Source organism: Nicotiana tabacum, chromosome 1 (genome assembly GCF_000715075.1).
Source record: "Nicotiana tabacum cultivar K326 chromosome 1, ASM71507v2, whole genome shotgun sequence".
Taxonomy (NCBI): Eukaryota; Viridiplantae; Streptophyta; class Magnoliopsida; order Solanales; family Solanaceae; genus Nicotiana; species Nicotiana tabacum.
The window spans coordinates 211,317,033-211,389,121 of record NC_134080.1 but is presented as its reverse complement, the minus strand read 5'-3'; the positions used below and the strand labels follow the sequence as shown (position 1 = coordinate 211,389,121).

Genomic DNA, 72,089 nt, shown 5'->3' with positions numbered 1-72,089 from the left:
TTTTCTATTTATTTTGTGTATTCTACGTGTATTGTTGTCCGTATTAATAGCTTGTTAATTTTTTATATTTGTGTTTTGATTAATTCTGTCATTTCTGTCTCCTACCTATCTACTTAATCCGAATGTGAATTGTTTCTATTGGTTGTGATTATTTACAATGTATGTAATCGACTCGATTAAGTTCGTCGATTAGTTATATTATGAATTCTCGTTTATGATAAATACTGATTGAAACAATCTGTCTGCCTATTGTTTGTTGAGAATTGTTATAGATAGTTAGTTATTTAGTCTTTTAAATCATGTTTGTTTGTAAATCAATGAGTCCGTCAAATGGATGTTGTGTATGTATTGATTTCTGGGCAGTTAGTTTCAGGTAATGCATATACTGTCAACACCCCTGCATTTATGCTAAATTCAATTTCAATTCAGATTTTGTTCTGTTAAGTTCTGTGTATTGTTAAAATGTTTGTGTACAAATTCAGTGTTCAAATCTGAATTTAGTTTTGTCCATTAGCTATTAGACATTGGGTGTTGGATCAATTAGCTATCATTGAATAGACAGAATGTTTGTTTGATTTAGGATTTGGTTATTAGCTGCTAAACATGTTTAATTCAGATAATTTGGTTAAGGTTTAAGCAGTTTTGGTCTGGGGCAGTAATAACAGTAGTATTAAGGGATTTTCAGTGGGTATTTGAGAAATGAAACAACAGGGTAATATAATAATAATAGTGTACTTATAATGGAATGTTAGTGGCTATAATTTAGGAGATAATGGGAAACAAAGGATAATGGAATGCTGGAAATCAGGAAAAAAGGTTCACTTAATGGGATTTAAAGTAGTAAAAGCAGATTTTTATAGAATTTTTCTGTTTTTAAAAGATAAGGGGTCCAAGAAGCACTTAAATTGCTTAGGACCAGCCCTGTATAAATACAGGAGCTGGACAGACAATTAAGGGAGGGAGTTTTTCTCAGAAAAGAGGGGCAGTTTTTCAGAAGAAAAAGGTTTTGAAAAAGAGGAGAAAATCAGTTTTTCAGGAGGGAGTTTGAAGAGAGTTAGAGAGATTTTAGGATTGAGATTTTGAAGAAAAGAAAAGAACTCAGATTTTGTTTAAAAAAGAAAGAGAGGAAGAAAACAGAAAGAGATATAGAAAAAAGAACATTTACACACACACACACAAGCTGAAACAGATATAAAAGCAGAAACAGAAAATCAGAAATAAGGAATCCGAAACAGAAAGAAAAAATGAAATCTGAATTGCATTCTTTCTGGAATCTGTTGTTTGCCTGTGAATGTTGTTCAGTCCAAATCTGAAATTTTTCTTAAGTCTCTGTCACTGTTCATCTGGGTCAACGGGTCTTGTTCAGACTTGTTGTGTTATTGGTATATTCTACTGATTTTGTTATTGTTGCTACTGCTGAAATTTACTCCTCCTACCTTCCTTTTCAGGTACATGTCTTTTAAATTTTATGTTGGAAAGAGATTCAACATGATAGAGTTTGAATTGTAATACTGTCATCTACTCATTTGAGTTCTTTAGTTGAAAATTTCAGCTTTAGTTTCATATTGGTTAAACCAGTAGTAAGTTCGACTCAATGGCTACAATTTAATTGTCTTATTTCGAAATTCATATAAAACTTTGTAATAATGATATCCATGTCAAATTTCATTAGTTTAGTTATATATGAGTTGTGTAAATAGGAAGTATGGCAGAAAGTTGGTTTTTATTTACACTTCATGGTATTGTTAGAAAGGTATGGTATAATATAGCATTATCAAAGAAAATATGCTATTAGTTTATCTTGTTAGTTAATTAGTGGTTGTTTAAAGCTAGATGATGATTAGCTGCAATTTACCATCTTTTGGCATAACATTGGTTGTGTTCATAATTTGTAGTTGAAAGATGTGTTAGTATAATTCGTATGTTCAAAAAATGTCAAATATAGTAAGTAATATTGTATGCAATATCATTTTATTAAGTCAACAAGACTTGTTCTCTTTCTTAGTAATATAGGGTTTAGAAACTTATACAATATGAAAATTAATAGTTAGTAATAATTCACATAGATTGAGAATCAAATTGGTTTGATTATATCTATATCTATCCTAACTCAATCATAGGCATAACTAAGTAAATTAATTTCATCTATTAAGATTAAAACGAGTATATAAGAATAAGTTGAGTTGTATATACACAAATGGCTACACTTTAAATCAATGGTAATAAAAAAAAATAGAATTTGCATCAAGTAATAATGAAAATTCTTGGAAAATATTTCCTTCCTTTATGAATCATTCATTTTTAGTTTCATATGTAATTTATTCCTTGGCATATATATATATAATGTCATATTTGTTTTAAAGATAGTATTAATCATATTTTTATTCTGTCCTTTGAATTTGAATAATTAGAATGAATATAATTTATATTCGGAAATTATATATATATGTCATATTTGTTTTAAAGATAGTATTAATCATATTTTTATTCTGTCCTTTGAATTTGAATAATTAGAATGAATATAATTTATATTCGGAAATTATAATCAATGGTCAACATTTAATAAATTGTGGATTCTTTTCCAAAAAATTAAAGAGTATCTTAAAACGAGATTTCTCGTGATATAACAAATATTTTTGTGGAAATTCCATAATATCATTACAAATATGTCGCGCGATTAGGGATACGTTCGCGTACCCTGATTATATTTTTAAAAGCCAAAAAATTCGGATTATGCGTATGCGCAATTTCGAACGAATATTTAATAAAAGGATTTTTCCAAAGGCGTTAAATCAATTTCATAAAAAACCGAGATGTACGGTTCACTATTCAGAAAAGCAAATATTCTTAATTCGACACAATTTCGAAAAATGACTGCTCAATAAATATATTATCAAAAAGTTATTGTGTACACGTACGCGTGACACAATTCCGCATTTTTTTAATTTATAACACGAATATACGTACGCGTAATTCGATTCAAAGAAGGGTTCTTAACCACAATAAGTAAAAGCGGTAGAAAAATCATGTAACAAAGTATTTAATAAAAATCAAGATAATTAAGCCAATAATAAAAACAGTTAAGCGACCGTGCTAGAACCACGGAATTCGGAAATGCCTAACACCTTCTTCCGAATTAACAGAATTCCTTACTCAGGATTTCTGGTTCGCAGAATAATAAACAGAGTCATATTCTCCTCGATTCAGGGATTATAATTGGTGACTTGGGACGCCTTAAAATTCCCAGGTGGCGACTCTAAAACAAATAAACAAATCTCGTTTCGACTGTCCTTCAATTGGAGAAAACTCCCCACGCGCCCCGCGGGCGCGGCAAATAGGAGGTGCGACAGCTCTGGCGACTCTACTGGGGACTTTTATGTGAACTGTAACCCAGAACCATTGGTTCAGGGTTTAAAGAATTCGAGCTTAAAATATCTGTTTTAGTGGCTTTATTTTTATCAACTGTTTATATGCTAATATGCTAAATGTTTTTTACCGCTTTAATATTATTTGAATTGTGAATATATATAACTGCTACGAAACCCCCTTCTTTCTGAGTCTTCTGAATTTATGGTGTACACGTGCGCGTGACCCACCCTTCTGTTAAAGTCATACCAAATAAGACGGAGTTGGGACAAGTAACTAGGCCGGGCAGACTTTCGTGCTCCCGGTACATTACCCCCGCTTCGGCTCAAACTGTCCGTTTGGGTAAGCCAGGTTTAGAACAATCAACTTAAGGTTTTACACTTAGAATAACTCAGCCATGTACCGGATCCCTAGTAGGAACGAATATTTGCATCATATGCATTTGGCCTTGGAGACTCAACACAGGGGTTGGGTCTGTCTAGGACAGGTGAACCAAAAATTAAAAGACCATCATGATGCATCCTACTTGTTATTTGTGCATTCATTCGCCTCGAACATGCTTGTTGACCAGCTTAAATAAAATCATGGTGAGAAGCAAGGAATAAAATGGGTTGCTTTAAAATTTTCGAAAAATATAGTTTTAATTTTTTTTTTTAAATAAAAGAAAAAAGTTCGAAAATGATTTTTAGTATAAAATTTGACTTTATTAAAATTAAATTTCAGATACAAAATGAGCACTACACAAAGCCCATCATCCACAAGTACGGAGGAATTTCTATGTCAGCTTCAAATGTGGTGGTATGATTTAGGCGAAGACGGTCAAAAATGGGTCGTCAAACATTTGGGAAATCTCACGGACATTATGAAAGTTGAGCCTCGGGATGATCTGATTACGGCATTAGTAACGTTCTGGGATCCTGTTCACAATGTTTTTCGTTTCTCTGATTTCGAGCTTACTCCTACACTAGAGGAGATAGCTGGCTATGTTGGTTTTGACGGAAGTTTAAGAAATCAAAGCTTGATATTCACAAAGGCTCCTTCAATACATCGATTCTTCGGTCTTCTGAACATCAGCAGTCAAATCAGGAAAAGCAATGTCATCAATGGATGTTGTTCCTTCAATTTTTTGTATTCCAGGTTTGGAAAGTCAGATGGGTTCGAAATTCATGAGAAAGGCCTTACTAATAAGCAAAACAAAGACACTTGGCAGATGCACCGTCGATTTGCTTTCATGGTGGCTTTTCTAGGAGTCATGGTCTTCCCAAATAAAGAGCGAACAATTGATATTCGCACCGCAAAAGTTGTGCAAATCCTCACCACTAAAGAAAATCACACCCTTGTCCCCATCATTTTATCAGATATTTATCGGGCTTTGACTTTATGCAAATCAGGAGCGAAAATCTTCGAAGGATGCAAAATTTTGTTGCAAATGTGGGTGATTGAACATCTCCAACAACAACCCAAGATCATACAGTATGGGTCGAACAAAGCTAATTGCATCGAGAGCTATGAGGAAAGAACAAAAAATTATCAAGCTCCAGAAGGGATAGAAGCATGGGTATCTCATCTAAAGGCTTTAACGGCAAATCAAATTGAATGGACTCTGGGATGGCTCCCGATGAGAGAAGTAATACATATGTCAACCTCAAATAGTTATCTACTACTATTGGGATTGAGAAGCATTCAGCCGTATGCACCACTAAGAGTTTTAAGGCAACTAGGGAGATATCAAATAGTTCCTGATGAGGAAGATTTGAGTATGCAAGTAATCGAATTACACCCAGAAGCCACTATTCCCGAAGCTTTACTTCAGCAAATGTGGAATGGGTGCCGATACTTGAAAAGTGATACTCAAGTCCTAGACACTACCAAGGGTGAGATAAATCCTGGATATGCAAGGTGGTTCGAAAAGCGGTCTCGCGTGGATGATGTACCAGAACCTGAGCTAAAAAGGCCAACAAAAAGACCCCATGTTCAAAACTTCAATGATAAAATCCAAGAGCGGTTGATCTGGGGAGAAAAAGAAAAAGGGTACAAAGCCACTATCCATGCCCTAAAAGAAAATCTAAGAAGCCTCAGTTTGGAGAAAGATTTGCAAGAACAAGAAGCCAAAGGCGAGAAAAAGAGTCTAGCTTGTGAGAATGAAAATCTTCATGCTCGATTCCAAAAAATGAAAAGAGTCTCTGAAACGCCAAAGAGGAGCTGGAAGGATCAAAAAATCATCGCCAATCTCTTCGAAAAAATGCAAGATTATGATTCCATTCTTGCGGAAAACGAAAGGGCATTGAGCAAAGCAAAAGAAAGGATCCAACAATTAAACGAAGAAGCCAGATCTAACAAGGAACGCCAAGATAGGCAATCCGAAAAAGACAAGGCTCAATTCAAGAAGCAAAAAGACTATTGGATGCGATCAGAAGACCAGCTTCGTGCACAACTAGAAGAGGCAAGAAGATGCAACAGATAATATCAACAAGAAGGCCTCGACAAGGAAAGATCGCAAGCAAGATTAGAGCAGGCCAGACTCCGAGCTCTATTAGAATCAGCTCTAGATCGTGAAAACCGTGTCAGAGATATAGCCACCACTCGTCAGCAGCAATTACAAGACCAAGACCAACGTCTCCAAGGTTTCAGGGCACAAATCCACGACCTGGCAGTCTTCACATCTCAAAGTTATGTAAACTGCCAAGGAATGGATTATGAAGCGTTTACAGAGCATGCACCCACTTTTGCTCGTCATCTAGCAATAGAGTTGGAAAGGATGTATCGCACACTGGGAGGTCATCCGGGTCAAGCACCTCATTGAGCAGATAATCCAATATTTGACAACAAAAATGGAAAGTGGGGCATGTTGTGAATTGTATCTTTTATTTTTGATTTAAGTGTGTTGTTTTCAAGCCATTTTCTTAAAATTTTCAAATGTAATTCCATCTCTGTGTAATGAATAAAAATGATTGTCTCTGGTCCGAACTACGCAAGGTCTGATTTATGTTTGGCATGATACGTAGGCAATCTCTAAGATTCGACCACCACGATAAAGATATATATAGTAAATAAAAGCGAATGACAATTTTTCAATTTCAAGAAAGCTGGGACGACACAAGCAACCGAGCGAATGCATAATAGAAAAGGATTATTTGTCTAGGAGCATTGCATCTCAACGTGTGATTATATATGTGTTAAAACTCTCAAAACTAACAAGTTTGTTCATTTTCAGAATTCAGAATTCAACCAGTTAGTTTCTCTAAAGAGTATACTGGCATATTATCACTATCACACAAGATCCAAAGGACCAATACCCGAAAGTATGTCTATTCCAGATGTTGACACAGGTATGGAGATAGAAGAGATGGATGTCGGGAAAATGAAAGAAGAGATGTTTAATCTCAAGCAGCAAATGGCTGAAATGTACCAAGCTTGGTCTACAGGACAGTTACCCCCATCTTACCCAAATAACCCCGCTCCATCAAAGATCCAAACTCAGGATAATATCACCACTGAATTATCCCCAAGTTTCCCCATTTATCAGCACTACCGAGGCACCACCTCTCAGACACCACAGTCTCCACCTCCAAAACCAGTTCCGTACCTTCCTCCACCTATGGCTCCTGTTTTCGTATCACCTCCCCCTGTTACATTTCACAAATCTCCTAGTGAGCCTACATTTCAGGCCCAAGACAACCAATATTACCCCCCAGAGCCCACCTTCAAAGCCTCCGAAATCAATTCACCTGCTCCTCGGTTTGATCTCCCAATCGAAATTGACAAGCCAACCAAAAATGCTGAACAAGAAGAGATGTTCAGGAAGGTCAAAAGTCTAGAACAATCGTTCCGAGACATGCGGGGATTGGGTGGGCAAGTCAGTGTAGCATACAAAGATTTATGCTTATTCCCTAATGTACAATTGCCATTCGGCTTCAAGATGCCCAAATTTGACCTATACAGCGGGCACGGCGACCCAGTAGCCCACTTAAGGGGTTTCTGTAGCAAGATGCGAGGAGCTGGGGGAAAGGATGAATTGTTGATGGCTTACTTCAGTCAAAGTCTAAGCGGATCAGCTTTGGAGTGGTATACACGCCAGGACCATGGAAGATGGTACACCTGGGATGACCTGGCACAGGCATTCGCATACCATTTCCAATACAATCTGGAAATCATCCCAGATCGGTTATCTTTGACCAAATTTGAGAAGAAACACAATGAGAGTTTCAGAGAGTATGGTTTTCGGTGGAGAGAACAGGCAGCAAGAGTAGATCCTCCTATGAAGGAGAGCGAAATGGTAGACTACTTCCTCCAAGCATTGGAACCGACTTACTATGCCCATTTGGTTTCAGCGGTTGGGAAATCATTCAACGAAGTAGTGAAGATGGGAGGTATGGTGGAAGAAGGCCTCAAGACAAATAAAATCATGAGCTATTCAGCAATTAAGGCAACTACTCAAGCCATTCAAGGCGGGGTAGGAGGAATCGGAAGAAAGAAAAGGGAGGAAACAGCAGTAGTTGATTCAGGAATTTGGCCGAGACCCAGAGGTTCACCACTTTACTATAATCAACAACGACCTCGCCAATCAGCTTACCACCATGATTCATCCCAACACTACTATCACCCTTCAGAGCCTCATTTTGCCATTAACCATGCTCAAGCATACAATCAGCCACCTGTTCACACCAATTGGCGTGCTCCTGCCACACCAAGTACTTACCCACGAGCCTATCCCGGACCAGGTTTCAGGCCTAGGCCAGCATTCAGGGGAGAAAGGGAACAGAAAAAGAAAACTTACACTCCATTGGGAGAGTCTTACACTAGTCTGTTCCACAGGTTGAGACAGCTAGACATGTTGAGACCAATACAATCCAAACTACCCAATCCTCCACCAAAGAATCTGGATTACACCATTAGCTGTGAATATTGCTCCGGTGCACCAGGCCATGATACGGAGAAATGTTGGCATTTGAAAAATGCAATACAAGAGCTGATTGATACTAATAAAATCGAGGTTCAAAACCCCGAAGCTCCAAATATCAATAGAAATCCAATGCCAGCTCATCAAGAGGCTAACATGATAGAAATCATACAAGCTGATGGGAAGACAAAGAAGCCGTCACAAACTGTCATGATGATCAAGTCTCATGAAACCAAGCCAGATAAGCAGTTAATGGAGGAGAAGCCGGTGTCTAAACAGAACAAAAATGGTGATAAACCGTCTATGATAGTTGACGAGGGGTCATCTAGCAGAGTTGCCGCAAAACAAGAGAAGCCGAAGGTGATAGTACCAGGGGTTGCTAACAAACCCGTTGTATTCGTGGAAGGAGCACGTACAGATCGGGTTATTATTGCACCTGTAATCCAGCTGCCAGTCATCAACAACAAAACCATCCCATGGAACTATGAACGGGTGACTGTAATGTACAAGGGAAAAGAAATCAAGGAAGAAGTGTGTGAGGTGCAAGGCTTGACTCGTTCGGGAAGATGTTTTACTCCCGAAGAGTTGAGAAAAAACTAAAAACAATCCAATATCAACAAAGAAAGCTGTGATGGAAGAAGAGGCGGAGGAGTTTTTAAGAAAAATGAAGCTCCATGGTTATTCTGTTGTGGATCAATTAAAGAAGACCCCCGCTCAAATTTCATTGTTGTCATTACTGATCCATTCAGAGGAACACCGTATGGCGTTGATGAAAATCCTGAATGAAGCTCATGTTCCTGAAAAGATCTCTGTAAATCATTTGGGCAAAATAGCCAACAGAATCTTTGAGACAAACAGAATTACATTTGCTGATGATGAATTACCGGTGGAAGGTACCGAGCACAACAAAGCTCTTTACCTCACCATGAAATGTGAAAATTCCGTAGTAACCCGGGTATTGGTTGACAATGGGTCCAGTGCAAACATATGCCCTCTCTCCACTTTAAACAAATTAAAAATTAAAGAGGAAAGGATCCAGAAGAATAGTATCTGCGTACGAGGATTTGACGGTGGAAGCAGAGATTCATTTGGCGACATAGTGTTGAAACTAACTATAGGGCCAGTGGAATTCACAATAGAATTCCAAGTGTTGGACATATCTGTTTCTTACAACTTGTTATTGGGTCGACCATGGATCCATGCTGCTAAAGCAGTCCCGTCAACACTACATCAGGCTGTCAAGTTTGAATGGGATCATCAAGAAGTAGTCGTGTATGGAGAAGAAAGTTTAAATGCTCACAGCAGTACCATTGTACCGGTCGAGGGAACAGAAATTGACCAAGGACCATGGGTATACCAAGTGACCAACACGGTGTCAGTAGAGAAAATTCCAGAAGGGAAATACCTTCCGAATCCAAAGATATCTTCTGCATCAGTCATGGTAGCTTACGAAATGTTAAAGAATGGCTTTATACCCGGCAAAGGTCTGGGATTATCTCTGCAAGGAATTGTACAACCAGTATCTCTCCCCGAGAACTGGGGAACATTCGGTTTAGGGTTCACACCTACCGCCAATGACGTGATAAGGGCCAGGAAGTTGAAACACCAAGCATGGGTTCTTCCAAAACCAGTACCACATCTGTCAAAGTCTTTTGTCAAGACCGGCGCTAAAAATCGCCCGACAACAACAATTCCTAAATCCCGGGTCAATCCTGAGAAGGAATTAATTGAAAGGTTCGAGAAATTGTTTAGTGATGTGAATATGTTGGAAAGCGGAGAAGGGTGTAGCAACGCAGAAGTTCAATTCGTTGGGCCAGAAACAAAGCTCAATAATTGGAAAGCCACTCCTCTCCCAATTCGAAAGGAGTCTTGGTAGTTTATTTTGATTTTCTTTCAGTTTGTTTTGGGTTATTTCAAGGTTGTAATCCCAAAGTTTATCTTACAGTCGGTTTGAAGTGTGCAAAACCTTGTTATCTTTCATCATCCAATAAAAAGCAGTTTCCTTTTTATTATCATTCCTAATAGTTTTCTTTTCTTTTTCTTCTTTTCTGTACAGTTCCTTTTACGCTGGCTCTAGTGATATGGCATGCATGAGGAATCCTCAGCCCAGTCTTAAAAATCAATCTAGTTCTGAAGTAATAATTCAAGAAATATATTGTGATTATGAATCAGAATATGATGAAGATGAGGTTTTTGAAGAGATTAGTAAAGAGTTAATTCACTTTGAGGAAAAAATCAAACCTAACTTGAGTGATACCGAGGACGTCAATATAAGGGACACGAGTAATGTCCGGGAAACTAAAATAAGTGTCCATCTGGAACCAAAGATCCGAGAAGAGTTAATTAAAGTACTCATAGAATTCAAAGATGTTTTTGCATGGTCGTATGACGACATGCCGGGCCTGAGCACTGATTTGGTGGTCCACAAATTGCCCACTGATCCAACAGTGCCTCCTGTTAAGCAGAGACTGAGAAAATTCAAGCCTGATATGAGTATGAGAATTAAGGAAGAAATCACCAAACAATTGGAAGCAAAGGTCATTCGAGTTACTCGATATCCTGTTTGGTTGGCTAATGTCGTTCCTGTGCCAAAGAAAGATGGCAAAATTAGAGTATGCGTCGACTATCGCAATCTCAACAAAGCAAGTCCAAAGGATAATTTCCCATTACCCAATATACATATTTTGATCGACAATTGTGCCAAACATGATATAGGGTCTTTCGTGGATTGTTATGCTGGGTATCATCAAATTCTAATGGATGAAGAAGACGCAGAAAAGACGGCATTCATCACACCATGGGGAACTTATTGCTACCGGGTAATGCCATTCGGTTTAAAGAACGCCGGAGCAACCTATATGAGAGCAATGACCACAGTGTTTCATGATATGATACACAAGGAAATTGAGGTGTACGTGGATGATGTGATCATAAAATCAAAACATCAAGCCAACCACGTTGAGGATTTGAGGAAATTCTTCTTAAGACTTCGCAGGTACAACCTCGAGCTTAACCCTGCCAAATGCGCATTTGGAGTTCCATCCGGAAAGTTGCTGGGATTCATAGTCAGTCGACGAGGCATCGAGCTAGATCCGTCAAAGATTAAAGCCATCCAAGAACTGCCACCTCCAAAAAACAAAACTGAAGTAATGAGTTTGTTGGGGAGGTTAAATTATATCAGCAGGTTTATTGCTCAGCTCACCACAACCTGTGAGCCAATTTTCCAATTGTTAAAAAAGGATGTTGCAGTCAAATGGACCGATGAGTGTCAAAAAGCGTTCGATAAAATAAAAGGGTACTTGTCAAACCTACCCGTGTTGGTCCCGCCAGAGCCAGGAAGACCTTTGATTCTTTACTTAACGGTTTTGGAAAATTCATTTGGTTGTATATTGGGGCAACATGACCTCACTGGCAGAAAAGAGCAAGCCATCTACTACCTTAGCAAGAAGTTCACAGCTTATGAGGTTAAGTATACTCATCTGGAAAAGACATGTTGCGCCCTAACATGGGTAGCTCAAAAATTGAAACACTATTTGTCATCCTATACTACTTACCTCATTTCTCGGTTGGATCCGTTGAAATACATTTTTCAAAAGCCTATGCCAACAGGAAGACTTGCAAAGTGGCAGATATTGCTCACGGAATTCGACATCATCTATGTGACTAGAACTGCAATGAAGGCTCAAGCACTGGCCGATTATTTAGCCGAAAACCCGGTCGATGAGGAATATGAGCCGTTGAAGACTTATTTTCCTGATGAAGAAACAATGCATATCGACGAGGTGGAACAAATTGAAAAACCTGGCTGGAAGCTTTTCTTTGATGGAGCCGCCAACATGAAAGGAATAGGAATAGGAGCTGTAATCATTTCTGAAACAGGGCATCACTATCCTGTTACGGCTCAATTGCGATTTTATTGTACCAATAATATGGCTGAATATGAAGCTTGCATTTTGGGGTTAAGGTTAGCTGCAGACATGGGTATCCGAGAAATCTTAGTCATGGGAGATTCGGATCTTTTGATACATCAAATTCAAGGAGAATGGGAAACCCGAGACTTGAAGCTCATACCATACCGACAATGTCTACATGATCTTTGCCAGCGGTTTCAATCAGTGGAATTCCGACATATTCCAAGAATCCATAATGAGGTGGCCGATGCATAGGCTACCCTGGCATCAATGTTGCACCATCCGGACAAGGCTTATGTAGATCCAATACATATTCAAGTCCACGATCAGCACGCTTATTGCAATATGGTTGAAGAAGAATTTGATGGTGAACCATGGTTCCACGACATCAAGGAGTATATCAGAATGGGGATATATCCCACACAAGCCACAGGAGATCAAAAGAGGACCATTAGGCGATTGGCAAATGGATTCTTCTTAAGCGGAGGAGTGTTGTATAAAAGAACACCAGATCTTGGATTATTAAGATGCATAGATGCCAGACAAGCTACAGCTGTCATGTCTGAAGTACATTCAGGAGTTTGCGGACCCCACATGAGTGGATATGTGTTGGCAAAGAAAATCCTCCAAGCTGGTTACTATTGGCTTACCATGGAGCGAGACTGTATCAGTTTTGTACGCAAGTGTCATCAATGCCAAATACACGGAGATTTGATTCATTCTCCACCATCCGAATTGCACACAATGTCGGCACCATGGCCATTCGTTGCCTGGGGCATGGATGTGATTGGACCAATTGAGCCGACAGCATCCAATGGACACAGATTCATTATGGTAGCTATTGATTATTTTACCAAATGGGTTGAGTCCAAGACATTCAAATCAGTGACCAAGAAAGCTGTGGTCGATTTTGTCCACTCAAATATCATATGTCGATTCGGAATCCCGAAGGTGATCATCACAGATAACGGTGCTAATCTCAACAGCAACTTAATGAAAGAAGTATGTCAACAGTTTAAGATTACACATCGTAACTCTACCCCATATCGGCCCAAGGCGAATGGAGCAGTAGAAGCAGCCAACAAAAACATAAAGAAGATACTTCGGAAAATGGTAGAAGGTTCAAAACAATGGCATGAAAAATTACCATTTGCATTATTGGGATACCGCACTACTGTTCGCACTTCAGTAGGAACAACTCCTTATTTGTTGGTATACGGCACTGAAGCAGTAATTCCTGCAGAAATTGAGATTCCTTCCCTTCGGATCATCGCCGAAGCAAAGATTGATGATGATGAATGGGTCAAAACCCGTCTGGAACAGTTGAACTTGATTGACGAAAAACGATTGACCTCAGTATGCCATGGTCAATTATATCAAAGAAGAATAGAAAGAGCATACAACAAAAAGGTGCGTCCCCGAAAGTTTGAAGTGGGTCAGCATGTGCTGAAGCGTATTCTTCCACATCAGGTTGAAGCAAGAGGCAAATTTGCCCCGAATTGGCAAGGACCATTCATTGTGACCAGAGTATTATCAAATGGTGCACTATGCTTAACAGACATTGAAGGCAAATGCATAGATATGGCGATCAATTCTGACGCAGTAAAGAGATATTATGCATAACTTTTTGAGTGTTTATATTTAGCATTATTTCGAAGATTGGAATGACAAAGGCAATTTATTCTGCTATCCAAACACTATACCATTTGCTTCCCCTTTGAGCCAACTTGTTTCTTTCCTACCCTCGCTTGGAATAAATAAAAAATCAAGTATTACATAAAAAAAAATCATCATTATTATGTGGTGAACTACGTTTGACCTGATTCCTCAAAGAAGGATACGTAGGCGCTTCACAGCTCGGTCATAAGGTGCACAATATACATAAAATGTGCCCAAAAAGAAACATCAAGCAACCCCAATCAAGGAACTGGGGCAAGAATTGTATTGGAAATAAGAAAAGATTCCAAGAGTTGTAATTTTAAACACATATCAAAATTGTTTAGCTTTTCCATTTCTAACCCCATACCAGAAAGACCTTTCGACCAATCTTAGAAAAATGCTGAGTCAAGCAAATGAAGATGGTTCGTAATACTCTGGTACAAACAAGAAAAAGAAAGTAAAAATGAGAGAGTCTTATAGGTGAAAACCCGCACGGGCACCATAAGGCGACGAAAGTTGAGAGAAAAGTAAAAATGAGAGAGTCTTATTGGTGAAAACCTTTGTAGGCACCATAAGGCGAAAAGGAAGTGAGAAATGAACAAATGAGGAAGATTTATCGGTGAAAACTCTTTGAGACGTTACAAGTCCAACAGGTCTGTGAAAAGAAAAATGAAGTTGAGTTATGGAAATTTTGGCAAAAACAAAAATGAGACAATTGAAAGGAGATTGATTAAAAGACTGGGTTGATTAATCCAAAATGCATGCCATGATCATTGGTGCCAGTAACTCCAATCAGATAAGTTTTTATTCTTTCTCAAACAGTCATCTAAAATTGGATTTTTCTTTTTATTCTATAATTGTCGAAATCAACGTGTTTCGTCACTAATAATCTTACTTTTCTAAAAAGCTTTGAAATAAGTTTTATTCCAAACAAATAAGAAGGAATGTCAAGGTATACTACCAAGATTCAAGGTTACATGATGCAAAATACGGCCACAAAAAGTGGAAGATAAAGGATATGGGTGTAAGAAAGGTGAAATCAAAAGTGGATCAGCAAAGTCAGAAGGGACATATGATTACAGTTAAAAGGGTTTGAAGGAAGACATACAGAGGGGAATCCTATAGTCAAGGACCAATTACAAAGACAAAACAGTCTTTTCAATCATTCCAAGGCAATAAAGAGAGACGAAGAGAAACATCACCATCTGCAAGAATACCACAGCCAACCACCCTGCTTTAAACTAACGAAGTTTTCTTTGATTTAAAACAGGGGCAAATACAATATTTGTGTCAGGAAATACCTGAGGATGAGAAAGAAGAAGTCAGGCGTCCACCTGGAGAATGAGGATGAGAAAAGAAGAAGTCAGGCGTCCACCTGGAGAATGAGGATAAGAATCGAAGAAGTCAGACGTCCACCTGGAGAATGAGGATGAAAGAAGAAGAAGTCAGGCGTCCACCTGGAGAATGAGGATAAGAATTGAAGAAGTCAGGCGTCCACCTGGAGAATGAGGATGAAAATTGAAGAAATCAGGCGTCCACCTGGAGAATGAGGATAAGAATTGAAGAAGTCAGGCGTCCACCTGGAGAATGAGGATGAAAGAAGAAGAAGTCAGGCGTCCACCTGGAGAATGAGGATAAGAATTGAAGAAGTCAGGCGTCCACCTGGAGAATGAGGATGAAAATTGAAGAAATCAGGCGTCCACCTGGAGAATGAGGATAAGAATTGAAGAAGTCAGGCATCCACCTGGAGAATGAGGATGAGAAAAGAAGAAGTCAGGCGTCCACCTGGAGAATGAGGATGAGAAAAGAAGAAATCAGGCGTCCACCTGGAGAATGAGGATGAAGAAAGAAAAGAAACAGTCAAGGCACCCACCTGAAGAACAAGGGAATGCAATTGAAGTGATGAAATCAAAAGCTCGCTCATATGAAAGAAGCACACTTAGAATCAATAAAGCAGAGGAGTTCAACAGAATCCCCAGCAAGAAACAACAAGAGTCCCAAAAGAAAATTCGGGACATAATGAAAAAGAATACGGAATAAGCCAAATGCCCAAGAGTCACCAAGATATCAAGACAACAAGAAACGCAAGGGCATGATCTAGATAAGATTTTTACAATTCCTGTACCATAATCTAGTTTAAATTTTTGTATTTCCTTTAAAGTAAGGTGTAATAAGGAGGTCAGCAAGCAGTAAAAGCAGCACGAAGCAGCAGTAACATCACAGTCCCACGGTAGTCCCAGCTACCAAAATATTCCCGAACTACATTGACCTGATTCCTTTATAGCCAAGGATATGTAGGAAACCTTCGAAGCAGAGGTTCGGTCAAATCTTTCAAAAAAAATGCTTCCCACGGAGTATTAGAACGGGCAAAAATTGCTCGTGTCCGCTCACTTTATCTTTGTACGAAAACTCTTCGAGTTTCCGCACAAAGAGGGGCAGCTGTGAGCACGTGATTTTTGCCTTACGAAAAACTACTCCAAAATAAATCAAAATAAATTTCTTTTACTGTGTAATTTCTGAATGTGCGTGATGTTAAAAATTTGTTTATGTCCGTAAAATGTTTGCTTTGTCATAATTGAACAAAAATAAAATAAAATACATGAATATAGGATTTAATTATGCATTTAAGAGTTAATTTAAATAAAATTACAAAAAATATGTGTTTGTTCTAATTTTAATGTTTTACTATGTGATTAATATTTTTGTCTATGTGTTAAATTGTTAAAAGTTGATTAATATTTTTAAGGAGTAATTTTTATTTTTAATAATTGAAGAATTAAATTGGGATTAAAAAAGAATGGAATTAAATGGGCAAAAAACGGATCTGGGCCAAAATTTCTAAACAAAATCAGGCCCAATCCAAATGACCATGTCCGGTCCAATTCAAAACAGAATCAAACGACGTCGTTTGGTTACCCCTTATCAAGGGCCGTTGGATTAAATCCAACCAACGGCCAAGATTTCATCACCCTAACCCAAGACCCTTACCCGATCCGATACCCGGTTCAACCCGTCCCCCTAACCTAAACCAAACGACACCGTTTGGTTAAGTGAGTAGATCTCAGCCATCCATTCTACTTGATCCAACGGACGATACCAGTCTACCCCACCCCTATATAAATCCCAAGCCTCTACCCAGCCCCTAACTGAACACCCCCCCTCTCCGCTCCTGTTCATCATCATTCCAAAACAGACCCCTAACCCTAGCCGCCCCTATTCCCCTTCGCCTGAAACCCGGCGGCATCAACGCCGCCGGTCGCCAACTTAACACCCTAGGACCTCCTGAACCTCCCCTACACGAATCCGACCTTAGTTTCCTTCGAATCAGGCCCCAACTCTTCGAATCTTAAATCGAAGGTTGGCCTGAAAACTTGATCTAAACCAATCAGCCCCAAATTAACACCATGGCTTCCCCTAACAACCCTTGTTATGGATCTGAAGTTAGTTTAGTTCGAATCAGCTCTGAACTTCTCGAATCTTCTTTTGAAGATTCGGACCAAACAAAGATGAACTCAGATCCGTTTCAAACTAACACCAAATGACCCCTAGGCTACCCTCACCATTGTGTCATGTTTGGTTCTTCTCGAATCTGACCAGAAATGGTTAAATCCCAAATCGAGTTTTTAAGAACCCTAAAAATACCAAACTTCCGGATTCGGTTCAGATTATGATGAAGATTGAGGTTTAATCGACCTTAGTCGAAGTATTTTCAGTGGAAAATACTTCGACTAAGGTCAGTTTGATTTCAAAAAAAAATAAAAAAATCCGAAATCCAAGTTAAGTTCGAGTCAGAATAAAATTAAAGTTCAGAGGTATTTTTCTATTTATTTTGTGTATTCTACGTGTATTGTTGTCCGTATTAATAGCTTGTTAATTTTTTATATTTGTGTTTTGATTAATTCTGTCATTTCTGTCTCCTACCTATCTACTTAATCCGAATGTGAATTATTTCTATTGGTTGTGATTATTTACAATGTATGTAATCGACTCGATTAAGTTCGTCGATTAGTTATATTATGAATTCTCGTTTATGATAAATACTGATTGAAACAATCTGTCTACCTATTATTTGTTGACAATTGTTATAGATAGTTAGTTATTTAGTCTTTTAAATCATGTTTGTTTGTAAATCAATGAGTCCGTCAAATGGATGTTGTGTATGTATTGATTTCTGGGCAGTTAGTTTCAGGTAATGCATATACTGTCAACACCCCTGCATTTATGCTAAATTCAATTTCAATTCAGATTTTGTTCTGTTAAGTTCTGTGTATTGTTAAAATGTTTGTGTACAAATTCAGTGTTCAAATCTGAATTTAGTTTTGTCCATTAGCTATTAGACATTGGGTGTTGGATCAATTAGCTATCATTGAATAGACAGAATGTTTGTTTGATTTAGGATTTGGTTATTAGCTGCTAAACAGGTTTAATTCAGATAATTTGGTTAAGGTTTAAGCAGTTTTGGTCTGGGGCAGTAATAACAGTAGTATTAAGGGATTTTCAGTGGGTATTTGAGAAATGAAACAGCAGGGTAATATAATAATAATAGTGTACTTATAATGGAATGTTAGTGGCTATAATTTAGGAGATAATGGGAAACAAAGGATAATGGAATGCTGGAAATCAGGAAAAAAGGTTCACTTAATGGGATTTAAAGTAGTAAAAGCAGATTTTTATAGAATTTTTCTGTTTTTAAAAGATAAGGGGTCCAAGAAGCACTTAAATTGCTTAGGACCAGCCCTGTATAAATACAGGAGCTGGACAGACAATTAAGGGAGGGAGTTTTTCTCAGAAAAGAGGGGCAGTTTTTCAGAAGAAAAAGGTTTTGAAAAAGAGGAGAAAATCAGTTTTTCAGGAGGGAGTTTGAAGAGAGTTAGAGAGATTTTAGGATTGAGATTTTGAAGAAAAGAAAAGAACTCAGATTTTGTTTAAAAAAGAAAGAGAGGAAGAAAACAGAAAGAGATATAGAAAAGAGAACATTCACACACACACACACAAGCTGAAACAGATATAAAAGCAGAAACAGAAAATCAGAAATAAGGAATCCGAAACAGAAAGAAAAAATGAAATCTGAATTGCATTCTTTCTGGAATCTGTTGTTTGCCTGTGAATGTTGTTCAGTCCAAATCTGAAATTTTTCTTAAGTCTCTGTCACTGTTCATCTGGGTCAACGGGTCTTGTTCAGACTTGTTGTGTTATTGGTATATTCTACTGATTTTGTTATTGTTGCTACTGCTGAAATTTACTCCTCCTACCTTCCTTTTCAGGTACATGTCTTTTAAATTTTATGCTGGAAAGAGATTCAACATGATAGAGTTTGAATTGTAATACTGTCATCTACTCATTTGAGTTCTTTAGTTGAAAATTTCAGCTTTAGTTTCATATTGGTTAAACCAGTAGTAAGTTCGACTCGATGGCTACAATTTAATTGTCTTATTTCGAAATTCATATAAAACTTTGTAATAATGATATCCATGTCAAATTTCATTAGTTTAGTTATATATGAGTTGTGTAAATAGGAAGTATGGTAGAAAGTTGGTTTTTATTTACACTTCATGGTATTGTTAGAAAGGTATGGTATAATATAGCATTATCAAAGAAAATATGCTATTAGTTTATCTTGTTAGTTAATTAGTGGTTGTTTAAAGCTAGATGATGGTTAGCTGCAATTTACCATCTTTTGGCATAACATTGGTTGTGTTTATAATTTGTAGTTGAAAGATGTGTTAGTATAATCCGTATGTTCAAAAAATGTCAAATATAGTAAGTAATATTGTATGCAATATCATTTTATTAAGTCAACAAGACTTGTTCTCTTTCTTAGTAATAAAGGGTTTAGGAACTTATACAATGTGAAAATTAATAGTTAGTAATAATTCACATAGATTGAGAATCAAATTGGTTTGATTATATCTATATCTATCCTAACTCAATCATAAGCATAACTAAGTAAATTAATTTCATCTATTAAGATTAAAACGAGTATAGGAGAATAAGTTGAGTTGTATATACACAAATGGCAGCACTTTAAATCAGTGGTAATTAGAAAAAATAGAATTTGCATCAAGTAATAATGAAAATTCTTGGAAAATATTTCCTTCCTTTATGAATCATTCATTTTTAGTTTCATATGTAATTTATTCCTTGGCATATATATATATATAATGTCATATTTGTTTTAAAGATTGTCATATTTGTTTTAATGATAGTATTAATCATATTTTTATTCTGTCCTTTGAATTTGAATAATTAGAATGAATATAATTTATATTCGGAAATTATAATCAATGGTCAACATTTAATAAATTGTGGATTCTTTTCCAAAAAATTAAAGAGTATCTTAAAACGAGATTTCTCGTGATATAACAAATATTTTTGTGGAAATTCCATAATATCATTACAAATATGTCGCGCGATTAGGGATACGTTCGCGTACCCTGATTATATTTTTAAAAGCAAAAAATTCGGATTATGCGTACGCGCAATTTCGAACGAATATTTAATAAAAGGATTTTTTCAAAGGCGTTAAATCAATTTCATAAAAAACCGAGATGTACGGTTCACTATTCAGAAAAGCAACTATTCTTAATTGACACAATTTCGAAAAATGACTGCTCAATAAATATATTATCAAAAAGTTATTGTGTACACGTACGCGTGACACAATTCCGCATTTTTTTAATTTATAACACGAATATACGTACGCGTAATTCGATTCAAAGAAGGGTTCTTAACCACAATAAGTAAAAGCGGTAGAAAAATCATGTAACAAAGTATTTAATAAAAATCAAGATAATTAAGCCAATAATAAAAACAGTTAAGCGACTGTGCTAGAACCACGGAATTCGGAAATGCCTAACACCTTCTTCCGAATTAACAGAATTCCTTACTCAGGATTTCTGGTTCGCAGAATAATAAACAGAGTCATATTCTCCTCGATTCAGGGATTATAATTGGTGACTTGGGACGCCTTAAAATTCCCAGGTGGCGACTCTAAAACAAATAAACAAATCCCGTTTCGACTGTCCTTCAATTGGAGAAAACTCCCCACGCGCCCCGCGGGCGCGGCAAATAGGAGGTGCGACAACGTACTATTCAGATTTTGGAGGATATGCTCAGAGCATGTGTTATTGACTTTGGAGGTTCGTGGGATCAGTTTTTGCCATTAGCGGAGTTTGCCTACAACAACAATTATCAATCGAGCATCTAGATGACTCTCTATGAGGCATTATATGGTAGACAGTGTCGGTCGCTGGTTGGATGGTTTGAGCCGGGAGAGGCTCAGTTGTTGGGGACAGATTTAGTGTAGGACGCATTGGATAAGGTTAAGATTATTCAGGATAGACTTCGTATAGCTCAGTCCAGGCAAAAGAGTTATCCCGACCGTAAGGTTCGTGATGTGGCATTCATGGTTGGAGAGCGAGTATTGCTTCGGGTGTCGCCCATGAAGGGCGTGATGAGATTTGAGAAGAAGGGCAAGTTAAGCCCTAGGCTCATTGGGCCTTTTGAGATTCTTCGGAAAGTGGGGAATGTGACTTACGAGCTTGCGTTGCCACTAGGTTTATCAGCAGTGCATCCAGTGTTTCATGTGTCCATGCTTCGGAAGTATCACGACGATCCATCCCACGTGTTAGACTTCAGCACTATCCCGTTGGACAAGGACTTGACCTACGAGGATGAGCCGGTAGCTATTCTAGACCGGTAGGTTCGACAGTTGAGATCGAAGAGTTATCCTTCGGTTCGTGTGTAGTGGAGAAGTCAGCCTGTTGAGGCAGCTACATGGGAGTTCGAGTCCGATATGCAGAGCCGATATCCCCATTTTTTCACCGACTCAGGTACTTTTCTATGTCCGTTCGAGGACGAACGGTTGTTTTAGAGGTGGAGAATGCGATGACTCAAAAGATCATCTCTTATTTTAGAAGTCAGATCCGTATTTCGAGTCCTTAAAAACCTTATTTTTATTATTCTCGATTTGCGTGCACAGTCCGGGCATATCTACGGAAAGCCCTTATGTGAATTTTTTTAAGAAATAATGAATTTTGGCTTAAAAGATGATTTTTGTTGACTTCGGTCAATGTTTTAGGTAAACAGATCCGGACCCATGTTTCGACGGTCCTGGAGGGTCCATTGTAAAATATGGGACTTGGGCATTTGCCTGAAATCGAATTTCGAGGTCCCTAGCCCGAGAAATGAATTTTTGAAGAAAATTATTAATTGAAAAATATAATAGTTTATGGAAATTGAATAGTGTTGGAACTTGATGGTATCGGGCCCGTATTTTGGTTCCGAAGCCTGGTACAAGTCTGTTATAATATTTAAACCTTATATGTAAAATTTGGTGAGAAACGAAAGTAATTTGACGTGATTCAGACCTTTGGTTGAGAAAATAAGAAGTTTGAACTATCTTGAAAATTTCATGAGTTTTGGTGTTAAATTCGTTGTTTAAGATGTTATCTTGGCGGTTTGATCGCACGAACAAGTTCGTATGATGTTTTTAGACTTGTGTGCATGTTTGGTTTGGAGCCCCGAGGGCTCGGGTGAGTTTTGGATAGGTCACAGAGTGTGTTGAATCTTAAGGAAAATTTTCTGGTATTGCAGGTCTGCAGACTTCGCATTTCTTGCAAATGCGAGCACCTCAATTGCGAAGAATCAGCGCATTTGCGAAGTTCATCGTCGCAAATGCGACTTGAACAGTGGCCACAATTGCGAACATCTGTTCACATTTGTGAAGGCGGCAGGTCAGGCCAAGCTTCGCATTTGCGAGCCTGTGATCGCAAAATGCGATACCTGCAACTTTTCAAAAACAAGTTTTGACGGGATTTTCACTTCATTTCTCAAATTTTCAAACTCTAAGCTCCCATTGGCGATTTTCTAAAGGAGATTTCTTCCTCAAATCATAGGTAAATAATTTCTAACTCATTTCCTTCAATCTATTTCATCTTTTTACAAGATTTCTTCTCAAAATCGAGGGATTTTCATGGGGGAATTGGGTGTTTTTGGGTAGAATTTAGGAATTTTGAAATTTGGGGATTTATACCTCAAATTGAGGTCGGATTCCAAAATCAATTATGTATCCGGTCGGGGGTGAATGGGTAATCGGGTTTTGGTCAGAACTTCAAGTCTTGACCAAGTAGGCCCGGGGTTGGGTTTTTGACTTTTTTGGAGAAAATGTTGGAAAACCTAGAATTAAACATTGAAATTGATTTCTCTGCCATTTACTGATGTTATTAAGTTAATTATGACTAGATACAAGCATATTGGAAGTGGAATTGAGAGGTAAAACGGTAATTGATGTTTGATTATGGCCGTGGAATCGAGGTAAGTATTGTGGCTAACCTTAACTTGAGAGATTAGGTATTGTTGCCCTATTTGCTACTTGTTAGCTATTTAATATGACGTATAGGTGTGGTGACAAATATCTATACGTCGTTGTCGGGTCATGGCATGCGAGTGAGTCTTATACTTATGACCGTTGTATTCCTTTATACATATTGTTCTTGTTGAAACTAGTTATTACTCATATTAAACAAGTCTTACTATGTTTTCTTGGTTTTGGATATTGGTTGAGTATTGGCTCAAGTTGAGATTTCTGTTGTGAAATTAAATGATGAAATGAAGTTATTTGTTAGTGATGCCCTTGCCGGGTGGTTATTGTTTCTGTTGTTGCTTATGGTGAGGAAGAGTGATAAAGCACGAAGGGTGATGCCGTGCACATTCATAGTTATGCATATGGTGAGGAAGAGTGATAAAGCACGAAGGGTGATGTCGTGCACATTTACATTTATATTTATGCATATGGTGAGGAAGAGAGATAAAGCACGAAGGGTGATGCCGCACACATTTCTATTATTGATTGCATGGTGAGAATTGAGAATAAAAGCACAAAGGGTGATGCCGTGCATTTTCTATTTGCTGTGATTATCTACTGTTATCGGTTCAAGTGCACTAATTGTTTAATTTCCGTTCCTAATGTGATTCCTGATTCTGGTACCCCCATAGCATGTTGTCCCTTCCCGTTAATTTCTATTTAGCTTCTATTATTGTTACTCTATTAGTATATTGTTAACTGTACAGGTTTATGTTGTTTGTCGTGTCCTAGCCTCGTCATTACTTCGTTGAGGTTAGGCTAGGCACTTACCAGTACATAGGGTCGGTTGTAATGATACTGCACTCTGCACTTTCTGTGCAGATTTCGGTGACAGACCTCGTGAGTAGAGTTTATGTTATTACCTTCAGTCCACAGGAGACCCGAGGTAGATCTGCCAACGTTCGCAGACCTTGGAGTCCCCTTCCTTCTGTTTTAGATTTCCTGTCTCTTTTCGTTTCGAGAACAACTGTATTTCTTTTATACCCGTGTTTGTACAAATTCTTAAATGTTCGTGAAATTGTGACACCAGATCATTGGAAGTAGTCTTGTTTTAGAACTTTGAGCTGTTATGAAACTTTCGCACTTTATATCTGCTTAGCTTTAATTATTATTTATTACTGTCTGGGTTAATAATTAATGCGTTAGAATGTGTCTGTTGGTTTGCATAGCTCTCAAGAGTAGGCGCTATCACGATCCCGACAGTGGGAAGTCCAGATCGTGACAATTCTCCATTCTGAGTGTAGTAAGATGTGAGAATTTCTCACTCTAAAAAGTCTCGTCCGATGGACTTGGGTTACATCCACTAATCACCCTTTTCGTCCCATTTTGTATGACTCCACGATTTTGAATACGAGGTATTAATCTATCTAGTTTTAGTATGAATATACATTCAAAAATTACATAAAAATATTATAAGTCATAGTAATTAATAACTTAGTATATTAAAAAAGCATACTAAAAAATCACACTAGAAAAGCTCATTAACTATTCGAATGATAACCGTATAACATAGAGTGAGATAAAAAACGAGGATAACATTTTAAAAACAAGTAATATTTCGTTCGTCCCATTTTATATGACTCTACGATTCTGAATATGAGATATTAATCTTTCTTGTTTTTAGTATGAATTTGAACATATACTTTTTAATTTTTTAAAACAAAATTTGCGATTTAAAAACTACATAAAAGTATTATAAGTCATAATAATTAACAATTCAATATATTAAAAAATAACTCTTCCAATAACAACTGTATCACATAGAGTGAGATAGAGGAAATATTTATGTACATTTATTTCCAAAGTGCAAATAGAATATTCTGAAGGAAAAAAAAAGAAAATACGAAAGAGGTTCTACCGAGAATTGAACTCGGGTTACTGGATTCAGAGTCCAATGTCCTAACCGCTAGACCATAGAACCATTTTGATATCAGAGTTTTGCAAGATTTTTATTATAACTTAAACAGTTAACCATGTCAAGATTTAAATTTTTAAACAGAAGTTTTGCATCATTAAAAGAGCCAAAAACCTAAAGACACATTTGAACTGAACCTCCTCGAAAATTGTTAAAAGCTGCACCACTAAAACCCCAGATGAGAAAAACTCTGAAACCCCTTTGTTCCATTTCTGCTTCCAAATCCAACAACAATACCCCACCCAATGGCACAAACCATTTTTTCTTCTTCAAACTACCAATCCCTCAATCAAATTCGTCTCAGTTCCAAATAAGTCGATGTTATTCAGACCCATTTTATTCAAATTTTCCACTTTCCCAGGTACCCAAATCAAAAAGATCCAATCTTTACTTAAATTTCACTTCAAAACCCAAAAGGGTATTTTCTACTCTTAACATCCCACCTCCAGAATGGGTAAATCCATTCGTTGATCTTTCTGATTTAGTTACAGACCCTAAAGATCTCAAAATATCACCATGGGTCCCACAAATTTTGAATCTTTTAGACAATTCACACTCAATGGAGCAGAATTTAGATGCTTATTGTTGCAAATTTTTGATCAAATTGTCTCCCAGTTTTGTTGCATATGTGTTGAAGTCAGCTGACCTTGCTGGTAAGCCTGATATCGCGTTTCGTTTCTTTTATTGGGCTGGTAAGCAAAAAGGGTATGCTCATAATGTTGAATGCTATGTGTTTTTAATTCAGATTTTATCTGCTTCACGCGAATTGGATAGAATTAAGCATGTGTTTAGTGAATTTAAGCTTAAAGGTAGTGGTTTGTTGATGAATGTGGGGTCGGTTAATTCATTGATTAGGAGTTTCGGAGAACTTGGGATGGTTGAAGAATTGTTATTTGTGTGGCGTCGAATGAAAGAAAGTGGTATTGAGCCTAGTTTGTATACCTATAACTTTTTGATGAATGGATTGGTGAATTCCATGTTTATTGAATCGGCTGAACGCGTTTTTGAGGTTATGGAAAGCGGGAAAGTTAACCCGGATATTGTTACGTATAATACTATGATTAAAGGGTATTGTAGGTCAGGGAAGCTTCAAAAGGCAATGGAGAAATTTAGAGATATGGAGGTTAGGAAAGTGGAAGCTGACAAGATTACGTACATGACTCTGATGCAAGCGTGTTATGGGGAGGAAGATTTTGATGCTTCTTTGGGACTTTATCACGAAATGGAGGAAAAGGACTTGGATATTCCACCACATGCTTATACGTTAGTGATTGGAGGGCTTTGTAAAATTGGGAAGGTTTTGGAAGGGTTCACTGTTTTCGAGAATATGGTCAAGAAGGGTTTTAAACCTAATCTGTCGATTTATACTTCTTTGATTGATTCATACATGAAACTTGGAAACTTGGATGAGGCGATGAGGCTTTTCGACAGAATGAAGAATGAAGGATTTGAACCAGATGAGGTAACATTTGGGGTTATTGTAAATGGTTTATGCAAGAGTGGGAGGTTGGACGAGGCAATGCAGTGGCTCGAGTACTGTCAAAATAACAATGTAGCTATCAACGCCATGTTTTATTCAAGTCTTATTGATGGTCTAGGAAAGGCAGGGAGAGTTGATGAGGCCAGAGAACTCTTTGAGGAGATGGCCGAGAAGGGATGTACGCGTGACTCTTATTGTTATAATGCGCTTATTGATGCCTTGGCCAAAAATGGGAAAATCGATGAATCTTTGGTGCTTTTTAAGAGAATGGAAGATGAAGGTTGTGATCAAACAGTTTATACATATACAATATTGATCAGTGGCTTGTTTAAAGAGCATCAAAATGAAGAGGCATTGAAATTGTGGCATATGATGATTGATAAGGGTATAACTCCAAATGCCGCTTCTTTTCGAGCGCTTTCAACTGGGCTTTGTCTTTCTGGGAAGGTGGCAAGAGCGTGTAAGATATTGGATGAGCTGGCACCAATGGGCGTTATCCTTGAGACAGCTTTTGAAGATATGATTAATGTTCTGTGCAAGGCAGGTCGTATAAAACAGGCTTGCAAATTAGCTGATGGGATTGTGGATAGAGGTCGAGAAATTCCTGGAAAAGTTCGTACTATCTTGATTAATGCCTTGAGAAAGACAGGGAATGCTGATATGGCGGTGAAGTTGATGCATAGTAAGATTGGCATTGGATACGACAGGCAGGGTAGTATTAAAAGGAGAGTAAAGTTCCGAGTACTGGTGGAAAGCTGAGGCCTGAGGGTAAAGCTGTATATCAGGGGGTTACTATTGGGACATTCAAGAATGGTATTATGCTACTGTCATGGTTGATTACAAAATTAGAAAGTGAGTTTGCAGAATTTATGTAGAAAGTTAATATACATGCATTGCCACTTTTCCTTCAACCTTTCATTTATTTTTGTCGGCCTTTTGTGTTAGTCGTGAAATTTACACTTTGTTAGTCCCTCTTGATATTTTCTTAATTATTTTTAGTTCTTCAAACATGCCTAGCTGATATCGATTCCTACGTGGCAAATAACTTTCTCTTACTACTCATTACCTTTTAACTGAAATAGACTTAAATTCTATTTGGGATCCACATCTATTTTTATAAAGCTTCAAATTTGTAGAAAAGTAATCCTAGGTATACTTCTGTACTTGATTGGGTGGAGATTGGTGGTGATCTGAGTCTTGTTATTTTGCATGTTCTGGGGGTTTTTGTGTGTGCCTAACAGTGTACAGTTTGGGCTGATTTGGTGCTTTTCTCAGATTATGTCTTTAACTAATTAAAAGAGCTGCAGTTTTATAATCCTTAAAGCTATGAGTTATGTTCTTTAAAACTATGTTTTTTTTTGAAATTACTCTTTTGCCAAAAAAAGTATATACTTTGCTCAACTATCAAAATATAAAATAAAACCGAATACTTTCCTCGGTCATCTTTGGTCGGTCTCTTTTTGGTAGAAGAGTTTCTACCCAGTCTGCCTATGAACTATGAAACACTTCAAGTCAATTATATACTCTGCTCTTTTTTACCCAATCGAAATGTGACAAACAAAGTGGAAAAGGAGTGCTTGTATCTGCTCTGTGTTTTCCTTCTTGGACCCTTTAGATGCATTTTGCTTTTTGATTCCTTATAACACTAGCACAGTATTTAAACCAATTAATAGTCTTTCAATAAAACTTTCTTTTAGATGAGTAATCTCAAAATAGAACTTAGCTCCAATATTAAAACAAAGTTTGTTTTCTGAGGTTCTCTTAACTAGTTTTGACACATGCAGGGAGCGTGTTGGTAACGCAATGATGGTTATTACGTTCCTGTTTGGTTAATGTAAGGCAAAATCAATGATGTGATCAAATAAGCAATGAACCTGCCATTTGACAAAGGTATGCATATCAGCCACTTTATGGAGTTCTAACAAGCAAATAAAGAGGTAAAGTTAATTGATTTTTTTTTCAGTAAGAGAATCTGACAAATCATCTTGCTTGCGTTAGCTCTATCTTCTTTTTGTTGAAACTGGAAGTACGATATAGGGTGGTGTGATAGTGACACTCAATTCACAAACTCTGAAGTCCGACCTTTTCCCCGGTTCTGATGAAGTCTGAGATATGCTTAAAGATGCTGACCCCTTTTGTTGCTTTTAAAACCTTTATTGTAGAAGATTATTTGGAAGTGTCAACTTTTTTTTAAGATAACTCCGAGACACATAAAATTGTTGGACGGGATTATCACTCATATTAGTTACTATCCGTCATTGATTCTTCTCATATGCTTTGTGCTTACACTTATGCTTTCGATTGTTGATTCAACAGTTCTTGCAATCAACTAAATATGGCACCCTCAGGCAACTTATCTTATATTATCGTAAAAGAGGTAATATCGGGGATTTGCAGCCATACCCTATATTTGTAACACCTTTTAACCTGTACCCTATTTTTACAAATTATTGAACTGGTAGCCAGTTGCTAAAAAATAAGTAATAATATTACAATAATACCCCTGACCAACGATATAAAACCTGAATAAGGCATTGATCGCGTGATCTGCTACCTCACTCGTCAAAAATCTCCTCCATCCCTCGTCAAAGTTCTCAAGTTTTTCATTGCAACAACTTCATCACAAAACCAGAAACTTGAACTAGATTCATCAGAAACTTCGAATTCGAAATTACAGCTACATTGTGAGTACCTTTCCTACACATGTTTCTGCAATTCATCGAGCTTTCATTAAGTACTTTAGATTTCCCATTAGTTTCTACAACTAATTGAGCTTCATGATACATATTTCTGCAATTATTTTCATAATTTGTACTGCTTTTTAACTGTTGAACTTCAAAAACAAAATCTGATTTCAATTCACGCCTATAGAAAGTTTTAATATTTATCTACTTACACTCATTTACAAATCATATTTAATTATCTTCACTTAGAGATCTTCAAAAACTTTTGAAAACTTCACATTTAATATATTAAAATTGTCGGAATCTTGAAAGAAGTGTTTCCAGGAAACTTAAACCTAAAAAGTCTGAAGTTTTAAAGATATAGAAAGCGAACTTCAGGTATATATAAAGATAACTTCAGACTATGGAAATTTAAAAAATAACTGGTGGTGTTTTCTAGAAAACTTCAGCCTAAAAAGTATGATGCTTCAAACCTACATAAGCTAAACTTCATGCTTATATAGCGTGAAGTTGTTTCAGGCTGATATAGATTGATAAGAAACTTCAGCCTAAATGAGTAATCTTTTCTACTTTCCAATCTTGTCCACTTACCCTTTATTTAAGAATCACATAAGGAGATTTCAACTAAATACTAGCCATGCGATTCCTTTTCCCTACTTTAGTTGAGTTTCCTTTTGCTTGCTGCTCCTGTTGCCCAGTCTCAACTAACTGTCATGGTTACATGAGCTGCAAAATCCACAGCCATTGGAATAGATCCTTCTCCAAGTCCCTGCTGTTTATAATCTTCTTGTCTCACTTCACCAACAACAACAACATCAGAATTGCCTTCTGAAATAGTATCTTGTATACTACCAAACGAAAATGAAGATGGATTGAAGTTGGGGATATCATTGTTGTCAAGCAAAACTTTAGGAGAACTGGATGGCTTCCTTCTTTTAGGATTTGGTAGAAGTTGTGGTCCATGAGATGAGATATGAAAAATAAGGAAAATATATACATAAATACAACTATTACAAACACACATTCGTCAATAACACCTTGTGATCGCATTGCAGGAAACAACTACCTGGTCTAAGTGTTGTGATGCAAATGGGCATTTGCATACCAATAGATCTGCTTGCATTCCCTTCAGATATCACTGCATCTTCATTGTAAAAAAAGGAAAAAATATTGAATAATACTGACTAAAATTTGAAAATACTATAAAGCAACTTCACATATGTCTATGAGCCAACATGTGTAAAAAGATGTATTTCTCCTTTCTCATATAGCCGAATGAGCTCACGAATTTCTTTTTCGGCTGCATGAAGTCTTTCTGAATAATCATGAAAAAAGGCAAAAAAGAAAAGAAGTATGTAAAATTTCAAACTGAAAATAACAACTTGGATCAAATGTAATACGTTCGTGATGTGTAGAATACCTTGATGTTTGCCTTCCTCTGTGCTATCATTGGACTGCATACCTTTCTCTATCTCAGCAGCTTCAGCTTCATTCAATGGTGCAGCATCGCTCGGGAGCTTTGGAGTATTTTGCAGAAGGATTTTTTCGACTCTAGCTTCATGCAGTGCAACATCAATTTTTGACTCTTATCAATTGAAGCGCCACTGTTTTCGACTTCCATTGCATATTGATAGAGAAGAAATCAATGACTCAAAACTTACAGGTAATGATATATAATAAGATAGAACACATTTATACATGTAGTGACAACTTTCTGTGTATCTCCACCTAAAATTTCTTGACAAACAACAAATGCTTCCATAAATAAATTGCTCGTTGCAATACGAGTACATACATCTGCATTCGATGCATGTTCTTCCGTACCATTAGCTTCACCATCTGCATCTTTCTCGATTCCAACATTCTGAGTTAATAACTTTTTATCATATCGAGCATCTTTGCTCAATCTATCAACACTAAAACCTTCCCCTTGAACTTGCTCTTTACCTTGCACTTGCTCACTTCCAATATTTTCATCCGGGACTTTATGCAGTCCATCATCAACAACATTTGCATCAGACTGAGGCTTGAAGAACTCATTCATTCCATCATATTCTCGATAGTTCATAAATTCAGAATCTTCTTCAACAACATATTTCCTTTCGACTTGTCAACAATCTCAAACAATTTTTCCAGCTATACTAAGGATGAGTATTCTTAATAAACAATATCATTTCCTGAAAAAAATTTCTCTATAAATAAGCCTACCTTGACTTTTCTTACACCATCTTCCACAGCAACAAATTGTTCTTTCTCTCCAAACTCTAAGAGCAACATCTCTCGCGATCAAGCGCCTTTCTTAGTGTGCATGCTTTTTAACCTCCCTCATTACCCTCTAGTATAAAAATAGAAACAATACAACAGTTTCAGAATAAATAGGCATGTAGTTAAGTAAATACATGTCACGACTCGGATTTCCCACCATTGGGATCGTGATGGCGCCTACTCGTGAAAGCTAGGCAAGCTAACAGATACATTCTAACTCATTTATTATTAACCCAAACAGTATTAATTAGTAAATAAAGCTAAGCAGATATAAAGTGCAGAAGTTTTATAACAGCTCAAAGTTCTAAAACAAGGTTACCCAATGATCTAGTGTCACAATTTCACGAACATCTACGGAATTCTACAAACATTGATTTAAAAGAAATACAACTGTTCTCAAAATGAAAAGAGACGGGAAATCTAAAACATATGGAAGGGGACTCCAGGGTCTGCGAACGCCAGCAGATCTACCTCGGGTCTCCTGTGGACTGAATTCAGCCACCCAAACTCTACTCACGAGGTTCGTCACCGAAATCTGCACAGGAAGTGCAGAGTGCAGTATCAGTACAACCGTCCCCATGTACTAGTAAGTGTCGAGCCTAATCTCGGCAAAGTAGTGACGAGGCTAGGACACGACAACCATATAAACCTGTAGTTAAATCATATACGAGAAAACAATAATAACAGAATTGAACAGATAAAGACGGGAAAGGGAAACATGCTGAGGGGAATATCAAATTCTGACAGTAATAAAGTAGAAAAGCAAGGTAAATATCAACTTTGAACCAACAAAAATGATAGCACAGTATCAAGTGCACGACATCACCCTTCGTGCTTTTACTCTCGTCCTCACCATAGAAATCAACAGAAACGACATGGCATCACCCTTCGTGCATTTACTCTCTCATAAGCATGGCACGACATCACTCTTCGTGCATTAACACTCACAAAAATATGGCATGACATCACCTTTCGTGCATTAACACTCACTGAATATGGCACGACATCACCCTTCGTGCATTAACACTTTCTCACAATATCGTGCACGGCATCACCCTTCGTGCTTTACACTCTTCCTCACCCAAACAATAGAAACAATTACATCCCGACAAGGAAATCGGCTATATCCAATCTCGTTTCAACAGTCAACTTCACAAAATAAGTCTCAACTTGAGTCAATACTCAACAATGATCAAATACCAAGAAAATATCATACGACTTGTCCAACATGGATAATCATCAATTTAAACATGAACATACATAATAAGAGTCACAATAGTCACAGTATAAGACTCACTTGCATGCTCGACACCAACGTATAGATACTCGTCCCCACACCTATACGTCTTACTCAACAATAACACGTAGCAAATAAGACACAACACCTATTCCCTCAAGCTAAGGTTAGACCAAACACTTACCTCGATTCCACGGCCAAAAATCAAGCCTCAATTACCACTTTTCCTTTGATTTCCACTTCCAAACCGCCCGAATCTATGCATAATTAACTAATTAACATCAATTAACCGCTAAATAAACCAATTCTATGGGAGCTTAGGATTTGAAAATTTGAGAAATGAGTTCAAAATCCCGTCCAAGTCCCAACTTAACTGCTGCAGATGTCGCAATTGCGACTGGAGCTTCGCATTTGCGAAGCTCGCAAATGCGAGAAAGGCATTGCAATTGCGAACCATCCACATTCCTGCTGCTATCGCAAATGCGACCTTTTGGTCGCAAATGCGAAGTTGCCCTGCCCTGTTTCCTTTGCAAATGCAAATAAAAGTTCGCAATTGCGAACATGCCCAGGCCCAGCTTCCTTCGCATTTGCGATGGAAGCCTCGCAATTGCCAAGCCTGTGAAGCTCGCAAATGCGAAGCCTGATCTCGCAATTGCGAGATCAGAGGCCTCCAACTCTGCTGAAGCATACCAACAATTTCCCTAAGTTCAAAATCACTCCGTAGCCTATCCAAAACTCACCCGAGCCCTCAAGGCTCCAAACCAAACATGCACACAAGTCTAAAAACACCATACATACTTGCTCGTGCGATCAAATCGCCAAAATAACATCTTAAACAACGAATTTAACACCAAAACTCATGAAATTCTCAAGATAGTTCAAAATTTCTATTTTCTCAACCAAGGGTCCGAATTATATCAAATCTCTTCCGTTTTTCACCAAATTTCACAGATACGACTTAAATACTATATCAAACATGTACCGGGCTCCAGAACCAAAATACGGACCCTATACCAACGAGATTACACACTATTCCATTTCCAAAAATCCTTATATTTTCCACCAAACAATTTTCTTCAAAAATTCATTTCTCGGGCTAGGGACATCGGAATTCAATTTCGGGCATACGCCCAAGTCTCATATTTTACTACGAACCCTACGGGACTGTCAAATCACGGGTCTGGGTCTGATTACCAAAAACGTTGACCAAAGCCAACTTTAATCAATTTTAAAGGCAAATTTGAGGAGAAAGAAAAATGAGGTCTGGAAGACCTCGGAACCCCGAATTGGGTTCTAAAACACGAGATGACCGTTTGGGTCATTACATTCTCCACCTCTAAAACAATCGTTCGTCATCGAATGGGCATAGAAAAGTACCCGAGTCGATGAAAAGATGGGGATATCGGCTCCGCATATTAGACTCGGACTCCCTCGTAGCTGCCCCAACAAGCTGACTTCTCCACTGCACACGAACCCAAGGATAACTCTTCGATCTCAACTGTCGAACCTGCCGGTCTATAATAGCTACCTGCTCCTCCTCGTAGGTCAAGTCCTTGTCCAACGGGATAGTGCTGAAGTCTAACACGTGGGATGGATCGTCGTGATACTTCCGAAGCATGGACACATGAAACACTGGATGCACTGCTGATAAACCTGGTGGCAACGCAAGCTCGTAAGCCACCTCCCCCACTCTCCGAAGAATCTCAAAAGGCCCAATGAACCTAGGGCTTAACTTGCCCTTCTTCTCAAATCTCATCACGCCCTTCATGGGCGACACCCGAAGCAATACTCGCTCTCCAACCATGAATGCCACATCACGAACCTTACGGTCGGGATAACTCTTTTGCCTGGACTGAGCTATACGAAGTCTATCCTGAATAATCTTAACCTTATCCAATGCATCCTACACTAAATCTGTACCAAACAACCGAGCCTCTCCCGGCTCAAACCATCCAACCGGCGACCGACACCGTCTACCATATAATGCCTCATAGGGAGTTATCTGGATGCTCGACTGATAACTGTTGTTGTAGGCAAACTCCGCTAACGGCAAGAACTGATCCCACGAACCTCCAAAGTCAATAACACATGCTCGGAGCATATCCTCCAAAATCTGAATAGTACGCTCGGACTGTCCGTCCATTTGAGGATGAAATGTTGTGCTCAACTCGACCCGCGTACCTAACTCACGCTGAACTGCCCTCTAAAAATGCAAGGTAAACTGCGTACCCCGATCGGAAATGATAGACACGGGCACACCATGAAGACGAACAATCTTCCGGATGTAAATCTCAACTAATCACTCTGAAGAATAGGAAACTGCCACAGGAATGCTGACTTGGTCAGCTTATCCACAATAATCCATACTGCATCGAACTTCCTCTAAGTCTGTGGGAGTCCAACAACGAAATCCGTAGTGATACGCTCCCACTTTCACTCAGGAATCTCAATCTTCTGAAGCAAACCACCATGTCTTTGATGCTTGTACTTTACCTGCTGACAATTCAAACACTGAGCTACATATGCAACAATATCCTTGTTCATCCTCCTCCACCAATAATGCTGCCGCAAGTCCTGATACATCTTAGCGGCGCCCGGATGAATAGAGTATGGGAACTATAGGCCTCCTTTAGAATCAACTCACGAAGTCCATCCACATTAGGCACACAAATACGACCTTGCATCCTCAAAACTCCATTATCTCCCACTGTAACCTGCTTGGCACCTCCGTGCCGCACTGTGTCTCTAAGGACAAGCAAATGAGGATCATCATACTGCCGATCTATGATACGCTCAAATAACGAAGAACGAGCGACTGTGCAAGCTAGAACACGGCTGGGCTCAGAAACATCCAACTTCACGAACTGATTGGCTAAAGCCTGAACATCCAGAGCAAGCGGTCTCTTACCAATTGGAATATACGCAAGACTGCCCATACTGTCTGACTTCCTACTCAAAGCATCGACCACTACATTGGCCTTCCCGGGATGATACAAGATGGTGATATCATAGTCTTTCAATAGCTCCAACCACCTCCTCTGCCTCAAATTTAGCTCCTTTTGCTTGAACAAATATTGCAAACTCTTGTGATCCGTGAACACCTCACTCGACACGCCATATAAATAATGCCTCCAAATCTTCAGTGCATGAACAATGGCTGCTAGCTCCAAATCATGAACTGGATAATGCTTCTCGTGGATCTTCAACTGCCACGAAGCATATGCAATAACCATGCCATTCTGTATCAACACTGCACCAAGTCCGATACGAGATGCATCACAATATACTGTATATGGCCCTGAACCTGTGGGCAATACCAACACCAGCGCCGTAGTCAAAGCTGTCTTGAGCTTCTGAAAGCTCGCCTCACACTTGTCCGACCACCTGAACTGGGTCAACTTGGTCATCGGGGCTGCTATAGATGAAAACCCTCCACAAACCGACGGTAATAACCTACCAAACCCAAGAAACTCCGGATTTCTGTAGCTGATGTGGGTCTAGGCCAGTCCTTTGACTGCCTCAATCTTCTTAGGATCCACCTAAATACCCTCTGCTGATGCAACGTGACCCAAGAATGCAACTTAACTCAACCAAAACCCACATTTCGAAAACTTAGCATATAACTGGTTGTCTCTCAGAGTCTGAGAACGACTTGAAGATGCTGCTCATGCTCCTCTCGCCTGCGGGAGTAGATCAAGATATCATCAATGAAAACAATCACAAAGGAATCCATATAGGGCTTGAACACTCAGTTCATCAAATCCATAAATGTTGCTGGGGCATTTGTCAACCCAAATGACATCACTAGAAACTCATAATGCCCGTACCGAGTGCGAAAAGCTGTCTTAGGGACATCAGATGCCCTAATCCTTAACTGATGGTAGCCAAACCTTAAATCAATCTTTGAAAACACCTTGGCACCCTGAAGCTGATCAAATAAATCATCAATCCTCGGCAATGGACACTTGTTCTTGATGGTGACTTTGTTCAACTGCCGATAATCTATGCACATCCTCATCGACCAAGCTGGTCTGGCCAAACAATAATCCCTCCACCAATACTTGGCGGAACCTGACAGACGATACGCAGCAAAGTCGACCCCATTGGTCTCCACTATCCCCATGTTCTGTAGAACCTCATGAGAGCTGTCCAGATAGTCCTGGGGATCCTCTGAAGATGTACCGCCATAGGTAGTAGTGAAAAGCTTGGCGAACCTGTCCAATCTCCACAATACATCAGAAGACATAGTTGGCCCATCGCCGGTCTGTGCTACAACACCCAACGGAACTACCCCAACTAGCTGAGCTGCTGGAGTCTGAAACTGGGCAGCCATCTGCTCCGGAGTGCGAGTAGCGGGATTCTGTGCTCCTACCCCAGCCTGAGAGATGACTGGTGCTACAGGAAGTATGCCTGCCTGAGTGACACTTTCCATAAGGCCAACTAGACGGACCGGAGCATCCTGAAGTACCGGGGTAGCTATGAATCCCTCTAGAGCTTGAGCTGGTCCTGCTGGAACGGTCTGGGCTGGAGCCTCATCATCAAACTCTACCTGAGGCTCCGCCGCTGGTGCTGCTGCTCTGGGCTTAACCCTGCCCCTGCCTCGGCCTCTAGCACGACCTCGACCTCGACCTCGTCCTCTGCCCCTCGTAGGAGCTGCCACTGGGGGCTCGAGCTGCGGATTAGCTAATGAAGCGGTACGTGTTCTCGCCATCTGCGTAAGGACAAAGTAGAAGTTCAATTAGCATTGAGAAATCAAATTGCACGACAAAGAAGAATAGAAGTGAAGTTGTTCCTAAACTCTGTAGCCTCTGGGATAAGCACATACATCTCTGTACTGATCCCTCAGACTCTACCTAGCTTATTCGTGAATTGTGAGACCTAGGTTATCCCCAGGTAGAGTCTGAGGGATCGGTACAGAGACGTCTGTGCTTATCCCTAGAGGTGCGATTTGATTTCTCAATGCTAATTGAACTTCTACTTTGTTCTTACGCAGATGGCGAGAACACGTACCGCTTCATCAGCTGATCAGCAGCTCGAGCCCCCAGTGGTAGCTCCTACGAGGGGCAGAGGCCTAGGCCGTGCTAGAGGCCGAGGCAGGAGCAGGGTTAAGCCCAGAGCAGCAACACCAGCGACGGAGCCTCAGGTAGAGTTTGATGATGAGGCTCCAACCCAGACCGTTCCAGCAGGGCCAACTCAGGTTCCAGAGGGGTTCATCTCTACCCCGGTACTCCAGGATGCTCTGGTCTGTCTAGTGGGCCTTATGAAGAGTGTCACTCAGGCAGACATACTTCTTGTAGCACTAGCCATCTCTCAGGCTGGGGGACGAGCACAAACTCCCGCTACTGGCACTCCGGTGCAGATGGCTCCCCAGTTTCAGACTTCAGCAGCTCAGCCAGTTGGGGTAGTTCCGCCGGGTGCTGTAGCACAGACCGGTGATGGAGCAGCTATGTCTTCTGATGCTTTGTGGAGATTGGAGAGGTTCACCAAGCTTTTCACTACTACCTATGGCGGTACATATTCAGAGGATCCCCGGGACTATCTGGACAGCTCTTATGAGGTTCTACAGAACATGGGGATAGTGGAGACCAATGGGGTCGACTTTGCTGCGTATCGTCTGTCAAGTTCCGCCAAGTATTGGTGGAGGGATTATTGTTTGGTCAGACCAGCTTGGTGGATGAGGATGTGCATAGACTATCGACATTTGAACAAAGTCACCATCAAGAACAAGTATTCCTTGCCGAGGATTGATGATTTATTTGATCAGCTTCAGGGTGCCAAGGTGTTTTCGAAGATTGATTTGAGGTCTGGCTACCATCAGTTGAGTATTAGGGCATCCGATGTCCCTAAGACAGCTTTTCGCACTCGGTACGAGCATTATGAGTTTCTAGTGATGTCATTTGGGTTGACAAATGCCCCAGCAACATTTATGGATTTGATGAACTGAGTGTTCAAGCCCTATCTAGATTCCTTTGCGATTGTTTTTATTGATGATATCTTGATCTACTCCCGCAGCCGAGAGTAGCATGAGCAGCATCTTCGAGTCGTTCTCCAGACTCTGATAGACAGCCAGTTGTATGCTAAGTTTTCGAAGTGTAAGTTTTGGTTGAGTTCAGTTGCATTCTTGGGTCATGTTCTATCAGCAAAGGGTATTCAGGTGGATCCTAAGAAGATTGAGGCAGTCAAGGATTGGCCTAGACCCACATCAACTACAGAGATCCGGAGTTTGGCGGGTTGTTACCGTCGGTTTGTGGAGGAGTTTTCATCTATAGCAGCACCGATGACCAGGTTGACTCAGTTTAGGTGGTCGGATGAGTGTGAAGCGAGCTTTCAAAAGCTCAAGACAGGTTTGACTACGTCGCCGGTGTTGGTATTGCCCACAGGTTCAGGGCCATATACAGTATATTGTGATGCATCTCATATCGGACTTGGTGCGGTATTGATGCAGAATGACAAGGTTATTGCATATGCTTCGCGTTAGTTGAAGTTCCACGACAAGAATTATCCCGTTCATGATTTGGATCTAGCAGCCGTTCACGCGCTGAAGATTTGGAGGCATTATTTATATGTTGTGTGAGGTGTTCACGGATCACAAGAGTTTGCAATAGTTGTTCAAGCAGAAGGAGCTAAATATGAGGTAGAGGAGGTGGTTGGAGCTATTGAAAGACTATGATATCACCATCTTGTATCATCCTGGGAAGGCCAATGTAGTGGCCGATGCTTTGAGTAGGAAGTCAGCCAGTATGGGTAGTCTTGCGTATATTCCAGTCGGTGAGAGGCCGCTTGCTCTGGATGTTCAGACTTTATCCAATCAGTTCGTGAGGTTGGATGTTTTTGAGCCCAGCCGTGTTCTAGCTCGTTCTTCATTATTTGAGCGTATCATAGATCGGCAGTATGATGATCCTCATTTGCTTGTCCTTAGAGACACAGTGCGACATGGAGGTGCCAAGCAGGTTACAATGGGAGATGATGGAGTTTTGAGGATGCAGGGTCGTATTGTGTGCCTAATGTGGATGGACTTCGTGAGTTAATTTTAGAGGAGGCCAATAGTTCCCGGTACTTTATTTATCCGGGCGCCGCTAAGATGTATCAGGACTTGCGGCATCATTATTGGTGGAGGAGGATGAACAAGGATATTGTTGCATATGTAGCTCGGTGTTTGAATTGTCAGCAGGTAAAGTACGAGCATCAAAGACATGGTGGTTTGCTTCAGAAGATTGAGTGGAAGTAGGAGCGTATCACTATGGATTTCGTTGTTAAGACTCCCACGGACTCAGAGGAAGTTCAATGCAGTATGGGTTATTGTGGATAGGCTGACCAAGTCAGCGCATTTCATTCCTGTGGCAGTTTCCTATTCTTCGGAGCGATTAGCTGAGATTTACATTCGGAAGATTGATCGTCTTCATGGTGTGCCCGTGTCTTCATTTCCGATCGGGGTACGCAGTTTACCTCACATTTCTGGAGGACAGTTCAGCGTGAGTTAGGTACACGGGTCGAGTCGAGCACAACATTTCATCCTCAGATGGACGGACAGTCCGAGCGTACTATTCAGATTTTGGAGGATATGCTTCGAGCATGTGTTATTGACTTTGGAGGTTCGTGGAATCAGTTCTTGCCGTTACGGAGTTTGCCTACAACAACAGTTATCAGTCGAGCATCCAGATGACTCCCTATGAGGCATTATATGGTAGACGGTGTCGGTCGCCGGTTGGATGGTTTGAGCTGGGAGAGGCTTGGTTTTTGGGTACAGATTTAGTGTAGGACGCCTTGGATAAGGTTAAGATTATTCAGGATAAACTTCGTATAGCTCAGTCCAGGCAAAAGAGTTATGCCGACCGTAAGGTTCGTGATGTGGCATTCATGGTCGGAGAGCGAGTGTTGCTTCGAGTGTCGCCCATGAAGGGCGTGATGAGATTTGGGAAGAAGGGCAAGTTAAGCCCTAGGTTCATTGGGCCTTTTGAGATTCTTCGGAGAGTGGGGGAGGTGGCTTACGAGCTTGCGTTGCCACCAGGTTTATCAGCAGTGCATCCAGTGTTTCATGTGTCCATGCTTCAGAAGTATCACGACGATTCATCCCACGTGTTAGACTTCAGCACTGTCCAGTAGGACAAAGACTTGACATACGAGGAGGAGCTGGTAGCTATTCTAGACCGGCAGGTTCGACAGTTGAGATCGAAGAGTTATTCTTCAGTTCGTGTGTAGTGGAGAAGTCAGCCTGTTGAGGCAACTACGTGGGAGTCCGATATGCGGAGCCGATATCCCCATTTTTTCACCGACTCTGGTACTTTTCTATGTCCGTTCGAGGACGAACGATTGTTTTAGAGGTGGAGAATGTGATGACCCAAAAGGTCATCTCGTGTTTTAGAACCCAATTCGGGGTTCCGAGGTCTTCCAGACCTCATTTTTCTTTCTCCTCGATTTGCGTGCGCAGTCCGGGCGCGTTTCCAGAAAGCATGTGAAATTTGCCTTTAATGTTGACTTCGGTCAACGTTTTTGGTAAACGGACCCGTGATTTGACGGTCCCGTAGGGTACGTAGTAAAATATGGGATGCCGCAACAAAATTTAATTTGATTATATTATGGGATCGGATTGCACGCCACAATGGAACTGAATATGAATATATTATGGGATCGGGTTGCACGTCGCAAAGGAAATTGTTTGAAGTTGTTAGCTGAAACGTAAAAGAAAGAACACAAGATTTAACGTGGTTCAGATCAAAATAATCCTACGTCCACCAGAGAACAATTGCCCTTTTAATATTAACAAAGGAAGGGGAGATTTCTCAATTACACTTAAGAGAATTTCTCTCTTAACTCTCTACTCACTACAATGTATTGTATTATTTTGGGATGATCTCTACAAGTGAAGGAGTGCATTTATTTATAGAGGTAAAGACCTGCTCTTGATGTCATTGTTGATGTCATGGGTGACATCAAAGGAGGAAGCTTCCTCCTAGCATTCACACCAACTCTTTCCACCAACTCTTCTAATTGGCATGCCATTGTTGACTAAACATAAACCAACATTTTCAGCATGCCATTGTTGACTAAACATAAACCAACATTTTCAATCTCCACCTTGGTTTGCGTTTCGAGCGTGTGAACAACTCTGACCAAAACTTCTAAGCTTACTGGGCAACCCCGTTGTAAGAAACAAGAAGAATCAAACCATTGTTGAACATACCACCTCCACCTAGCAACTGTTCTCTTCGGAGTTGCATCAGTTGATGCACACCCCCGCCAAGTCCTTGCAGTATGCAAACTTAGCGAGCGGGACTATCTTGGTCAATATGTTTGCAGCATTATCGTCTGTGATAACCTTCACGACCTTGATAGTTCCCTCATCAATAACATCTCGAATAAAATGAAATCTGACATCAATGTGTTTAGTGCGCTCATGAAATCTTTGATTTTTCATTAGATGAATAGCACTCTGACTATCACATATAAGAGTTGATTCCAGCTGAACCAAACTCAATTCCGCTACTAAACTTTTCAACCAGATAGTTCCTTTACCGCCTCCGCTGCTGCCATGTATTCTGCTTCTGTCGTAGACAAAGCGACAATTGACTGCAGAGTCAACTTCCAACTGACGGCACTGCCAACGAGGGTAAAGATGTATCCAGTTGTGGACCTTCTTCTGTCAAGATATCCTGCATAGTCAGAATCCACATAACCGAGAATTGAAATACCTGTACCACTTTTTCGAAAGGTAAGACCAACACCAGAAGCTCCTTTGAGATATCTCAATATCCACTTGACAGCTTCCCAATGCCTCTTTCCTGGGTTGGACATCTATCTACTTACCACACTTACAGATTGAGCAATATCTGGACGTGTGCATACCATAGCATACATAATACTACCAACTGCACTGGCATAAGGAATCTTTGACATATGCTCCACCTCATCCTCGAACTGAGGCATTTGTGACTCTGAAAGTTTAAAATGAGGAGCTAATGGTGTACTTACAGGCTTGCACGTTTGCATATTGAATTTCTCGAGAACCCTTTCAATATACCTCTTCTGAGAAAGATGTACAACATCGTCTTCTCTTGAAATCTCCATACCAAGGATTTTCTTTGCAGCTCCTAAATCCTTCATGTCAAATTCCTTACTCAACAGTTTCTTCAAAGCATTTATCTCTGTAATGTTGTTAGCAGCAATAAGCATATCATCAACATACAAAAGTAAATAAATCATTGAGTTACCAGACATCTTCTTGTGATACACACAGCTATCAAATGCACTCCTTGAGAATTCATGTGTAGTCATGAATGCATCAAACCTCTTGTACCACTGTCTAGGGGATTGCTTCAAACCATACAAAGACTTCTTTAGTTGGCATACGTGATCTTCTTTTCCCTCAACTAGGAAACCTTCAGGTTGATCCATATAGATTGTCTCTTCTAGATCACCGTGTGAGAAAGCAGTTTTGACATCAAGCTGTTGAAGCTCCAAGTCAAATTGTGCAACCAATGCTAGTAGCACGCGAATTGAGCTATGCTTCACGACTGGAGAGAAAATCTCATTGTAGTCAATTCCCTCCTTTTGGCTGAAACCTTTTGCAACCAATCTCGCCTTGAACCTAGCATCTTCCACTTCAGGAATTTCCTCTTTCTTTCGGTAGACCCACTTGCATCCAACTGTCCTCTTCCCCTTTTGTCTTTTCACTAAGACCCATGTCTGATTCTTGTGAAGAGACTCCATCTCTTCAGTCATGGCTAACCGCCATTGTGCGGCATCCTTGCAAGAAGTTGCTTCAATATACGAGGAGGGCTCCAGATCTTTAATCTCTTCTTGTGCAGCTACGAACGCATATGCAATCAAGTTTGCTTGATTTATAAGGCGTTCCGGTTCTCGTGTCTGCCTCTTCTCCCTCCCCTTCGCAATTGTGTATGGTTCATTGACAGCAAGTTCTTCAAGGCCTACATCTTCTGACTCATCTTTAACCTGAGTCTCTTGATCCTTTTCCTTGGCAAGCTCCACCGGAAGCTCCACCTGCTCGTTGTTCTTGTTTCCTGAAAACTCCACGGAAACTTTACGAGGATCAAGTATAGAGGATTCATCGAAGGTGACATCTCTACTAACTATAAATTTGAGTAAAGACAAACACCAAAGTTTGTACCCTTTTACTCCATCCACATACCCTACGAATATGGCCTTCTTAGCCCTTGGTTCAAGCTTTCCTTCATTAACGTGATAATAAGCTGGACACCCAAATACTCGTAAGTATGAATAGTTAGAGGGTTCACCTGACCATACCTCATTCGGAGTCTTAAAGTCAATTGCCGATGCTGGAGATCGATTGACAATATGAGCAGCAGTGTGAACTGCTTCAGCCCAAAATACTTTGGACATTTTGGCTTGTAGGAGCATACAACGAGCCTTTTCAAGAAGAGTTCTGTTCATTCTCTCGGCAACTCCATTCTGCTGTGGGGTATGCCTGACAGTCCTATGTCTTGAGATCCCATGAACCTTGCAGAATTCATTAAACTCTTTATTGCAAAACTCCAAGCCATTGTCTGTGCGAAGATACTTGATTTTCCGCTCCATTTGATTTTCAACCAAAATCTTCCACTCTTTAAATGCTTCAAAAGCATCACTTTTTGCCTTCAAAAAATACACCCAAACCTTTCGTGAGAAATCATCAATAAAAATGAGAAGATACCACATTCCGCCCTTCGATGGAAGTTTAGAAGGACCCCATAAATCTGAATGGATGTAGTCTAGCACTCCTCTTGTCTTGTGTTTGCCAGTGCTGAAGCTGACCTTCTTCTGCTTCCCTAGAACGCAGTGCTCACAGAAGTCAAGCGTGCTGATCTTCTTACCTTCCAAAAGTTTACGATTGCTCAACATCTCCAGTCCACGTGCGCTCATATGACCCAGTCTCATGTGCCATAGTCTTGCCTTGTCATCATTAGATAACTGCACAGTAGATGTATTTGCAGAGCCAACAATGGTGCTCCCGGCCAATGTGTAAAGGCCGTTCTCCAGCTTGCCTTTCAGCATGACTAAAGAACCTTTAGTCACCTTCATAGTTCCTGCTTCGCTCATGTACCTGTAGCCTTGTTCATCCAGAGTACCCAAGGAGATCAAATTCTTCTTCAGATCAGGAACATGACGGACTTGTGTAATAGTCCTCACGATTCCATCATGGCAGCGAACCCGAACTGAGCCAATGCCAACTATTGCACAAGTTGCATTATTGCCCATTACTACGGTTCCTCCACTTTTCTCGTAGCTGCTAAACCAGTCTTTTCGGAACGTCATATGCAGAGTACAAGCAGAGTCTAACACCCATTTGTTTTCATAACTACTATTATTATTACACGATGTTGTTAGTACATAATCATTATCAAAATTATGTACCTGTTCAACTGTAGATGCACTCGCCTTTTCCTTGGACTTTGACATTGGGCAATCTCGTTCAAAGTGCCCCTTCTTGCCACAACCCCAACACTCTGTATTCTTCTTGTTCACACGAGACTTTGATCTATGCTTTGATTTGCTCTTTCCCTGTTGGCTAATCCGGCCTCTTACAAAGAGACCACTTGCCTGGTCATCTCTATCTCCTTCAATGTGCCTCCGCACATCACTAGAGTTAAGTGCCTGCCGCACTTGCTCAAGCTTGATAGGCTCCTTGCTATACATCATTGAATTCTCAATATCACGATATCCTGAAGTCAATGAAAATAGCAAAGCACATGCAAGCGTCTCCTCCTCCCTTTTAATTCCTGCAATCTGTAAGTCCATAACAAGTTTATTAAACGCATCTAAATGATCTTGTAACGAAGTACCTGACCCCATCTTAAATGTGTGAAGACGCCGTTGTAACAACATTCTTGTTGTCACTGATCGGTCTTGGTATAGCCCTTCTAGCTTTTCCCACAACTGTTTGGCCGTCTCTTCGGTACCCGCACTCACTTCACAAAGCACGTTAGGTGCAAGGGATAGTTGGATTGCACTCAATGCATCCCCTTCAATCTTCTCCTTGTCGGGAGCTGATATATCCGTAGGATACTTTCCGTCAATAGCATGGATTGAACCTTCCCTCCGCAGTAACGCCATCATCTGGATCTTCCAGATATTGAAGTTGTTGCGTCCATTGAATCTATCAATTTCAAACTTCATGGAACTCATATTTGCTTGTTCTTCCTCCTTGGATCGTTAAAGAATCCTGTCGCTCTGATACCAATTGTTAGCGGAAACGTAAAAGAAAGAACACAAGATTTAACGTGGTTCGGATCAAAATAATCCTACGTCCACCAGAGAACAATTACCCTTTTTAATATTAACAAAGGAAGGGAGATTTCCCAATTACACTTAAGAGAATTTCTCTCTTAACTCTCTACTCACTACAATGTATTGTATTATTTTGGGATGATTTCTACAAGTGAAGGAGTGCATCTATTTATAGAGGTAAAGACCTCCTCTTGATGTCATTGGTGACATCAAACTACCTCCTCTTGATGTCATGGGTGACATCAAAGGAGGAAGCTTCCTCCTAGCATCCACACCAACTTTTTCCACCAACTCTTCCAATTGGCATGCCATTGTTGACTAAACATAAACCAACATTTTCAGAAGTAATAATTATTTATGCTTCCCGAGTTGGCTTCGATTGTTGATATGAGTTAACTGTTTTATTTCTATTCATGCCTTTTATTATTGTTATTATTATTATTATTGCGTACAGGTTGATGTAAGTGACCCGCCTTTGCCTCGTCACTACTTCGTCGAGGTTAGACTCGACAATTACCAGTCAATGGAGTCGGTTGTACTGATACTACACACTGCACTTTGTTGTGCAGATACTGGAGTTGGTCCTAGCGGCGCACATTAGACTTGCTTAGATTCAGCTATTCACAGGAGACTTAAGGTATAACTGCATGGCGTTCGCAATTCTGAAGTCCCCTTCCACTTTATCATAGTTGTGTATTTCTTTCAGCCAGTTTTATTTTCATTCAGACCTTTATTTGTATTATTCTAGTAGCTCGTGTACTTGTGACACCAGTTTTGGGATGGTTTTTAGACATCGCTATTATTATGGATTAATCACTTTATTTCAGATTTTAATTCCGCATTGTTTAGCTGTAATTAATTAAATTAAATGGGTTTAAAAATGACTAATATTATTCTAACGTTGGCTTGCCTAGCAAGTGAAATGTTAGGCGCCATCACGGTCCCAAAGGTGGGAATTTTGGGTCGTGACAAGTTGGTATCAGAGTCTCCCTTGTAATTGGGCCTATCCACCTGTCGGAGTAACACCAAAACAACTCTTAACAACACATTCACAACCCAACAAAGCACCACAATGTATATATCAATAACACTAATCTCCGCATTACAAGCACGACATTATCATAGTGATATCTTCATATGAAACGCATCATATGTATGACCATAACCACATCTCTGGTCTTAATAGTTGTTCATAATAGATTACAACATCGCCAATTCATGTTAACAAGATCTCGTTTCAACCTCCACTTTACTAACAACGAGAAATGAAGACCTCATAACTACTTACCCAAATTAACGAGTCACAATTTAATGCTACCTGGTCACTCACCTCGTAGGCTAAAACTCAATAATTACAATTCAAATTTGGCAAATTATGCACAGAGATATTCATACAAGAAGTTTCAAATAAGCCTAATAGGCATGACTCCCTGTAAATAATATAATACAAATTTTAATTTCACAAAGGAAGCATTTAAACACAATTTTTTTTCCACCACAAGGACCTCGTCCTTATATAACATCTACCGCAGCTTGTAGCCCGGTTTAAATATTTCACATCATATAAAAATATGATGATCTTGTCCTCAATTCTGTACCACAAGTAATATGCACATTGTGCCAAATCGGAATATTCCATTTTCTTCTTTTAAATAATTTTCGTTAAACAAAATCACAACATATAATGAACCCTCATACCGGTAGGGCATATAATTCATAATTGAAATCAATTATCTGGAAATTACATCAACGTACCGAAATGATTAACAAAAGTCATTCTTAGCCTCACAACTATTTTTAGTGACCAACACATAATGATAAACATACTTATCTCCATATAATGTCCCAATAGGAGTATTCTCATAAGTAGATTTCAGGGTTATTGAGCTCACTCATGAGTGGAGCATATTAGAAGGATTTTCCTCGATACTCCACAATATTTGACCTTCGCAACTCAAATAAATCAACCAGACGTCAAGGTCCGTTGCACCCCTACATGATTCACTGGGTGATCTCTTAACACGTCCGCATCTTCCGTCGGAACCACAACTGGTCTAGTAAATACATTATCTTTCCACTACCTCCACCTGCCATTTGAAACACAGCAAAATCAACCCCATCGCTTTCGACTATTCTCACGATCTGCAATACTTCATAGCAGCGGTCAAGATAATCCTGTGAGTCCTCAAAAGGCGTACCACTGAGATGGATTGGAAATATCTTGGTAAACTTGTCCAACCTTGACAAATGAACTAGTGTGTCCTGCAACACTAGAGTAGCTATGATTTATGAATCCTTCCGGAACCTGAACTGGTCAGACAAGACCCATCCTTCTTCTTAACAGACAACACCGACACACCTTAGAGCGAGACACTAGGTCTAATAAAGCCCTTATCAAGCAAATCTTGCAATTGCTCCTTCAATTCTTTCAACTCTGGCGGGGCCATACGGTATGGCGGAATAGAAATGGGCTGAGTGCCCAGAGCCAAATCAATGCAAAAGTCAATGTCCCTGTCGGGTGGCATCCCCGGCAAGTCTGCAGGAAATACCTCTGGAAACTCACGAACAACTGGTACGGAATCCATGGAAAGAACCTCTGCACTGGAAGCGCGAACATGAGCTAAATAAGGCAAACACCCATTCTCGACCATACGCTGAGCCTTGATGTAAGAAATGACCCTACTGGTAGAATGACCAGGAGTCCCTTTCCATTCCAATCGAGGCAACCCCGACAAGGCTAAGATCACAGTCTTGGCATGACAGTCCAATATGGCATGATAAGGTGACAGCCAATCCATCCCCAAAATGACATCAAAATCGACCATATCAAGAAGTAGGAGATCTACACGGGTCTCAAGACCTCCAATAATAACCACACACGAGCGATAGACACGATCTATGACGATAGAATCACCCACCGGTGTGGACACATATACAGGAGCACTCAAAGAATCACGAGGCACAACCAAATACGTAGCAAAAAATAAGATGACACATAAGAGTATGTAGACTCTGGATCAAATAGAACTGAAGCATTTCTACTGCAAACTGAAACGGTACATGTGATAACGGCATCAGACAGCCTCAGGCCTGGCTGGGAAAACATAACATCGGGGCTGGGCCCACCACTTTGAACTACTCCCTGGGACGACCTCCTGCTGGCTGGCCTCCACCTTTAGCGGCCCGACCTCCACCTCTAATACTTCGACCTCCACCTCTAGCTGCCTGACCCCTATTTCTAGCCAGCTGAGCGGGCGGTGGAACACCCGGTGCCGGAACCACGACATGAGAACCTTGATTTCCCACCGTCGGGATCACGGGTCCGTTACCAAAAACGTTGACCGAAGTCAACTTTAATTAATTTTAAAAGCAAATTTCAATATTTTTCTTAAATTTTACATAAAGGCTTTCCGGAAACGCGCCCGGACTGCGCATTCAAATTGAGGAGAAAGAAAAATGAGGTCTGGAAGACCTCAGAACCCCGAATTGGGTTCTAAAACACAAGATGATCTTTTGGGTCATCACAATACAGTACTAAACTTCAAACAAAACATGTTGTAGTTAGGCAAAACAGTATGAAAAACTTCACACTAAACTGACTTGTAGTTTAACAAACACTGTACACAACTTCAGTTCTAACAATAATACAAAACAAAATCTTCATGTTATGAAAGTTAAAGAAGCCTGTCGTTCAAACAATGATGAACAAAGAACTTCGAACTAAAAACAAAAATAAAAAAACTAACATCATATATTGTGTTAACTAAGTCATCATCAAACCCCGTTAAAGAACATTTCGAACGACTGTGGGTACGAGGTGATTCTCCAATTAATGGAGTTGAATTCATTTCCTTTGACTGACTCCGACTACGTGGTGATTCTCCAATTAAAGGCACTGGATTCATTCCCTTTGAACGACTGCGGCTGCATGGTAATTGTCCAATTAAACACATTGAATTCGTTTCCTTTTTGATCGAGATTATCTCCAAAACATTGAATGCCTGATATTTTCGTTTAATAGATGAAAAGTATATTAGGAAAAATAAATAAAACTAATACATCAGCATATTAACAAAATTATAGAAAAATAAAGAATATTAACTTACTGCATGATTACTGAAGTAAAACTCATTAAGTTCTCTATATTTAGGCTCCCCCAATATTGGATAACCTAACATCGTAGGATATGAGGAACATGACTGTATTGGTCCTCTTTTAAATATCTATCCCAAATATTATCTCCTTTTGTCTTTTTGTTTTCTTGAGTTTAAGGTTTCTCGGAAACAGTCTCTCTACTCCTTCGGGGTTGGGGTAAGGTCTGCTTACACATTACCCTCCCCAGACCCCATTAGTGTGATTTTACTGGGTTGTTGTTGTTGTTGTATCCTAAATATCTGGGAAGTGCTCATAGAACTAATCACACAGTGGATATGGAAATCTCCCTACACTATACTCAGATGTATTACTTTTGTTCTTGTTGCCAAAACATGTTTCATTGAAGTTATCAACTTCTCATAAGACACATTGCCCAAAGGATATTAGCACAAGCTTGTTCGTCTTCTACATAGCTGTATACTCCTCCGACACAGTAGCTTCATGTTTTCTTCCAAACAAAATAGACTCAACATTTAGAATTTCCATAAGCGTCACTGCATCTTTATCACTCTCACATACATGTTTGAAATTCACATCATCCTCTTTATATTCATTCTTTAACATGTAATCTCGAATGTCCTTCAACGTTACACCCTTAGATTTCCCAAGATAGCGCTTCCGAATCTTACAATCTTGTTTAATTAGTTTTTCAACATTATGTGATGTGATCCTCAAACCACTCATAATGTGAAAGTCTTCAAGGCTGAACGACACTTCACAGTTAAAAATCTTGAAACTAATTGAATCTTGGTCATTGATGTATACGCGAGAAATGATCAAACAATGAACCTACTTCATATTACAATTGTAATTCTCTATAGCCATGATATACCGAAATGTACCGTTATTCAGCTTCTCCCTCGTGCAGGAGTCGAAAAAGTTGTAATTAAACCCTTCAAATCATGGTTCCCTTTTCAGTAGGGGCATTAAACCAATCTCCAAACTCACAATCTCTCCCCTGACCTTTTAGGTACTGCAACGGGCGTTGAAGGCACTTTACGTACTCTAGGAGCTTTAGTACAACCAGAGGAGATATAATAGTTTGGAGATTGGGTTAATGCCCCTGCTTACGGGAAGGGGAACCATGATTTGAAATGTTTAATTACAACTTTCTCGTCTCCCGCACAACTAGAGAATGCACAACGGGAGAAGCTGAGTAACGTTACATTTCGGTATATCATGCCTGTGGAGAATTACAGTTGAATATGAAGTTGGTTCACTGTTGGATCCTTTCTCGTGTATACACCAATTAGTTTCAAGATTTTTGGCCGTGGAGTGTCGTTTTGCCTTGAAAATTTTCACACTATGAGTGGTTTGAGGATCACAACACATAATGTTAAAACCAATTAAACGAGATTGTAAGATTATGAAGTGCTATCATGGGGAAGTCTAAGGGTCTAATATTGAAGGATATTCGAGATTACATGTTAAAGAATGAATATAAAGATGATGATGTGAATTTCGAAATGTACGTGAAAGTGATAAAGATGTGAAAATTCTAATTGTTGAGTCTATTTTGTTTGGAAGAAAACATGAAGCAACTGTGTCTTGGGAGTATGCAGTTGTTGCTAAAGACGAATAGGCTTGTTTTAATTATCCTTGGCAATGCGTCTTATGATAAACTGATAACTTCTTTGAAACATGTTTTGGACAACAAGAACAAAAGTAATACATCTGAGTGTAGTGTAGGGGAATTTCAGTATCCACTGTATGTTTGGTTCTATGAGCACTTTCCAAATATTCGGGACATATATTTAAAAACTGACCAATATAGTCATGTCCCTCAAATCCCCGGGATGTTAGGTTATCCAATCTTGGGGAGCCTAAATATAAAAAACTTTATGAGTTTCGCAACAGTAATCGTGCAGTAAGTTAACATTCATTTTTTCTCCTGTAGTTTTGTTAATATGTTGATGTATCAGTTTTATTTTTCCTAATATACTTTTCATCTATTAAACAGAAATATTAGATATTTAGGATATTAGAGATAATCTACCGAAGAGGAAATGAATTCAATGCCTTTAATTGGACAATTACCATGCAATCATTCAAAAGGAATGAATCCAGTGTCTTTAAATAGAGAATGATCACGTAGTTGGAATTGGTCAAAGGAAATGAATTCAACTCCTTTAATTGGAGAATCACCTCGTACCCACAGTCGTTTGAAACTTTCTTTAACGGGGTTTGATGATGAATTAGTTAACATAGTATTGATGTAAGTTTTTTTTTTAGTCTGAAGTTCTTTATTCAGCATTGTTTGAACTACAAGTTTCTTTGACTTTCATAACCTGAAGGTTTTGCTCTGTATTTGCTGAACTTCAGTATTGTTAGAGCTGAAGTTGTGTACTGTATTTGTTAAACTACAAGTCTATTTAGTCTGAAGTTTTTCATATTGTTTTGCTTAACTACAACATATCTTGTACTTTATTACTTAACTACGGGCCTATTTAGTCTGAAATTGTTGTATTGTTTTTATTTTTATACAATAGGGTAATGAGGGAGGTTAAAAAGCATGCACACGAAGAAAGGCGCTTGATCGCGAGATATTTTGTTCAAGAGTTTGAAGAGAAAGATTGATCTGTTGTTGTGGAAGATGTTGTAAGAAAAGTCAAGGTAGGTTGAAGTGTGTATGCATTAGTTAATTACTTCAGATCGAACATGGTTGAAGTTAATAAATGTACTTACAAGCTTTTTGCAAGCTAAGTCTATCTTCTTATTCATAGTCTCTGGCTTTGTAAGGCAGATTTACTTGTTCTTGACTGCTCATCAGTTCACTTTTAGTTTCATTCTTTTTTTTTTTGTTTAAGTAACAGTATTGTCCAGGCCAGCTTGTGGCGCATCTCGATTATTGCACATTGTACCTTTTACCTCCAACCATCACAAGTCTTGCTAACTCGGTCCACCAAAGCTAAAGCTGATGGAATGAAATTAATTCTGCTTTCAACCCTAGCTAGGCCACACCCTTACCCTTGGGTTTAGTATTCATTATTTTAATAAACAGCCCATTTGATAATATTTAGGCATTGATTCAGTTGTTTTTATGCTTCTTTACAACATCATATGTATAATTGGTTGCAATTTGGCACTCCTGTTATTATGATATCAAATATACAATTAGTTGGACTTTGACACTCATGCTTTAGTTGCTATATTTTGTCTTCCTTTGCCAAACCATGCTTTTGTGAATTGAAATCTTTCTTATATGTTGGAATCTACGAGTCCCAACACCAATCAGCATGCTGGCTTTATGGCAATAGTCACTTGTTCTCAATGCACTCAGTACTAAATGCAGGAACATCCCCATACACGGATGGGCTACAATTTGGAATTTGCTTCTTTATATGCATGAACATGGAACAAGAAGAATTAAGTCATATGGAGATAGGTAAGTGGATTGAGCCGGAGGTCTATTGGAAACAACCTCTCTACCTTCACAAGGTAGGGGTAAGGTCTGTGTACACTTTACCCTCCCCAGACCCCAATATGTGGGATTACACCGGATTTTTTGCTGTTGTTGTTTTAGATAGGTAAGCGGGAGCTAGAATGTCGTTTTAGATAGGTAAGTGGGAGCTAGAATGTCAGCAGCAGATGTAACTATTATTTTCAGCCGGCATTTCCTGTATATAACGAGTACAAAACACATTGTCTTTTCGGAATGAAATGGACCCTTGGAGCACCTATGTAGAGTACTTGACCAATGCCACCATCAGTCTTGTGAATCAAGGGAGACAGTCATACAGAAATAGCAGTGAGATAGTGGGAATGAAAGAAAATGCCTACACGAGTCCTTTTCTCATTGTTGTATGTTTAAGTTGGAGTACATGGGATAAGTTTCAAAGAGACATTGTGCTTTGTCATCTTTGTGTTTGGAAAAGCTCAACGGAGCTGCTTTTCAATTAAACTTGTAAGCAACTGTTGTCACTGTAATGGAACCAATCCGCATGTTCTAATGTGAATATGATTGAAAATTTATTTCCATATTGAGTAACACTTCGATAAAAAATATTTGTTGCAGCTAGATAGATCTCGACCTGTCCTAAACCAGTATTCGATCTCTGCTCTGCTGCCATTTGTTGAACCATTGGCACAGTGGAACTGAAAAGAAGAACGCGTCCATGCTGTCCTTGTCCAATCACTGTACATTAAGTTTGAGAACATGAGATGAGTATCAAGGAGAAATTCGCGTTTGGAGCTACTCACTCTAAGTCTAAGGAGCTGCCTTTCAATTAAACACGTGAGTAACTGCAGTCTCTGTAATGAGACCAATTTGCATGTTCTACTATCTATGATGTTTGTTGGCACATGCCTATTGCTTATCCATTCATATTCATCTAGCCAAAACATGCAGAATTTCTTTTTTGACGCATATGTCCTAGACAATATTTGGTAATTTACGACATAGTTGATTGATTCCTTTGATCCCAAAGACAATGTTGATCTGCTATCTATCTTTTAGCTTAACTTTAGAAATTTCAAATGTATAAAGGCCTTAAAAGTCATTGTTTTCAAGAAAAATCTGTTCATGTCAAGTGTCTGTAAAGGTTTGTGTTATATCGGAACATGGAGTAGTGACTGATCATGATCTGTATTTATTTGTCATGCAGATACATTTCGTTATCAAGGAAGATGCTATCTTTTATTTGCTTTGTGAATTTAACTTTGTATTTGGATCACAAAGTGAAAGATATGGTATCTGAATTTTCGAAAGTGTGAGGAAGCTAAACCATATATCTTTAAATGGCATATATCTTTTTTAGATTCTGCTGGGGCATTGAAATCTTGTTGCATGATACTGTTAGAAGTGTTACCTCCAAATATAATGTACAATATATGGGGGGATTTTCCCCCTTTTTTAGATCTTCTTTATTTTTTCTGGCTGTTGCTGCTATCTCGCTTTCCATAGTTCTTTGTCATAACTGCTGTGATTTTGCTTTATTGAGCCAAGGGTCTTCCGGAAACAGCCTCTCTACCTTCACAAGGTAGGGGTAAGGTTTGCGTATATACTACCATTTACAGACCCCATTTGTGGGAATACACTTGGTAAGTTATTGTTGTTGTAATATATGGGGAGATTCCTTCCTTTAGTATACTTTTTGGTATCTCTTATCTCTTTGGTTCTTTGTGATATGGGACAATGTTTGGTTGATTACTCTGCCTTAAAATGTGCATTGTTCTGGATTGTGGACCTCCTGAAATTGATTTTTAGGCCACTTGCAAAACTTTCTGGAACAATTTATTAGCTACTTGAAGATCTTTGTGGAGTTGTTTCTTCTTCTCCCTCTTTGCGCCTACTGACTGGCACAGGGCGACGGGGTGTGTGTGACAAAAATGTGGTGGGTCGCATATTTGGGAATTTACTGGAAAATGACATGAATTCTCTAATGCGATCCACTTATAGGTTATGGGTTCGAGGCGTGGAACCAGCCACTAATGATTGCATTAGGGTAGGTTGTTTACATCACATCCTTTAGCGTGCGGCCCGTCCCTGGACCCTGTGTGAACGCGGTAGTGCACACCTGGGCGCCCTATAACAGGGGGGAGTGGGGCATGGGCGTGATAGAGCATGCTAGTAAATGCTACAAATTGAGACAGGCGGTCCTAAAACTAGGGCTTTAGCAAGAGTAATTGCATGGTCCCTAATGTGAATACTCAGTCGTATTGCTGCCCCACACATAGGTTAGGTGCTTGCACATTAATAAAAACATGACATGAAATTTATACATTAAGTTGTGTATGTTAAACATGGTTAATTAAAAGACACTCTCACATCATTTTATCACATAATCATAATAAGTAGGGGTGTACAAAGGAAAGCGATAAACCGCACCAACCCGATAATCCGAGTTAAACCGAGAAAAAAAACCCGATTATGGTTTGGTTTGATTTGATTTGGTATTGGGAAAAAAACCCGACCATAATTGGTTTGGTTTGGTTTTAACTAAAGAAAGTCAAATCGAAACCAAACCAACCCGACATTACATATATAGAAATTTTAGATACATTTAATATATAAATATATTTATTGTGATGTAATTTATAAATATTTCTTAAAAATTTTCATAATTTTATCTTCTAAGGTATTATTTCAAGGTTGGACTTAGAACTTTTGAATGTTTCAATAAGTTTTATAGCCATTAATATTAGTAAATTAAATAATGCTAGCAAAAGCCCAAACCAAAATCAAATCAATACTAATGCTAACAAAGACATTCAATTCAATACTTCAAATGGGAATGTATTGAATATCTATTTTTTCTTTTTAAATAAAAATGCATAACCTATTTTTATTTTTTCTTTAGCGTTTAGTCATGTAATTAATACTCCCTTATTAGTCTACTTATTTTAGCATGACTTAGTACTTTTAGATTATGTTTATTTTTATTATGGCTTTTTAATTAGCAATATTTATATTACATAATTTTATTGTCTTTATTGTTGAATATTTTAGGATAATGCCATGACATATCTCATATTTTGTATGAAAAATACTTTATATAGTTATATCTTACTATGATTAAAGAAATGTTTTGAGCACAAGTTATATGTTTTGTGCTACGAAAATTTTACCCGAAAAAACCCGAAAAACCGAGATTGAAAAACCCGAGTTTTATTAGTTTGGTTTGGTCTTTAAATTTAATAACCTGACACAATTGGTTTGATTTGGTAATTGCAAAATCCGAACCAATCCGACATATGTACACCCCTAATAATAAGTTATTGAAGTTAGCTATAAACATTGGGTGCTAGTAAATATTTTCTGCTTGCCGACAAATGAGAAATAATTTGCTCTCACTAACATGGGCGGAGGTAGAAGTTTAGATACGAGTTTCAGACCTATGTTGGAGAGACATGCAGAGGATATCGCTAATTGAATATTTAGTACAACATAATAACGGTTTTACGTCCCACATAAATTATGAATTCAACTCAGAAAAAGCTATGATTATTTAGCCTATTTTTCCTTATCACCTCCTACCCCTTTCCTAATAAAAAACTGTCTTTTGTTCCTTTCTTTCCCTAAGGAATCAACACCGGTTCCCTATTTATCCTAACACGACTTGTACCATCGGAATTTGATATAATTCTAACATTATCTAAGAGATGATTAAAATAAAAATAAATATGATTTTGATTTTCAATTTTTATTTATAGATAAAGATGGACGAATCATCAAATGAATCAGCTGCGGTGTTCAAAAATATAAATATTTTTTTACGAGAATTTTGGTGATCGACAAACATTAAATGGGGGGAATTAATTTCTGTTACTATGGGCGAAAGTAATGTCTAGTCTTTAAACTTCATATTACTTTATTCAATTGAATATTATTATATGGTTTTTAATATTTAAAAAATTACTTAAAATACTCCCTGAATCTCCGATTTGCTAGCGTTTTTAACTCAAATATATTTTTATTTTTGAAAAAGTTTCATTCACCAATCAAACACGTAAAATATTTTTCATGAATAATGACTTCCTCTAACCATTCTTACTCATTTACAAATGGGAAATTTACATTAGAAAATAGAAATAGAGAGGAATAGTTCCTGTCAACGTAATGGTTTTTGGTCCCTACCCTATTTATCTCCATCAATTTCCTAAAAAAAGAAAAATATTTTTTTTCTTTTCTTATCTGTCTCTCCTCTTAATATATGACAGACATTGTGTGGTGTATAAAGCATTGTACACATTTCTTTTTGACCTTTGGGTATTAAGGGTGTGAAAGAGCATTTTCTTGAATAAATTGTGATAAAATGACAATTGTTTATATGTAGAAAGAAGGATATTTCGTTATCCAAGTGGGCTTCTGGCTATTTCTCCTCGTTCAATTTAATGGAGGAGAAAGAAAACGACCAAACAGAAACCAAATTGGCTTAATTTATTTTTAACGTTAACTTTCAATCCAAAATATTTTATCTGTCTAACTCGTCCATGATAAAAACGTGTTCAGTAGCGGTTATAGATTATTAGCTGCGAGTTTGATTGAATGTAGTATTTTGATACGGGATATATATATATATACTAGTCTCTATGAACGTGCTTTGCACGTTATTCTTAGACAATCATTACAAACAATGATATTATGTAATATTATTTTTAATTCCATTAAATTTATTTTATGAAGTACAAAAATGTTATTAGATCACATCCACTTAATACCTCTTTAAACTTGATGTCTTGGTACATTTCTTTATTCTTCTTACCCATTTGGAAAAATATGTCATGACAAATAATTTAACAGTAGGATTGATCGATCATATAATTTATTGATTGTCATTATAAATATAAACATATTGAAAATATTTACTAAATATATATAATTTTAAAACTACCAGTCATTTTTTGGCTTGAGAAGTCAAGTTTTGACGAGAAAGGCACGTGCGATAACTTATTGGTCCATCAAGTTTCACATAAATTATAAAGGGAAAGAATTATACACATCAAAGATAAGATCTCATAATTTTTCGATCTCATTATAAATGATTATATAACAACGATCTAGTTGCTCATACTATTCCTCTCATCTTCTCTTAGTTAGGTACTAAGAACACAACTTTATATTTAAATTTTTTATATGTGTATCTCTATCTTATTATAATGGTAGCAACTGGGGATTTTTTTTTTTAATTTAGTTTCTTTTATATGAGTGATTCACATAATTAAAAAGTAAGTGTAACTGTATTGAGATATTGATCAACTCTTTAATCCTTTAAAAAATATTTTAATTTGGATGAAATGATGATTAACTGATAATTAGGATTTCAAGTAAACTAACCTTTTTTTATAATTAATGAATCCAAATCCCACACAAACTGGGAAAGAATAATTGGACGAAGTATATTGTCATCCAAGAAGAAGACTATTGTGCGAAGCATTTGTTGCAAGAAAAAGTAGGCAAAAAAACTCTGGATAAAGAGAAAGAATTTTTAGGCTTTTTTATTTCTTGGTGTTTTCTTTTAGTTTGTATATTGCATTGTGTAAAATATCAGATAGGAGGGTAAAATATTGTATTGTTGGTGCGGGAGGATGAATCCAAAATCAATTTGGATAGGAGTATTTCACATTCACACTTTTTCCTTTTTGCTCGGTAGGTGCAATTTAAATCGGAAAAAAATTTCAATCTGATTTACAATTATATTCTTAAATTAAACATATATTTAAGGTTATAAAAATCAATCAATGTTTCGGGGATATTTTAGTCGTTCGATATTTAGCCTAAAGTATTCGTATTTAAAATAATATATATATATATATATATATATATATATATATATATATATATATATATATATATATATATATATATATATATTATTTTGTGTCTCATACAACTTACACTAGTTGTATGAGACTCTTTTTGTCTCACAAATTTGTGGACCCCAATTCTTACACTTCTGGATCCATAGAAATCTGGGTCCACAAAACTGTGAGACAAAAAAGTTACCTTATACAACTAGTGTCAGTTGTATGAGACACAAAATAAAATTTTCCATAGATAGATAGAGAGAGAGACACTAGTAAAATCTTAAGAAATAAAAAAACATATATCAGTAGCTGAAGCATCCCGCGGTCACGCAAGTTCCGAGGAAAGGCTGCTAAGGGAGTGTGATGTAGACAGCCTTGCATCAGGCATCAATGACTGATTTCATAACTCGAACTCATGACCTTTAGATTACACGGAGACAACTTGACCGTTGCTCCTAGGCTCCCTTTCATATTGTGAAAATTACTAGTAAAATTTTAAGAAATAAAGAAAGACATTTGACACATATATCTAAAATTTCTGAAACATTTAATTTTAAACATGTCATGAAATGGTTTATAGCTATAAGAGTATGTCATTACAATAAAATCTAACGCTTTAAAAATAAATAATTTCTAAATGTCAAAAAATCATTTTTTCCCTTCTAAACATACATAACAAAGAACAAGTGTTAGGGTCCATCTAAAACAGTCTCTCTATCTTCATAAGGCAGGACCGTAGGAATAATATTTGCGTACATATTATTCTCTCCAAATCTCACTTTGAGATTACAATAGATATGTTGTTGTACATTAAAAAAGAACAAGTGTTATATAAAATGGAATAAAATAAAGACTTAACTTGATATTATAACAATTTGATTGGAACCTATCATTTAAATCTTATGTTGGCTCCTAAATAACTTGAGCCTCACAACTCCAAATGAGGAGTTAATTTTTCAGTACAAAACAAAATGATTGCCACTTATCAACTAAGCCAACACTTTATATATCTTTGCTGCTGGCTACACTCTTAGCCTTAACAAATGGAACCAACAGAGGCCACTTACAATGGCAATGGTGACACCCAAATAATCAGTTGGTTCGAAGAATCCGCCGAGAACGTCGCCGCTATTCAGCGGCAGACGCTTCGCCGGATTCTTGAACTCAACCATGGTGTTGAATATCTCAAGAAATGGCTTGGAAATATTAAACTTCAAGATATAATGAATGAAAATGCATTGGAATCAGTCTTTGCCACTTTGGTCCCTCTTGCTTCTCATGCAGATTTTGAGCCTTATATTCAGAGAATTGCTGATGGTGAAACAGCTCCTCTTATTACTCAACAACCAATCACAACTCTGTCCTTAAGGTGAAGTTCTTGTATTCTTGAGCTACATTTTTCTCTAATTTTGACATGATGTGCCATTACTTATTTGATGCTTTGACACGGAGCATATATTTACACATGAAAAAATACAAAAATATTACAAATGTTATGTTTTTAACTCATAATTTAGAAAGTGCAGCGAGTTCAATAGTAAAAATTTTTAAGGTTGAATCCGTTAAGTTTAAATCTTGAAGCCTCCTTTTAATGTATAGAAGTTAATTTTTATGATTACTCTTTTCTTTTTTCTTATTGGAGTGGCAGTTAAGAAGCATCCTTTTGGCAATAAAATAGTTTATATGGAAAAGATAATGTATCATAGTTAAACCTTTCCATAACAGCCTTATTTATTTCTGACTTCTTTTTGCTGTTATAGTGAAGTGCTGTTATAAAGAATATATATTAGTATTACATAGTATAAAAATTGGTTCGATAAAAAATTTGGCTTTTATAGTGAATGATTACTACATAACGGTGCGGTTATAGGGAGGTCTAACTGTATATGCGTAATTAGTTGTTCAAAGTACTTTCTAGAGATATTTATTTCATGATAGATTTAAACAAGGGAGACAAATTACTAGTTCTTACAAAAGAACAAATGATTAAAGCTAGTTTTAAATTTCTTCCAATGATGTTTTCTTCTTCTTCTTTATATAATATTGGATTGAGATGAGCTTAAGTGGAACGACATGGGGAATAATGACTCATATATCCGATCCCAACTTGCATAATATTGAGGCTTAGTTGTTGTTGCTGATGTTTTCTTATTTTGCTGCATTCAGTTCTGGAACCACAGATGGAAGACAGAAATTTGTGCCATTTACTCACCATAGCTCCCAAACCACTCTTCAGATTTTCAAGTTAGCAGCAGCTTACAGATCAAGGTATGGCTAAAAATCTTGAAAATATTCAAACTTTCTCTATCTTGGAGTTAGAAGGGGAGCCTTGGAGGAACGGTCAAGTTGTCTCCGTGTGACCTATAAGTCATGAGTTCTAGCTCCTGGAATCAAGCCACTGCCACTGATGCTTGCATCCGGGTAGGCTGCTTACATTACACCCCTTGGGGTGCGGCCCTTCCCCGGACCCTGCGTAAACGCGCGATGCTTTGTGCACTGGATTACCCTTTCTCTGTTTTGCTGTATTTTCATTAGAATCTGAAAATCTTACAAGTTTCCTCTGTTTGCATGGTGGGGTAATAAACAGGATTTATTCAATAAGAGGAGGAGGAAAAGTTCTTGAATTCATATATAGCAGCAAACAATATAAAACAAAAGGAGGACTAATAGCAGGAACAGCCACAACTCATTATTATGCTAGTAAAGAATTCAAGATTAAACAGCAAGACACAAAGTCTTTTACTTGCAGCCCGGAGGAAGTCATTTCAAGTGGAGATTATAAACAATCTACATATTGTCACCTCCTTCTTGGCTTGTATTTTTCTGAGGAAGTGGAATTTGTGACCTCAACTTTTGCATATAGCATTGTTCAAGCATTCAGATCATTTGAAGAGCTGTGGAAGGAATTATGTCATGATATTAGGGAAGGCACTCTTAGCTCAAGAATCAACATAACCAAAGTCCGAAAAGCCGTCTTAGGTAAGGTTAAGCTGTTAGAAAGAGTATACCTTTTATCTATGTTGCTCAGATCCTCCAAAAATTTTCGGATGCACATAGGATCCTCCAAAAATGCCAATGGGCGTGTGCCGGATCTTCCAAAAGTTCCGATATGCGTGCGAAGACATTTCTTGATGATCTGAGCAACATAGCTTTTAATTACTTTATTATGTCTTCAATACGCATGTACATGCCTTACTCTTTTCTCTTGGGCCTAGCACGCAATTTGGCCAGTGAGACATTTTGGAAACAACGTCTTTGCCCTTTCAGTGTAGGGATGAGTCTATGTACATCTACCCTCCCCAAATCCTACTTGTGAGAAATCACTGGGTTTGTTGTTGCTGTTGTTGGGTGTCAGTGAGACGTGAACTCAATACCTCTATATGTTCTGATATCATGGTGAAGTGTGTTACCATCTCGTCTAAAATTTAAACTTTTAGAGAGGGTACGTTTTTAATTATTTGATTATGTCTTCAACAGGTATCACTTTGCCTAATCCAGAGTTGGCTTCAAGAATTGAATCAATTTGTGAGGAAGTAGAAAAGGAAGATTGGTTTAGCATAATTCCAAGATTATGGCCAACTGCTAAATATGTTTACTCAATAATGACTGGCTCAATGCAACCATATTTAACAAAACTGAGGCATTATGCTGGGAAATTGCCTTTGGTAAGTGCTGATTATGGGTCCACAGAGAGTTGGATTGGAGTAAATGTGGAACCTTCATCTCCACCAGAGAAAGTTACTTTTGCAGTTATACCCACTTTTGCTTACTTTGAATTCATACCACTACATAGAACCAAGTCACAAAATTGCAATAATAGCCAAGATGCCAATCTAGCCACTGATGACTTCATTGAAGATGACCCTGTTCCCTTATCTAAAGTCAAGATTGGACAAGAGTATGAGATCGTCCTCACCACTTTTACAGGTAATAAAATAACTCAAATTTTATAGTGCTCCTTTTTCCATGTCAATGTCATGTAAATATCTCTATGCTTACCTGCCTTTTGTTAAGTGCCCACTTAGGGTCGCTTGGTTTGAATATGGCTTATGCCGGGATAAGTTATGCTGGAATTAAAGACGGATCCAGGATTTTAGATTATGGGTTCCTACAAAAATCTCGAGTTAATATATAATACTAACTGGATGAACGAACTGAGTTCCAAGTTAAATATTTTTATACATTTAATGAATTTTTCAATACAAATACAACTTCTAGACAAAAGCTACTGGGTTCACGGGTACCTGTAGCTATTGAACTGAATCCGCCCCTGGCTGGGATTAGTTACCTGGTATTGTTTTTTATCCACTGTTTGGTACGTTGTATTAAAAATGACAATTGCATAGTTTCTAAGAAGAAGGTATAAGTTATCCCGACACTAATTACCCCACCTTCTACGAGGTATAAGTTATCCCGATACTAATTTTAATCCCGGAATAACACACCAGATTTGCTAACCAAACAAAGTATTAAGGTGATATTAAATTTTTGTAACAGCACTATACCTTCTTATACCTCATACCAAATGACCCCTTAGGAATTTATTACACGCAAATATCTTTTGAGTGATCTGATAGTGTAATTTTTCTTTTATATTGTCAGTGATTATAAGCTAAAAAATATTTTAATTTAGTTTAACATGTTGTAGTGGTTATTATCTACTGTAGTTTCTAGCTAAGTTACTTTTTAATCTTACTTATCAAAGGATATTTATATGTAGTAATATCTCAAGTGACCTAATAGTGAAAATCTTTTATAATTAAGGGTGGAGCTAGAGAATAGTTACGGGTTTGAACGAACCTAGTAATTTTTGCTTAAAATTTGTATTTGGGGGTAAAAAAATCATTAATTATGTATAAATATTCAATCGCGAACTCAATAACTAAAATAACTTCTGAGTTCAGTGACAAGTTTAGAATCCATAAACTTCAAATCCTGGTTCTGTTTCTAATAAAGCCCGTCATAGACTCTAAACTAGACTACATCAAGCACTATGCATCAATTATTTGTACTGAATTTCGACAGCAAGCCTATCATCCAGTTATATATAAACATGGGGTGTCTGCGATTCCAAGAACAAGGGATTATCTTGTCTTTTTCACACTGCAAAATCATTTTATAAAAAAGAAAAATTGGAAGTAAATTCTAACTAAAAGTTATATTCTGCCAGATTAAGTTTAGACTTTACAATGGAATATCTTGGTTAGGTTGCATATTTTGTGTTAGAGTTTGTTTTTATTTTTCTTTTTTTTGTCTACTTGCAGTGTTTACCTTTTGAGTTTTTAATTTCTATAGATTACTAGTGTAAAAGAACTTTTATTGAGTCGTCGAAAGATAATTACATGTAATCGTTCACAGTAAATGAAATTCGTAAAAAAGAAATCGGGCAAGTAATATTTTACAACATATTAAAATACGCTGATTGTGTATAACTTATTTCAAGTGTCAACATATATAAGTTAAATTCTTCTATTTTGACTAATTGAACCGCTATTTGCAGGTCTTTATCGGTATAGACTGGGTGATGTAGTAGAAGTAGTCGGTTTTCACAAGAACACCCCCAGACTCAACTTCATAAGCAGGAGAAAGCTGATACTAACAGTAAACATCGATAAAAACACCGAAAAAGACCTCCAGTTAGTGGTGGAGAGAGGTTCGCAGATCCTAAGTAAATCAAAAGCTGAGCTAGTTGATTTCACAAGTCATGCAAATGTAGCAAAAAGGCCAGGCCATTATGTGATTTATTGGGAAATCAAAGGAGAAGTTGAAGATAAAGTTTTAGGAGAATGTTGTAGGGAAATGGATGCTTCATTTGTGGATCATGGATATGTTGTATCAAGAAAAACAAATTCAATTGGACCATTGGAACTTTGCATTGTGGAGAGAGGTACATTTAAGAAGATTTTGGAACATTTCATAGGAAATGGAGCAGCATTAAGCCAGTTTAAAACTCCTAGATGTACTAGCAACCAAGTTCTATTAAGAATTCTTAATGTATGTACCATTAAAAGGTTTTATAGCACAGCCTATGGTTTATAAAAATGTTTGTATTGAACGTGATACAATCAGACTTTTCTATAATAACATCTCTATATAACAACCACTATAAAAGTCAAATTTTTCTCAAAATTGGTTTTTATGGTATGTTATAATATATGCCTTCTATAACAACGAGCATCCAAAAAATATCGGAACAAACGAAATTGCTATAAAGAGGATTGACTCATATAGCAATATTTTTTTTAAATTATCAATAGAAACATAATATTGCAACTTGATAGAGTAAGATGCGCTTTATTACAAAACTGCCATTAGAAATATAATATTGCAACTTCATTAGAATACGTGTGGTACTTTATTACAAGACATTTCTATAGCTATAAGAGCATGTTATTAAGCGAAAAACAAGAGATATCAATATAATTGGACATCTTGACAGGATGTCATTGACAGATACAACAACAACAACAACAACAACAACAACAACCACCACCTAGTAGAATTTCACTAGTGAGGTTTGGGGACGGTAGTGTGTATGCAGACCTTACTCTTACCCCGAAGGAGTAGAGAGACTGTTTTCGAAAGACCCTCGATTCAAGAAGATAAAAAGACAAAAGGGAACAATATCAGTACCACCACAAAAATCATAGGAAAAATAGAAACAACATGAAATCCAAAAGATAGATGCAAAACAAAAGCGATAGCTAGTAAATAGGCCTCACACTATGAAAAACGAAATAGTAAGACACAACACTGTCACTAGATATCTTAGACAAAAACCCTACCAGACTAGCTATCTTAACAGATACAGTTGAATAAATTTGGACTTCTTGTACATTGACTATACTAAGTTTGTACCTCTTGCTATAATTTGTAGTGAATGTGTTGGCCCAAGTGAAGGTTAGTTTTGAAGATTGACAAAGGAAGCTCAGAAATGAACCAGGTCCATCCCTCGGGCTCATAAAAACGGGCAGATTCGAGCATGTGTGATGCACGTGAAGGAGATAAGCTTAACTTGCTGTATTTAATATCTCCTGATTGAAAAGGTTGTATAATTGATAAGGAGAATGAGTCCTTACTCAAAGAGAACATCATCCAAGATAGGGAAGGAGTTAGAAGTTAAAATCAACTAGAACTCTTCCACCAAGGAAGAGTTGCATCAGAACTCTAGTTATTTCTTCATCTACTAACTCTATAAATTATAGGATGTTCTCACATTACGTGTGTTGCACAAAAATGCAGAAGTTAAACGTGAATTGAGAGCAAAATAACAAGGCTTTTTGCAAGCAGTTCGTGTGTGATTCAAGTGTACAAACCTGAAGCTACATGAACCAGATTGAAGAACCAGCTCCATAAAGAGTTTTATGTATCTTTATTTATTTCTAGTTCAATTGTAGTAGGGGTTTTATATTGTACCTTTCAACTTTATCTAGAGGCAATTGTAATAGGTACTTAGAGTAATCAAGTTAGAGTTAACTTGAAGTTGTCGTAATATTGAGGATGTGTGCTACAACGGGATTAGAGTTAGTCCTAGGTTTACAGAAGAGTTTTTGTAAATGCAGTTTTTGTCTCTGTGATTTAAGTGGAGAGTTTGGAAAAATCCTACTGGAAAGTAGGTAGTGGGTTTTTACCTTTTGAGCCAGGTGTTTTCCACGTAAAAATCTCTGTGTTCTTTAATTTCTGTACTTATTATTCCGCAATAGTTGTAGTTGGAATACCTAGAAGAACTAGGTCTTTCCATAATCAGTTTAAGCAAAATTTGTCACCACACAAATCACCCCCCCCCTTGTATGGTATTGAAGTATAAAACATCAATTGGTATCAGAGAGGGTTATCCTTGAAGAGGCTAACATCTTAGGAACAGATCAAGATGAGTGCACCTCCTGGAAACTAGGAAGGACAATCCAGTGATAGGTCTCCACTCTTTAATGGCCAGTACTACTCTTGGTAGAAAAACAAGATGAGAGATCACATCATGGGATAAGACTATGAGCTATGGGACATTGTCACTGATGGTCCCCTGGCTACCATAAAGAAGAATGCTGAAGGAGTAGATGTGCCAAAAACAAGAGCTGACTACAATGCTGTAGACTTGAGGAAATGGGAAAAGAATGCTAAGGCCAAGAAATGGCTTGTGTGTGGACTTGGTCCAGGCGAGTATAGTAGAATTCAAAGTTGTACCACTACTAAGGAAATCTGGGACACTTTGCAAGTGGCTTATGAAGGAACACCTCAAGTGAAGAGGTCCAGAGGAATACTGTTGTATTCTCAATATGAGAATTTCACCATGAAGGAAGGGGAAACCATCCAAGAGATGTATACAAGGTTCACCACACTGAAAAATGAACTTAAGTCTCTTGGAAGGGTTATACTTGAAGAAGACAAGTTGAGAAGATTTTGACAAGGGTTCTACCAGTCTCTTGGGAAAGCAAAATCACTGCTATTCAGGAATCAAAGAACATTGCCACTCTTAAGTTGGATGAGCTAATTGGAAATCTCACTGCCTATGAACTTAGAAGGCAAACTATGAAGCTGGATCCACCCAAGAAGGAAATGATCCTAGCATTCAGATCACTGAAGGTGCTGATCTAGAGGAGGATGAAATGACCATGATCACAAAGGACTTCAAGAAGTTCCTAATGAAAGGAAAAGGTCCTTCAAGAAATGGAAGCTACAGCAAACCAAGGGTTTCTGAAAAACAAACCAATGAGGGGTGGTGTTATAAGTGTGGGAAGAATGATCACCACATCAAAAACTGTCCTCAATGGAAAACTGAATGGAAGAAGGAAAGAGCTGAACGGAGGAACATGAAGAAGGAATAGGTTCAACCTAAGAAGAACAAAGGATCAACAAAGGCTATGGTTGCTTCCTGGGGAGAAAGCTAAGATGAGGACTCAAAGGGTGAAGATGGATATGAACAAGCACTTATGGCAATTAGAGAGTCCGATAAGGAATCTGAGGTAAGTATAATTCGTCTCAAAGACAAGATTAAATTTTTGTCTAAAAAAGGCTATCTGAGTTACTCCTGGATTTTATTGATGAATCTGAGGATCTAAACAATGAAAAGGAACAATTGTCTAAGGAGTGTGTGATTTTCAAAGCTAAGTGAAAAAATCTGAAACTTAGGACTAGTGAAAGTGAAAGTAAAAATGCTAAGTTAAAAAACCAGGTTCATGAACTTGACACAACTATCCGAGAGCTTAGATCTGAAAATCTAAAATTAAAATTAGGAACTGGTAAAAAGAAAGTTGATCACACACAACTCACATTAGAAGAAAACCTAGGAAAAATGAAAGACGAGTTGTACAAAAGAGATGAGCAGATAAGAGTCCTTAAGGAGGATCTAAATAAGGTTAAGCATGAGCTAGACAGAACCTGTAAATGGAACAGGTCCTCCGATGCACTTTCATGGCTACACGAACACCATAGCAGCAACAAGAGGGGACTTGGCTACGGGATCCCTGCACCTAAGTGGGATCCCAAAAGCAAGTACCTCACACTTCCTGAGAACAAAATTTGCACATACTGTGGTAAAATTGGTCACTATAAAAGTGAATGTATTGCAAAAGAAAAGGCAAGTCAAAAGAATAAAGAATTTGTTCAAGGGAAAAATAGGCTGGCAGGTTGGGCTAAAAAGAATCTGATTCACCCATTTACCTATAGAAAGGGACCCAAACTAGTTTGGGTTCCTAAGAATAAACACTGATTTCCTTTTGCGGGTCCAAGTGAAGGGGAGCAACCAAATATGGTACATGGATAGTGGCTGCTCAAAGCATATGACAGGAAGCAAGAACCAGTTCCTTTCACTTGAGGACCTCAAAGGATGTAATATCTCCTTTGAAAATGGGAAGAAAGATAAGATCATTGGGGTTGGAAAGGTAGATAAGACTGATTCTCACTCTATTGAGAATGTCTACTTGATAGATGGCCTAAAGTACAGTCTAACCAGTATATCACAATTATGTGATAGAGGTAACTTGGTAGCATTCACCTCTACTAAATGTTTTGTGATAAATCTTACCACTGACAAGATTGTTTTGCAGGAAAAAAGAGTAAAAAATATTTACATTGTAGATTTGTCCACACTTTCAGAAAATGAACTCACTTGTTTAAATGTGTTGGATAATGATCCCCTCCTTTGGCACAAAAGACTTGGACATGCTAGTCTAAGCCAACTCAACAAACTAGTCTCCAAGGACTTGGTTATAGGACTGCCTAACACTAAGTTCAAGGAAGACAAAGTTTGTGAGGCTTGTGCTAGGGGGAAGCAGGTAAGATCCTCTTTCAAAAGCAAGAAAATGGTAAGCACCACCAGAACGATGGAACTAGTCCATATGGATCTCTGTGGTCCAATGAGAACATTAAGCAGAGGTGGTAAAAGATATGTTACGGTTCTTGATGATTACTCTAAGTTTACTTGGACATTATTTTTAGCATTTAAAGATGAAGCATTTGACATATTTACTTCTTTTGTTAGAAAAACTCAGAAACAACTAGGTAATCAACTTGCATCAATTAGGTCTTATCATGGAACTGAATTTGAAAATGCTAAATTTGCTGAATTTTTGCATGCTACATCATAAATATTTGCATGACTAGATCTCTTGTTAAGAAAATTCCCTATGAGTCACTTAAAGGGAGAAAGCTAAATATATCCCATCTTAGGGCATTTAGATGCAATTGCTTTGTGCACAATAATGACAAAGACTCCCTAGGTAAGTATGATCCCAGAAGTGATGAGGGAGTATTCTTGGGATATTCTTCACATAGTAAAACTGATAAGATATACAGTAAAAAAACTATGTGTGTAGAAAAAAATGTATATGTTATTTTTTTTTTAAAAACTAACATTCTTTTTTAGAGGCAGGAACAAGATAATGAAGAGATTAGGCTGATAAGAAATTCAAATGGTGAAACCACAGTCCAGCCTGAAGATGCATCATAGGAAGGTACATGTCCTTCCACCTGGGGCAACATGATGGGGGAAACTGACAAGAGAGGAACTGATCCTCAAACCTCGAGGGAACTTGTCCATGAACCTATTCCTCAGTAATAAAACCAGGAAGGAACATCCAAATAAATTGACACTCCTATTGCAACATCCACGAAATTGGATATAGATGAACCTAGTTCATCTATTGATCAGAAGTTGTATAGGAGAATGATTGGTTCTCTTTTGTATCTTACTGCTAGAAGACCTGACATTATTTTCAGTATAGGTCTTTGTGCTCGATTTCAGGCAAATCCAAAGAAGTCCTACTTGACTGCTGTCAAGAGAATATTGAGATACTTGAAACGCACCACTGACCTTTGCCTTTGGTATCCAAAAGGTAGTAATTTTAACCTAGTGGGATATGCTGATGCTGATTATGCAGGGTTCCATGTGGATAAGGAAGAGCACCTCAGGTATCGCACACTTTCTTGGTTCATATCTTGTGCCATGGGCTACTAAAAAGGAAAATTCAGTGGCCTTATCTACTGCTGAAGCTGAGTATGTTGTTGCTGCTTCATGTTGTGCTCAATTGTTGTGGATCAAGCAAAAATTAATGGACTTTGGAATTGATGTTGGTTGCATCCCTATTTTTTGTGATAACACTAGTGCTATTAGTATGACAAAGAAATCGGTTCATCATAAGAGAACTAAGCACATAGATATCAGACACCATTTTTTAGGGATAACTATGAGAAATGTTTGATCACTGTGGAGTTTTGTGCTACTGACAAGCAAATTGCTGACATCTTCACAAAAGCCTTAAGTAGAGATCACTTTGAGAGGAACAGGTTAGAATTAGGGATGATTAAGATCACCTAAAATGACTAGTTCACGGTTAAACGGAAAAAAATAAAAAAAATGGAAATTTTTTTTTGGCTAGAAAGTCTGTAAATTTTATATAATTAGATTAAATCTTGCTCAGTTTCATACTTTCCATAATATACTCTTATGCCATGTGTTAAAATGACACATTAATCTCTAATGATATTTTCTCTATTTTGGCAAATTTAGACTTACACAAGAGAATTATCAGTGAAGAACCTGGTTCATCAAGATAACATAGTATGTTTTCTACACTCTGCATAATTTGAAATAACTATATTTGGATCATGAGCAGAGTCCTACTAAATACAAAAGTTCTTTTGAACTTATCCGTTACAAGTGAACTAGTTACGTTCAAGACTCTTGACCGTATTTAAACTACCTAGATTCTTTTAAGTCTGCTACTCAGGGGAAGAAAGTGGTTCTTCCGAAATTGAACAGGTATCTTCTGATTCTAAAGTTTCTCCTGAGACAATTTCTAAAGTTGCTACAAATTTGGAAAATAGATTTGTAGGATCTATAGAAGGTGTTGAGACTACAGAATCTGGAGAAGTTGGTGGTAAAAATGAAAAAAAAAAGAGCAAGAGTACTAGGAGTACTGTAAGGGGAAAGCGGACAAGAGTGGCTGATTCTTCACCCACTCTGGTGAGTTTAACCAAAGACGCAGGTGCAATGGTTGTTTGGGGAGATGAATCTGGTTCATCTGTAGAGGAAATCCTCGCAGACCTGCAGAAGAAAGTGACTGAAAGCTATAATCCAGCTTCTTGATAGAGTTATCAATGGCACCAAAACTCATACCATTCCCTATGGCTTAATTCTCACAACTGTGCTTGCACATTTCAATGTGCCT

General features: G+C 38.2%; 2 protein-coding genes and 1 non-coding gene across 17 annotated transcripts; 2 read left to right on the top strand and 1 right to left on the bottom strand.

The window, feature by feature from the left end:
* Positions 1-25,049: 25,049 nt before the first annotated feature.
* TRNAQ-CUG (transfer RNA glutamine (anticodon CUG)) lies at positions 25,050-25,121 on the bottom strand. The gene has a single exon. It is a non-coding gene; the product is annotated as a tRNA-Gln (tRNA).
* A 116-nt stretch (positions 25,122-25,237) lies between these two features.
* On the top strand, positions 25,238-55,035 carry LOC107780601 (pentatricopeptide repeat-containing protein At1g03560, mitochondrial-like). Of its 15 annotated transcripts, XM_075256458.1 has the most exons (9): positions 25,238-27,447; positions 28,380-28,532; positions 30,760-30,942; positions 46,593-46,660; positions 52,668-52,791; positions 53,471-53,563; positions 53,702-54,082; positions 54,194-54,412; positions 54,783-55,035. In XM_075256458.1, the coding sequence occupies exon 1, from the start codon at positions 25,294-25,296 to the stop codon at positions 27,352-27,354; it is 2,061 nt and encodes a 686-aa protein (XP_075112559.1). In that variant the 5' UTR covers positions 25,238-25,293; the 3' UTR covers positions 27,355-27,447; positions 28,380-28,532; positions 30,760-30,942; positions 46,593-46,660; positions 52,668-52,791; positions 53,471-53,563; positions 53,702-54,082; positions 54,194-54,412; positions 54,783-55,035. The 15 variants fall into 15 exon arrangements, with proteins under 15 accessions (XP_075112559.1, XP_075112537.1, XP_075112546.1 ...); XM_075256436.1 differs by having other exon boundaries at positions 28,380-28,485; positions 53,471-54,082; XM_075256445.1 differs by having other exon boundaries at positions 30,784-30,942; positions 53,471-54,082.
* A 5,316-nt stretch (positions 55,036-60,351) lies between these two features.
* LOC107759051 (indole-3-acetic acid-amido synthetase GH3.10) lies at positions 60,352-65,487 on the top strand. The gene is made up of 5 exons (XM_016576919.2): positions 60,352-60,793; positions 61,591-61,692; positions 62,012-62,403; positions 62,902-63,351; positions 64,925-65,487. Exons 1-5 carry the CDS (start codon positions 60,468-60,470, stop codon positions 65,461-65,463), a joined length of 1,809 nt encoding a protein of 602 aa, XP_016432405.1. The 5' UTR covers positions 60,352-60,467; the 3' UTR covers positions 65,464-65,487.
* Positions 65,488-72,089: the final 6,602 nt, after the last annotated feature.

Excerpts from the sequence above, each read along its gene's own strand:
- LOC107780601 (XM_075256481.1), top strand. The coding sequence starts at position 25,294 with ATGAGAAAAACTCTGAAACCCCTTTGTTCCATTTCTGCTTCCAAATCC.
- LOC107759051 (XM_016576919.2), top strand. The coding sequence starts at position 60,468 with ATGGAACCAACAGAGGCCACTTACAATGGCAATGGTGACACCCAAATA. Across the intron at positions 60,794-61,590 it reads ATCACAACTCTGTCCTTAAG|TTCTGGAACCACAGATGGAA; the intron begins GTGAAGTTCTTG and ends TGCTGCATTCAG. Across the intron at positions 63,352-64,924 it reads CGTCCTCACCACTTTTACAG|GTCTTTATCGGTATAGACTG; the intron begins GTAATAAAATAA and ends CGCTATTTGCAG.